Source organism: Ascaphus truei, chromosome 9, assembly GCF_040206685.1.
Source record: "Ascaphus truei isolate aAscTru1 chromosome 9, aAscTru1.hap1, whole genome shotgun sequence".
Classification (NCBI taxonomy): Eukaryota; Metazoa; Chordata; class Amphibia; order Anura; family Ascaphidae; genus Ascaphus; species Ascaphus truei.
Window position 1 is genome coordinate 3,560,046 of NC_134491.1, and position 72,089 is coordinate 3,632,134.

Below are 72,089 nucleotides of genomic sequence, written 5' to 3' on the forward strand. Positions count from 1 at the left end.
CTCTCCCCCCACCCCACACTTTTCTCTCCCCCCACCCCACACTTTTCTCTCCCCCCACCCCACACTTTTCTCTCCCCCACCCCACACTTTTCTCTCTCCCCACCCCACACTTTTCTCTCCCCCCACCCCACACTTTTCTCTCCCCCCACCCCACACTTTTCTCTCCCCCCACCCCACACTTTTCTCTCCCCCCACCCCACACTTTTCTCTCCCCCCACCCCACACTTTTCTTTCTCCCCACCCCACACTTTTCTCTCTCCACCTCCTTCCCCCCCCCCCCCCCCCTCTCACTCCCGAAGCTCAGATCGGGCGGGTTAGTGCCTGTGATTGGCCTCCCTGGGTCACGTGGTGGCGCCCCCAGCTTTGCTGCAGCTGCCCGGACTCCTCGCGCCGCAGAACTCCGGGGACAGAGAGAGAGACCCGCCCCGAGTACCCGGCCTCCCCCTCCGGGACCCGAGCCCCCTGTCCCGCACCCCCAGCCTCCCCCTCCGGGACCCGAGCACCCTGTCCCGCACCCCCAGTCTCCCCCTCCGGGACCCGCACCCCGAGCCCCCTGTCCCGAGCACCCGGCCTCCCCCTCCGGGACCCGAGCCCCTGTCCCGTACCCCCAGCCTCCCCCTCCGGGACCCGAGCCCCCTGTCCCGCACCCCCGGCCTCCCCCTCCGGGACCCGAGCCCCCTGTCCCGCACCCCCGGCCTCCCCCTCCGGGACCCGAGCCCCCTGTCCCGCACCCCCAGCCTCCCCCTCCGGGACCCGCACCCCGAGCCCCCTGTCCCGCACCCCGAGCCCCCTGTCCCGCACCCCGAGCGCCTGTCCCGCACCCCCGGCCTCCTCCTCCGGGACCTGCACCCCGAGCCCCCTGTCTCGCACCCCGAGCCCCCTGTCTCGCACCCCGAGCCCCCTGTCTCGCACCCCGAGCCCCCTGTCTCGCACCCGAGCCCCCTGTCTCGCACCCCGAGCCCCCTGTCTCGCACCCCGAGCCCCCTGTCTCGCACCCCGAGCCCCCTGTCTCGCACCCCGAGCCCCCTGTCTCGCACCCCGAGCCCCCTGTCCCGCACCCCGAGCTCCGGATCCTTGTCCTGGGTCACTAATTCCTTATTATTAACTTATTAGGATCTCCCGTCACTGCAGCGTTACAGGTACAGCTTGTTACAGTCTCTGTGACACTTTTATTGGACCAGCATGAAATGTATTGTCTGGGCACGCTGCGTGGTGTGGGGGCTGTGTGTGAAAGACGCGGGGTGGGCACACTGCATGCAAGGGACGCGGGGTGTGGGCACACTGCATGCAAGGGACCGGGGTGTGGGCACACTGCATGCAAGGGACGCGGGGTGTGGGCACACTGCATGCAAGGGACGCGGGGTGTGGGCACACTGCATGCAAGGGACGCGGGTGTGGGCACACTGCATGCAAGGGACGCGGAGTGGGCACTGCATGCAAGGGACGCGGGGTGTGGGCACACTGCATGCAAGGGACGCGGGGTGGGCACACTGCATGCAAGGGACGCGGGTGTGGGCACACTGCATGCAAGGGACGCGGGGTGTGGGCACACTGCATGCAAGGGACGCGGAGTGGGCACTGCATGCAAGGGACGCGGGGTGTGGGCACACTGCATGCAAGGGACGCGGGGTGGGCACACTGCATGCAAGGGACGCGGGGTGTGGGCACACTGCATGCAAGGGACGCGGGGTGTTGGCACACTGCATGCAAGGGACGCGGGGTGTAGGCACACTGCATGCAAGGGACGAGGGGTGTGGGCACACTGCATGCAAGGGACGCGGGGTGTGGGCACACTGCATGCAAGGGACGCGGGGTGTGGGCACACTGCATGCAAGGGACGCGGGGTGTGGGCGCCCTGCTTACAAGGGACGTTGGGTGTGGGCACACTGCATGCAAGGGACGCGGGGTGTGGGCACACTGCATGCAAGGGACGCGGGTGTGGGCACACTGCATGCAAGGGACGCAGGGTGTGGGCGCCCTGCTTACAAGGGACGTTGGGTGTGGGCACACTGCATGCAAGGGACGCGGGGTGTGGGCACACTGCATGCAAGGGACCGGGGTGTGGGCACACTGCATGCAAGGGACCGGGGTGTGGGCACACTGCATGCAAGGGACGCGGGGTGTGGACACAATGTGGGTCTTGGGAAGTTACCAATATTTCTGTTTTTTTAAAGGGAATTTAAATGGCCATCCAATAGGAATCTCCAACCGACGGCGCTGCATCGTCCTTTTGGCCGCGCGAGCAGCAAGCGTTGGTGGCCATTTTGTTTCCATAGAGGGTCATTAAACACGAGTAACTTCTCTAGTAAATGTCCTTGGGGGGGGGGGGGGGGGGTGTCAGTGTAGCTGGAAAGAATACGGTTCAGCTCTGGATGAATCTCCCTGTCCCCTTCTCTGCTCCTCTCCCTGTCCCCTTCTCTGCTCCTCTCCCTGTCCCCTTCTCTGCTCCTCTCCCTGTCCCCTTCTCTGCTCCTCTCCCTGTCCCCTTCTCTGCTCATCTCCCTGTCCCCTTCTCTGCTCATCTCCCTGTCCCCTTCTCTGCTCCTCTCCCTGTCCCCTTCTCTGCTCCTCTCCCTGTCCCCTTCTCTGCTCCTCTCCCTGTCCCCTTCTCTGCTCCTCTCCCTGTCCCCTTCTCTGCTCATCTCCCTGTCCCCTTCTCTGCTCCTCTCCCTGTCCCCTTCTCTGCTCCTCTCCCTGTCCCCTTCTCTGCTCCTCTCCCTGTCCCCTTCTCTGCTCCTCTCCCTGTCTCCCTTCTCTGCTCCTCTCCCTGTCTCCCTACTCTGCTCCTCTCCCTGTCCCCTTCTCTGCTCCTCTCCCTGTCTCCCTTCTCTGCTCCTCTCCCTGTCTCCCTTCTCTGCTCCTCTCCCTGTCCCCTTCTCTGCTCCTCTCCCTGTCCCCTTCTCTGCTCCTCTCCCTGTCCCCTTCTCTGCTCATCTCCTTGTCCCCTTCTCTGCTCCTCTCCCTGTCCCCTTCTCTGCTCCTCTCCCTGTCCCCTTCTCTGCTCCTCTCCCTGTCCCCTTCTGTGCTCCTCTCCCTGTCCCCTTCTGTGCTCCTCTCCCTGTCCCCTTCTCTGCTCCTCTCCCTGTCTCCCTTCTCTGCTCCTCTCCCTGTCCCCTTCTCTGCTCCTCTCCCTGTCTCCCTTCTCTGCTCCTCTCCCTGTCCCCTTCTCTGCTCCTCTCCCTGTCCCCTTCTCTGCTCTCTCCCTGTCCCCTTCTCTGCTCCTCTCCCTGTCCCCTTCTCTGCTCCTCTCCCTGTCCCCTTCTCTGCTCCTCTCCCTGTCTCCCTTCTCTGCTCCTCTCCCTGTCTCCCTTCTGTGCTCCTCTCCCTGTCCCCTTCTGTGCTCCTCTCCCTGTCCCCTTCTCTGCTCCTCTCCCTGTCTCCCTTCTCTGCTCCTCTCCCTGTCCCCTTCTCTGCTCCTCTCCCTGTCTCCCTTCTCTGCTCCTCTCCCTGTCCCCTTCTCTGCTCCTCTCCCTGTCCCCTTCTCTGCTCCTCTCCCTGTCCCCTTCTCTGCTCCTCTCCCTGTCCCCTTCTCTGCTCCTCTCCCTGTCCCCTTCTCTGCTCCTCTCCCTGTCTCCCTTCTCTGCTCCTCTCCCTGTCTCCCTTCTCTGCTCCTCTCCCTGTCCCCTTCTCTGCTCCTCTCCCTGTCCCCTTCTCTGCTCCTCTCCCTGTCCCCTTCTCTGCTCCTCTCCCTGTCCCCTTCTCTGCTCCTCTCCCTGTCCCCTTCTCTGCTCCTCTCCCTGTCCCCTTCTCTGCTCCTGTCCCCTTCTCTGCTCCTGTCCCTGTCCCCTTCTCTGCTCCTGTCCCCTTCTCTGCTCCTTTCCCCTTCTCTGCTCCTTTCCCCTTCTCTGCTCCTTTCCCCTTCTCTGCTCCTTTCCCCTTCTCTGCTCCTCTCCCTGTCCCCTTCTCTGCTCCTGTCCCCTTCTCTGCTCCTGTCCCTGTCCCCTTCTCTGCTCCTGTCCCCTTCTCTGCTCCTTTCCCCTTCTCTGCTCCTGTCCCCTTCTCTGCTCCTGTCCCCTTCTCTGCTCCTGTCCCCTTCTCTGCTTCTTTCCCCTTCTCTGCTCCTGTCCCCTTCTCTGCTTCTGTCCCCTTCTCTGCTCCTCTCCCCGTCCCCTCTCTGCTCCTCTCCCTGACCCCTTCTCTGCTCCTGTCCCCTTCTCTGCTCCTTTCCCCGTCCCCTTCTCTGCTCCTCTCCCTGTCTCCCTTCTCTGCTCCTCTCCCTGTCCCCTTCTCTGCTCCTCTCCCCTTCTCTGCTCCTCTCCCTCTCCCCTTCTCTGCTCCTGTCCCCTTCTCTGCTTCTGTCCCCTTCTCTGCTCCTCTCCCCGTCCCCTTCTCTGCTCCTCTCCCCGTCCCCTTCTCTGCTCCTCTCCCTGTCCATTTCCCTGTCCCCCTCCCCGTCTTCCTCCCGTCCCCCTTCCCGTCTTCCTCCCGTCCCCCTCCCCATCTTCCTCCCGCCCCCCTCCCCGTCTTCCTCCCGCCCCCCTCCCCGTCTTCCTCCCGCCCCCTCCCCGTCTTCCTTCCGCCCCCCTCCCCGTCTTCCTTCCGCCCCCCTCCCCGTCTTCCTTCCGCCCCCTCCCCGTCTTCCTCCCGCCCCCCTCCCCGTCTTCTTCCTGCCTCCCTCCCGTCTTCTTCCCGCCCCCCTCCCCGTCTTCTTCCCGCCCCCCTCCCCGTCTTCTTCCCGTCCCCTCCCCGTCCCCCTCCCCGTCTTCCTCCCGTCCCCCTCCCCGTCTTCCTCCCGTCCCCCTCCCGTCTTCCTCCCGTCTTCCTCCCGTCTTCCTCCCGTCCCCCTCCCCGTCTTCCTCCCGTCCCACTCCCCGTCTTCCTCCCCCCCCCGTCACCCGCCCCGTCTTCCTCCCCCTCCCCGTCTTCCTCCCCTCCCCCTCCCGTCTTCCCCCCATCCCGTCTTCCCCCCCTCCCGTCTTCCCCCCTCCCGTCTTCCCCCTCCCCGTCTTCCCCCTGTCCCCGTCTTCCCCCCCGTCCCCGTCTTCCCTCTCGTCCCCGTCTTCCTCCCCGTCCCCGTCTTCTCCCCGTCCCCGTCTTCCCCCCTCCCCCATCCCGTCTTCCCCCCCTCCCCGTCTTCCCCCCCTCCCCGTCTTCCCCCCCCCCTCCCCGTCTTCCCCCCTCCCACTCCCCGTCTTCCCCCCCCTCCCCGTCTTCACCCCGTCTTTCCCCCCCCCCGTCTCTTCCCCCCCCCCGTCTCCCCCCCCGTTCCCGTTTTCCCCCCCGTCCCCGTCTTCCCCCCCTCCCGTCCCCGTCTCCCCCCTCCCCGTCTTCCCCCCCCCCTCCCCGTCCCCCCTCCCCGTCCCCGTCTTCCTCCCCGTCTTCCTCCCCGTCCCGTCTTCCTCCCGCCCCCGTCTTCTTCCCGCCCCCCTCCCCGTCTTCTTCCCCCCCCCCCCGTCTCTTCCCCCCCCCCCGTCTCCCCCCCCCCGTTCCCGTCTTCCCCCCCGTCCCCGTCTTCCCCCCGTCTTCCCCCCCCTCCCCGTCCCCGTCTCCCCCCTCCCCGTCTTCCCCCCCCCCCTCCCCGTCCCCCCCTCCCGTCCCCGTCTTCCTCCCCGTCTTCCTCCCCGTCCCCGTCTTCCTCCCGCCCCCGTCTTCTTCCCGCCCCCCTCCCGTCTTCCCCCCTCCCCGTCTTCCCCCCCTCCCCGTCTTCCCCCCCTCCCGTCCCCGTCTTCCCCCCTCCCCGTCTTCCCCCCTGTCCCCGTCTTCCCCCCCGTCCCCGTCTTCCCTCTCGTCCCCGTCTTCCTCCCCGTCCCCGTCTTCTCCCCGTCCCCGTCTTCCCCCTCCCCCATCCCGTCTTCCCCCCCTCCCCGTCTTCCCCCCCCCTCCCCCTCCCCGTCTTCCCCCCTCCCACTCCCGTCTTCCCCCCCTCCCCGTCTTCACCCCGTCTTTCCCCCCCCCCCGTCTCTTCCCCCCCCCGTCTCCCCCCCCGTTCCCGTTTTCCCCCCGTCCCCGTCTTCCCCCCCTCCCCGTCCCCGTCTCCCCCCTCCCCGTCTTCCCCCCCCCCCTCCCCGTCCCCCCCTCCCCGTCCCGTCTTCCTCCCCGTCTTCCTCCCCGTCCCCGTCTTCCTCCCGCCCCCGTCTTCTTCCCGCCCCCCTCCCCGTCTTCTTCCCCCCCCCGTCTCTTCCCCCCCCCCCCCGTCTCCCCCCCCCCGTTCCCGTCTTCCCCCCCGTCTTCCCCCGTCTTCCCCCCCCTCCCCGTCCCCGTCTCCCCCCTCCCCGTCTTCCCCCCCCCCTCCCCGTCTTCCCCGTCCCCCCCTCCCCGTCCCCGTCTTCCTCCCCGTCTTCCTCCCCGTCCCCGTCTTCCTCCCGCCCCCGTCTTCTTCCCGCCCCCCTCCCCGCTTCTTCCCCCCCCCCCGTCTCTTCCCCCCCCCCCGTCTCCCCCCCCGTTCCCGTCTTCCCCCCCGTCCCCGTCTTTCCCCCCCTCCCCGTCCCCGTCTCCCCCCTCCCCGTCTTCCTCCCGCCCCCCTCCCCGTCTTCCTCCGCCCCCTCCCCGTCTTCCTTCCGCCCCCCTCCCCGTCTTCCTTCCGCCCCCCTCCCCGTCTTCCTTCCGCCCCCCTCCCCGTCTTCTCCCGCCCCCTCCCCGTCTTCTTCCTGCCTCCCTCCCCGTCTTCTTCCCGCCCCCCTCCCCGTCTTCTTCCCGCCCCCCTCCCCGTCTTCTTCCCGTCCCCCTCCCCGTCTTCCTCCCGTCCCCCTCCCGTCTTCCTCCCGTCCCCCTCCCCGTCTTCCTCCCGTCCCCCTCCCCGTCCCACTCCCCGTCTTCCTCCCCACCCCCGTCACCCGCCCCGTCTTCCTCCCCCTCCCCGTCTTCCTCCCCTCCCCCTCCCCGTCTTCCCCCCCTCCCGTCTTCCCCCCTCCCGTCTTCCCCCCTCCCCGTCTTCCCCCCCTCCCCGTCTTCCCCCCCTCCCCGTCCCCGTCTTCCCCCCCTCCCCGTCTTCCCCCCTGTCCCCGTCTTCCCCCCCGTCCCCGTCTTCCCTCTCGTCCCCGTCTTCCTCCCCGTCCCCGTCTTCTCCCCGTCCCCGTCTTCCCCCCTCCCCTGCCCCGTCTTCCCCCCCTCCCCCGCCCCGTCTTCCTCCCCCTCCCCGTCTTCCCCCCCTCCCCCTCCCCGTCTTCCCCCCCTCCCCGTCTTCCCCCCCCTCCCCCTCCCCGTCTTCCCCCCTCCCCCCTCCCACTCCCCGTCTTCCCCCCCTCCCCGTCTTCACCCCGTCTTTCCCCCCCCCCCCGTCTCTTCCCCCCCCCCCCGTCTCCCCCCCCCCGTTCCCGTCTTCCCCCCCGTCCCCGTCTTCCCCCCCCGTCCCCGTCTTCCCCCCGTCTTCCCCCCCCTCCCCGTCCCCGTCTCCCCCCTCCCCGTCTTCCCCCCCCCTCCCCGTCCCCCCTCCCCGTCCCCGTCTTCGTCCCCGTCTTCCTCCCCGTCCCCGTCTTCCTCCCGCCCCCGTCTTCTTCCCGCCCCCCTCCCCGTCTTCTTCCCCCCCCCCCCGTCTCCCCCCCCCCGTTCCCGTCTTCCCCCCCGTCCCCGTCTTCCCCCCGTCTTCCCCCCCTCCCCGTCCCCGTCTCCCCCCCCCTCCCCGTCCCGTCTCCCCCCTCCCCGTCTTACAAGTCCCAAGTTACATGTTTAAGCAAAATGTACAGTATGTCAGGAGACTTGAGAGCTTGAAGCGTCTGCAGGTAACGGCCAATACATGTCTGCATACATGTGGTCAGACACGGATCCTTTGTACATACATTAACTGTTCAGGCTGAATCGTGGCCGTTATGACGAGATTTCTGGTCTTAAGTACTTGCCTGATGTTTAAGAATTATGGCTCGCACATTTCGAGGATAAAACTCATGGAAAAACTTGGCATGACGTGTAGATTTTTATTGTTATTGCATTAACATGACAAAATAAAATGTATGATCCAATTCAAACATACTGTAGGGAGGAAAAACAGAATGAAGAGGACAAAATAAAAGATATATCAGATGACATAATAAAGATATAGGCAGATAACGGGATCGTGGTGCATTATTTCACCTTAAGTGAAATCTCCCTCGTAAAGGTTTTACTGTTACGTCAGGAAAGCTTTCACTTATGTATGTGTGTCTAATATATAAACAAACATCGCTGGATATTATCATCCTGAACAAACGGAATTTGACCGTGCTGGAAGGCCGAAGTTGAGATATCCCAATATAGTCCGTACCTTCATCAGACCACTCCTTCCACGTACCTCCCATGCCCTCACTTCCTCCCAGTAGCATTTCTTTGTTGATGTGAGTGGAGACGGCAGGATTGTGGCGCAGAGGGAAAGATTAGGCCCGCAAGGCTGGATCTGTGCTTTTGGTGGTATGGGCAGTTTGCAGTACTAGGATGGAAGTGATGGGTGCGGTCAGTGTAATTTGACTTATCAGTCACATGAAAGCTGTAATATACTGCGAAAAGTATGAAGTGTGTTTGAAAGTGTGTGTCAAATATATAGATATAGATTTGCATGTCATTTCCCAGAATCCCTTGCTGCAGTGGAAGCGCTGTGTGCTGGGTGATAATGGTGAAAGGCAGGGTTGCAGACCTGCATAATACATGCAAATGAGCACACGGTAATATTTCCATTTGCTATATGCTTTACTGAGGAGGGTTTTTGTCATTTTTTTTACCCACCATAACTTAACTGTGGTGAAACCTATCCCTGCTTCATTTTGCAATGCCAGTATAACCAACCCCACACTGATGAGACCCATTAAGGTCGAAACGGCTGTCTGTGGCTGGGTTTACTGGCTATGCATCTTAACCCTGGCTGTGTTCAAAGCTGTGAAATGCAGCAAGCATAAGCTTACAGGGAACCATGTTATATGGTTTTGAAGCAAAAGGTGGCACTGTGTGCCCAGTAGCATGTCATTTCCCAGAATCCCTTGCTGCAGTGGAAGTGCTGTGTGCTGGGTGATAATGGTGAAAGGCGGGGTTGCAGACCTGTCTAGGACATGCAAATGAGCATACAGTAATATTTCCATTTGCTATAGATACACACACTCACACACACACCTGCGCACAACAGTTTCTGATAATTTCTTCCATCTCTCTGAACACTTCCCCTCTCGGTTTCTCTCTCGGGCCTGAATACATCATATTCTGTTAAAGTGAAGTTAATATTGCACCCAGTCAAAAAAATAGAAATAAATGACAGGTGTTGTTACCGCAATTTTAAATTGGTATTCATTAACATTGTGGTAATAATTTACCGGATGTGATATTTGGGCTAAAATTACAATGCGGGAATTAACACGGTCATTAATAATGCGTTAATACCTCATCACGATACTATTTCTAATGATAGGCTTCTGTAATATCTATTATTACTGAAGTCTCTGATCGATATAACATGAACCCGTTTCATGTCTGTGGCTACCAAGGCATAGCACCAAAGGGGTTAATATTATATTAAAAAACCACTACCTAACCCCATTGGCCACCTCCCGAGGGTAAGTAGAGCTTTGTGGTCAGCTAGTCCTGAGAATCCAGGACCAGCTGACCGGTGGGCTGCTCACAGGTTCATATTTACTGTAGTGTATTTGAAGTTATTTGTTATAATCTATGTCAGGTTGGTTTATATTATCTTGCCTATGTATATAATGGGCAGTATATTGGCCATTATATACATGGGAAAGATAAGGTTAATGCCAGCCTGGAGTAGGTGCTCAAATATTTGCGGGATTTCTGGCGTTCATCCTGTTTCGATAAATGTTGGAATTGAATGAATCGCCGTTAATAGGAAATATGGGGTATTTTGCGTCTCTCTTTTTATTATCAAATCCGATAAAAAGTGCTTTATTTTTGACTGCAACGTCGATGTATTGCACAATAACAATATTTTTGGGGCGATCCGCATTTTTAGGTTACCGTAGCTTGATGTATCCGCTCTCCTGTAGAACTTGTCTTTTTTCCTGCTATCCCTTCTCACGGCCAACTCCTTGACATACTCTACCCAATCTGTTATACATTCCTCTCCCTTCTCCTTATCCCCTGTATTGCTTTCCTTATCAGTGTTCCCTGGCTAATCTCTTATTACAACAAGCTAAGCCTGGCACATACTGTATAAAGCCCCACAGAATATCCCCGTTTGCCAACATGTCAAAAAAAGCCTTGCTCATTTTAGCCCTTGTCTGACATCCATTTAAAACACTTGACAAAAAGTGATTGATCCATCCTCCGAATTCTATGGTGGAGAGTCGTCGGTGTGTATTGTGCAGCACAAGTGAAGTGTCCCTATTCCCATTAAAGCTGCAGTTCAGTCAATATCCTGCATGTGTGTGTTTTTTAATAAATCAGTTCTGTAGTAAGAAAAAATACTTTTAGCATTTTCTGTTTTTAAAAAAACAACTTTGAAAGACCAATTTTCTTGTATTCTATTTTAACAGCCATTTGCTAAGTCGCTGCCCCTTCATGTCCTGTCACAAGCCCTGGCACACCCCTTTGTCAGCCCTGCCCTCCCTCTAGCACATGTCAGTGCAGGAGTGCTCATGAATATTCATGAGCTTCCACTGACTGACAGAAGCAGAAAAAAAACAGATCCCTTCACTAATTATGTCACCAAATTTCGCCGATCAATACATGGAGAACGAATTGACTGGCAGCTATACAGTTCTTTAGGTAATTCGAGATTGCCCACATAAAACTATTGAAGTAAAAAAATAAATTAAAAGAAAGAAGAAAAAAAAGACTGATCTGCAGCTTTAATATACACAAACATTATTTTCCCTGATAGAATAACAAAAGTACAACGAGTCTTTACTTTGTCATTTAAAGGACAATCCAAGACGGGATTTCTTTCTTTTTTCCCTCCATTTTTTAATACCGGATTGAAGCAGGGGGTCTTCGGAGCTGAACCCCATTGATTTCGGCCCCAGGGACCCACTGCTTACCTCCGAAGGGGGTGCCGGTATCTGTGCCGTTTTCTGCAGTGTAAAACTCCTGCGTCATATGGGCCAATAGGAACCTGCACTGGGGGACGCCACGGCTTCCTATTGGCCTGCAGGGCATGGGTGCTTTGAAAGTCAGCCATAATGTGAACCCCGGAGTGGCTACCGGCGCCCCCTAAAGGGACAAAGCAACTCACAAACGGAAATTGCAGCGCAGTTTAAAAGTAGCGCTATTGTTTTGGGTTTTTACAGGACATCCCCTTTGGAACTGAATTGGTTGCATGAAATAGTTGAAAGTTCCTGTTTGTAATTAGTGCAGTAAGGTGATCTTGGTGAAGTGAACTAAGTTCTGCTAACTTTAAATGTACCAACATGGCAGGTCTTCATCGATGTATGTTGTATAGAAGCTTTTGAGACTTTATACATCTCTTCTTTCTATGTGTGGTATCTGAAGTAGCAATGGTACTCACTAGTATCACTAGTGCAGTGTTAGTACAGAGCTGCAGAGGGGTTCCCAGTCCAAAGACAGTGCCTCAAACACAAGGCTGGTGATAGCCAGTGCAGCCTGCCATAAAAGTGGGTTCTATCCAACAGTGTGTGGGCATGGGACCAGCACGAGAGGTTAGTGCTCAGGGAGGGAGTCCTAATTCTGTGTTCCCTGAGCTCCCAGAGCTGTAAGGAATGAGTCGTTCTGGCTGAATACTCACTGGTGTACTTGGTCACACCTATTTCTACACACATACAATTATATCTGTTCCTGTGTCGGTTTCATTTAGTGTCGTCAGATTTCAGACTCACTTGTAGGTCTTAATCGATAAAAGCCTCATGTTTTATTTTCTTAACAGCTGCGGCTAGTTGTTGACATTCACTCTGTAGTTCCACAAAAAAAGCCCTTTCGCTGCCAGGGGCCCTGCAAATTCCCTTTGGCAGCAAAAGGGTAAAAAGCTGCATCACATGATTAATAAAAACTGCAGGTGATTTCCAGCTTGGCAAAAGTTACAGGGTTTATAGGACAGTGAGAGCACTCACACAGGAACCAACCTAGGGACAGTGAGAGCACTCACACGGGAGCCAACCTAGGGACAGTGAGAGCACTCACACGGGAGCCAACCTAGGGACAGTGAGAGCACTCACATGGGAGCCAACCTAGGGACAGTGAGAGCACTCACACGGCAACCAACCTAGGGACAGTGAGAGCACTCACACGGGAGCCAACCTAGGGACAGTGAGAGCACTCACACGGGAACCAACCTAGGGACAGTGAGAGCACTCACACAGGAACCAACCTAGGGACAGTGAGAGCACTCACACGGGAGCCAACCTAGGGACAGTGAGAGCACTCACACGGGAACCAACCTAGGGAAAGTGAGAGCACTCACGGGAACCAACCTAGGGAAAGTGAGAGCACTCACACGAGGAGCCAACCTAGGGACAGAGAGAGCACTCACACGGGAGCCAACCTAGGGAAAGTGAGAGCACTCACGGGAACCAACCTAGGGAAAGTGAGAGCACTCACACGGGAACCAACCTAGGGAAAGTGAGAGCACTCACGGGAATCAACCTAGGGAAAGTAAGAGCACTCACACGGGAACCAACCTAGGGACAGAGAGAGCACTCACACGGGAGCCAACCTAGGGAAAGTGAGAGCACTCACGGGAACCAACCTAGGGAAAGTGAGAGCACTCACACGGGAACCAACCTAGGGACAGTGGGAGCACTCGGATGTGAGCCAACCTAGGGAAAGTGAGAGCACTCACACGGGAACCAACCTAGGGACAGTGAGAGCACTCACACGGGAACCAACCTAGGGAAAGTGAGAGCACTCACACGGGAACCAACCTAGGGACAGTGAGAGCACTCACACGGGAGCCAACCTAGGGACAGTGAGAGCACTCACACGGGAGCCAACCTAGGGACAGTGAGAGCACTCACACGGGAACCAACCTAGGGAAAGTGAAAGCACTCAAATGGGAGCCAACCTAGGGAAAGGGAGAGCACTCGGTCGTGAAGCGACCTAAGGAAAGTGAGAGCACTCGGAAGGGGAACTGCACCCGCAGCCGTCCCAGCTCTTCCCCACCTCCCTTGCGGAGGCAGAGGTATGGTCCACACTCGCTCCTCCCCGCAGGGAAGAGCACATGGGAAGGCCCCAATCTCAGGCTCCCAGTCGAGTGACCTGCCTTCCTCAGAGGGAAGGAGCAACCTCCAAATTTAGGGCGGTCCTGCCCTTAAGTACAGCCAGAAGGCGGGCACCCCGTTGTCCCAGATACAACAGGATTTACCACCATCTGCTGTCAGTCAAGTGCAGTACCAAAGGTGAGGGAGAAACCCCCATACCAACTACTGGCAACCTGATAGTACCAGGGTTTACTGCCAGCCCATTGGATAGAATAGTAGCCAGGGGGTACCCCGTTACGTGTGTGTGTGTGTGTATATATATATATTTATATATACACACACACACACGGTGTAGAAGAAAAAGGGGTCCCCTTTTGTATTTCATCATATCCTCTTATAGTAAATAAAAATATCACTTGACATTTACATGTCTCAGACACGACTGCAATCCAGCTTTTCACTGTCACCGTTCACAAAGAATATTTTATAAATTATCAAATAATTCTTAAATATAATAATCTACCTGCTCAAATTTTCATGGATATTGAGTGATTTTTGCTGAACTCACAGAGAGAGAGTGAGTGTTTGTATATATCATTAAAAAAAAAGTTCTCAAAATAATCAGCGCACCTTCTCCCCCCTCCCCCGGAAATCATTATTTGCATTTAATCAATAGCTCTCCGAAAAACGGCAGCAATTCAATAAGCTCTCTGGCACATTTATCATGGTGACCGGTGTGGCACCGATGTCCAACGGAGCCCGTTTCTGCCCTTTTTGGCATTGCATCTGGTTGAGATGTTTGACACAGATGAAGTCCACACGGGGGCACAACTGCAGCACAAACCGTTGCAAACAAATGTGTGTCACTATAGCTTCTCTGACAGTGAGATCAGGGGGCAGAGAGATCAGGGGCAGAGAGATCAGGGGGCAGAGAGATCAGGGGGCAGAGAGATCAGGGGCAGAGAGATCAGGGGGCAGAGAGATCAGGGGGCAGAGAGATCAGGGGCAGAGAGATCAGGGGGCAGAGAGATCAGGGGCAGAGAGATCAGGGCAGAGAGATCAGGGGCAGAGAGATCAGGGGGCAGAGAGATCGGGGGGCAGAGAGATCAGGGGCAGGCGGTGTGTTCATCCTGCTGAGCTGATTCTGCGCTTATAGTCCTGGCGACATCATGCTGCGGTCGCTGGAAAAATCAAATTGACTTGACTTCCAGCGATCACGACCAGGCCGTCGCGTCGCTTCTACTATAAGCGCTGACAACGGCGGCAATACATTTGTTTTGCCGCGACGTTGCATCGCCGGCACTATAAGCGCAACCTTAATGTCACATTGATACTAATTGTGCTTCTGTATCTTTGCCTCCAGATCCAGCCGCACTGCACTCACGTAGATCAAGGCTTGTTACACCCACACTTGTGCTTAAACGGGGACATCTGACTACTGACTTTCTGTACTAATACCAACTTAGACCTGCCTAATTACCACTATTAGCATTTACAGCTAATCTCGACTTTCTTGCCGTTGCAGCACAAATCATCCCTCGAGGTTTTTTTACTGAACTGCGCCTGCCTGAGTGGCTGTATGTAAAAAAGAAATGTTTTATCCCATCCTGCTCCAATCCATAACGAAGCAATGAGCCTGTTCTAATTATAGCAGCTATAGCTGAGCTCACAAAATAAAGGTCCCTTCAATATCACACATGTATTTTAAACACTTGAGAAGAAACTTTCCCCCCATTTCCTTCACTGAAGTCTGTGTTTCTATGTGTACTGAGATCTCTGCAGGAATACACCTCTCTTCTGCCCCTACACGTTCTGGTCAGTGTGCACTCACATAGTTACATAGTCATTGCCAATCAATGCTCATTTCGATGCCAGAGGTGCCTGCAAAGTTATGTATTCTGTGGGCTAACATTGCAGCATCCTCTATTTCAGGGGTGTGCAAAGTTTTCTCCCTGCACCCCCCTGCCTGCTCTCCTCCTCTGCTCGGCTCCAGCGTCAAATGACGTTGCGGGGTCATCACGTGACCCCACCCGGTTTACCATGGCGACGCGTCGCCAAAGACCAGGTATGAGTAGTTACAGAGGCCTCATGCGGTCTCCCGGCAATTCATTTAAATGCCTTAAAGGAGAGCGCGGGACTTCTGTAACCCGCCACGCCCCCCATGAAATCTCACGCCCTCCAGTTTGCGCACCCCTGCTTTATTTGAATGCTTTGTAGTAATAGTCTGTACACAAATGTAGTCAGACCTAACGCAAACATTTGGGTAATTTTATTGGTGTCCCTTAATGGGCGGGCACTTGTCAATCACTCAACTTCTAGTCCACCCTGTGATTTATAGAGGTCCAATAACGATGAGGGGAGTGTACAGACATGTAACGACATGCGGAACCACTGTGCAGGGCCACGTAATGACATGCAGGGCCGTGGAAAGACGGGTAAAACCACCGTTGCAGGCCCCTGTAGCAGAAATGGGGTTATATGAACTGAGAAAAATCCAGCTGCCTCCTCTTGAATGACAGTGGTTGTTATTCATGGAATCTTGTTCCACTTCACACCTCTGCAACATCCAGTCCCCAAAGTGTTTCTATTCTGCCTATCCCACGTGCATCTGTATCCTCCTTCCATGCGATTACCTGTGTCAGGAGGTGGCAGGAGGAACAGATGTCCTGCTCCCAGTGCTGGGAGGGAAGCCATCCTTCTTGGTGAAGTTGATGCATGGAGCCTGCCTCGGCAAAGCTTGTTCCGGCGGAAATATTTTAATTGCATGATAGCACATGGAGTAAGACCCCTTGCTGAGCAGTGGTGTGCAGCACACTCATTACATTACAATATAACACACTCTATCATAAACCATTTCATGCAGCCAACACTAAATCCTATACAAAGATTGGCTACAATCTGTAGTATGTGAGATTTTAGTCTAAGTGCCATGGTTTGTAACCTTACTCTTTGGATACTGGGTAGTCAGCCATATGCTGCCATGCAGGGACCTTAATCTCTGTAAGGGTTAAGGTTGCAATGAATGACATTTGATTGAAGGAAATGAATGTTGATTTGTAACGAGTGGTTCTTAAGGCTGCTATTGTGCACTGACTCCATCTTTTTCTCCTCAAGTTGACACATCTCCCGTGCCTGGCAGGATGAACGTGAAATCCACCATCAGCAAGGAGGTCTTCTCCTCACAGGATGAGCGGATGCTGGGGGCCGTCCTGGTGAAGAGGAGGACCAAGAAAAAAATTCCCTTCCTAGCGACCGGAGGGCAAGGGCAGTACCTCACCTACATCTGCATATCAGGTACTGTGTCTGTGCTGCCCCGGCAATAACAGCATCGTCCCCTCTGTCCATCTTCTGTGAGCCAGGGAGGTTAGAGGAAGCTTATATTTTAGGAGGGATTGTGTTACCTCCTTAGTATGCCTGTGTTCTGTATAAGCCTGCGGGTCCAAGAAATTCTACTATGGAAACCACAAAATGGATTGGGTTGTGCGGGTTGGGCTGAGCTTTGCGGGTTGGGCTGTGCTGTGCGGGTTGGGCTGTGCTGTGCGGGTTGGGCTGTGCTGTGCGGGTTGGGCTGTGCTGTGCGGGTGTGGCTGTGCGGGTTGGGCTGTGCGGGTTGGGCTGAGCTGTGCGGGTTGGGCTGTACTGTGCGGGTTGGGCTGAGCTGTGCGAGTTGGGCTGAGCTGTGCGGGTTGGGCTGTGCTGTGCGGGTTGGGCTGTACTGTGCGGGTTGGGCTGTGCTGTGCGGGTTGGGCTGAGCTTTGCGGGTTGGGCTGTGCTGTGCCGGTTGGGCTGTGCCGGTTGGGCTGTGCTGTGCGGGTTGGGCTGTACTGTGCGGGTTGGGCTGAGCTGTGCGGATTGGGCTGAGCTGTGCGGGTTGGGCTGTGCTGTGCGGGTTGGGCTGTACTGTGCGGGTTGGGCTGAGCTGTGCGGGTTGGGCTGAGCTGTGCGGATTGGGCTGAGCTGTGCGGGTTGGGCTGTGCTGTGCGGGTTGGGCTGAGCTTTGCGGGTTGGGCTGTGCTGTGCCGGTTGGGCTGTGCCGGTTGGGCTGTGCTGTGCGGGTTGGGCTGTACTGTGCGGGTTGGGCTGAGCTGTGCGGGTTGGGCTGTACTGTGCGGGTTGGGCTGAGCTGTGCGGGTTGGGCTGAGCTGTGCAGGTTGGGCTGTGCTGTGCGGGTTGGGCTGAGCTGTGCGGGTTGGGCTGTGCTGTGCCGGTTGGGCTGAGCTGTGCGGGTTGGGCTGAGCTTTGCGGGTTGGGCTGTGCTGTGCGGGTTTGGCTGAGCTGTGCGGGTTGGGCTGAGCTTTGCGGGTTGGGCTGTGCTGTGCGGGTTGGGCTGAGCTTTGCGGGTTGGGCTGTGCTGTGCGGGTTGGGCTGTGCTGTGCGGGTTGGTCTGAGCTGTGCGGGTGTGGCACTGCGGGTGTGGCTGTGCGGGTGTGGCTGTGCTGTGCGGTTTGGGCTGAGCTGTGCGGGTTGGGCTGAGCTGTGCGGGTGTGGCTGTACGAGTTGGGCTGTGCTGTGTGGTTTGGGCTGAGCTGTGCCGGTTCGGTTGGGTTGTGCGGGGTGGGTCTGGCTGGGCATGTTGCGTTGGGCTGTGTTTTGTGGGCGGTGGGGGATGGGCTGTGTGGGTTGTGCAGTGTGGTGCGGGTTGGGCTGTGTGAGTTGGGCTGGGCGGGTTTTGCTGTGCTGTGTGGGCGGCGCGGGTTGCGTTGAGTTGGGCTGTGTGGGCGGCGCGGGTTGGGCTGTGCTGTGGGCGGCGCGGGTTGGGCTGTGCTGTGGGCGGCGCGGGTTGGGCTGTGCTGTGGGCGGCGCGGGTTGGGCTGTGTGGGCGGCGCGGGTTGGGCTGTGCTGTGGGCGGCGCGGGTTGGGCTGTGCTGTGGGCGGCGCGGGTTGGGCTGTGTGGGCGGCGCGGGTTGGGCTGTGCTGTGGGCGGCGCGGGTTGGGCTGTGCTGTGGGCGGCGCGGGTTGGGCTGTGTGGGCGGCGCGGGTTGGGCTGTGCTGTGGGCGGCGCGGGTTGCGTTGGCTGTGCTGTTTGGGCGGCGCGGGTTGGGCTGTGCTGTGGGCGGCGCGGGTTGGGCTGTGCTGTGGGCGGCGCGGGTTGGGCTGTGCTGTGGGCGGCGCGGGTTGGGCTGTGTGGGCGGCGCGGGTTGGGCTGTGCTGTGGGCGGCGCGGGTTGCGTTGGCTGTGCTGTGTGGGCGGCGCGGGTTGCGTTGGGCTGTGGGCGGTGCGGGTTGCGTTGGCTGTGCTGTGGGCGGCGCGGGTTGCGTTGGGTTGGGCTGTGTGGGCGGCGCGGGCTGTGCTGTGCGGGCGGCGCGGGCTGTGCTGTGCGGGCGGCGCGGGTTGCGTTGGGTTGGGCTGTGTGGGCGGCGCGGGCTGTGCTGTGCGGGCGGCGCGGGCTGTGCTGTGCGGGCGGCGCGGGTTGCGTTGGCTGTGCTGTGTGGGTGGCGTTGGCTGTGCTGTGCGGGCGGCGCGGGTTGCGTTGGCTGTGCTGTGCGGGCGGCGCGGGTTGCGTTGGGCTGTGCTGTGCGGGCGGCGCGGGTTGCGTTGGCTGTGCTGTGTGGGCGGCGCGGGTTGCGTTGGCTGTGCTGTGTGGGCGGCGCGGGTTGCGTTGGCTGTGCTGTGTGGGCGGCGCGGGTTGCGTTGGCTGTGCTGTGTGGGCGGCGCGGGTTGCGTTGGCTGTGCTGTGTGGGCGGCGCGGGTTGCGTTGGGTTGGGCTGTGTGGGCGGCGCGGGCTGTGCTGTGCGGGCTGTGCTGTGCGGGCGGCGCGGGTTGCGTTGGCTGTGCTGTGTGGGCGGCGCGGGCTGGGCTGTGCTGTGGGCGGCGCGGGTTGCGTTGGCTGTGCTGTGTGGGCGGCGCGGGTTGCGTTGGGCTGTGCTGTGCGGGCGGCGTGGGTTGCGTTGGCTGTGCTGTGTGGGCGGCGCGGGTTGCGTTGGCTGTGCTGTGTGGGCGGCGCGGGTTGCGTTGGCTGTGCTGTGTGGGCGGCGCGGGTTGCGTTGGCTGTGCTGTGTGGGCAGCGCGGGTTGCGTTGGGCTGGGCGGGTTGAGCTGTGCTTTGTATTGATTTGCTCAAGATTAATGCCGGGATAATCTCGCTACTTTCTTTTCCCTGAATAAGAGGGAATCTGTAATTTTTCACTTACTCTATTGCTGTCCAGCACTTTATAGCTGCTCTGCTCAAGCAGTAAGTCCTTTTAAACTAGCAAAATGTTTAAAATAATATGCAAAATATCTTTTTTTACTTGTATTTTATTTATTTTTAAATTGAGTTGTGGGGGTACAGAAAAAAAAGAAAAGTGGTGTGGGGGGCACAGAATAACTAATTCAAGTGAGTGGACCATGCATGGGTTTGTATATACAAGAGAGTTCATTGATATACAACAGAAAAGGACATGGCAATATACAGGAATTTCTTATTTACATTTCTTTAGTTCTAACGCTCTTGTGCGGGATATCCCACCATGTACATCATAGTGTCGGATTTACACTAAGGACTCTGGTCCTGAGGATGTGGCTACGGAGTTATAGAGTTTAGAAATTGTATTATAATACCCATGACCTCGGAGCCTGCGAGGAAGCTCTCCCTGTGCGCAGGCAGAAGGGGGGGAAGCAGAATCCGGCCGGCCGGGACAGGGAGGGATTGCGCACCTAGCGCTGCAGTGAGGGGACCCCGCGAGGGGTGGGGGGGTTATGTGGGAAGAGGAGGGAGCCTGGTCCCAGCGGTCATGAGCCCCGTCGCTGAGGGGCTCCAAGCTGCCTTATATCATTAGAGGACATGATAGAAAACTTAGAGCCAAGTCTGTAACAAATATATAGAAATCCCTATGCATTCATGTGGAGTATACGGTGGGTAAAATGCTCTAGTCGCAGGTTGCTGATGAACATAACCCTGTTGTGTGCGTGTGCGCTAGTGCAGCAGTGTCTGTGTAAATGAATCATTGGTTCTTCTTCCATGTTCTGAGACCCAGAGCAGTACATTGTAATACACTTGCTTTCCTGACAGCACCTTGCCTCTCGCCCCTTTGCTCTCGCCCCTGTCTCAGCTCCCAGCTCCTGATCAGCATGGGCTGAATAATTTGCCTGCTGACAAGGGAGCCAATTTTAGACTTATTACTAGTGGAATTAAATGGTTTGGAAATCTGAGACTCAAATCATTTCCACCAAAGCAGTTACTGAGGCGGAGAGCTAATTATGTTCTGTGCGTTACCAAGACCCTCTGCTAGTCTGTGTGGTATTCTGGGGCATGGGCACAGTATATAAGCCCTTTGGGCCGGACTCATTTATACCTATTTCTTTACTTTGAGAGCTGTGCCTTGTAGACTGTAAGTCTATATAGACTGTATCATAGAATAACCAAACCCCTGCAGTGCCTAATTACATGTATATTCTTTGAGCTATAGCCCAATTCCCATGTTATTTTTTCAGTGTTAAATCAGCTATGGAACATTCTGAGTGGCAACTTGCACCACAATCCTGTAGTATAAATAGCATTTAATTTGTGTTTTTATGTTTTGGAGTTTTCTAAAGAAGAGGTGTCTGAATGTATTGTTTTTCGGGCATCTCTGGGCATTAGAAATGTATTAACCGTTTAACTGGTAGACGAGCCCCTCGCGTCTTAGAAAAAAAGTGACGTGCTAGAAAGCTGCGCTCTTTTTTTAAGTGTATAACAAAAAACACTTTTATATTGGAACGTTCTATATTTGTTCTTCCTTATAATAATCCCACGTGTGAGCACATGTGCATGTCTCAAGACAGTCTGCAGCCCTGTATTTCCCCATCATCTCTTACACCGTGATTATACCGAAATCGACCGGCGGCGTCGCGACGCTGCGAGGCTCAAAAACAAAATACAGAAATCCAATTAAAGCGCACATACTGCTTGCGACGCGCGCGCACAGCGCTAAAATGCAAAGCGGCAGACATGAGAATTTGTTCTTGGCAGGCGACGGCCTCGTCACGAGAGCGGTTCAGCCAACGAGGGCCACGCCTCCCTGTCTCCGCCGGCTGCCTCCTGACTTCAGTTCGCTTTGCCACATCTTAGCAGGGGAAGTCACCAAATCGCGCTGCCGCTCAGCTGTAGCTGGTATAATCGTAGCCTTGGCATTCAATGCTTCCACTGCAGCCAGGGATTCTGGGAAATCACATGCAAATGAGCACTCACAGTGTCACGCTTTGCTTATCCATTTTAACATGGACCCCTCTAAGAATATGTCTGCCGTATTACGCAGCTTTTCAGCGCAGCCTGGGTTACAGAAGTGCAGAGCCAGTAAACCTAATCACAGACAGCTATTTCAACCTTTTTGGTCTCGTCAGTGTGAGGTTGCTTTGCTGGCTGTGCAACGTGAAGCTGGTACGTGTGAATAAGCAGACATTAAAAAAGATGTGGTTGGTAAAAAAATGTGAGAAAAACCCTCCACCGACAAGCTGAAAGAGCTCATTTGCATGTCATTACCCAGAATCCCTACTGCAGTGGAAGCATTGTATGCTATAAAATAATGGGGAAGGGCAGGGTTGCAGACTTGTTTGAGACATGCAAATGTGCTCACACGTGATATTTTTATCACTGTACGGTGGAGGGTACTATCATTTTTTTATTTTTTTTTACACACCATAATGTATTTAATGTCTGGTTCTATCTTTTAGGAATGTTCTTTATTTTTTATTGCTTGTCTTTATTTTGCAGTGACTTTATTTCACATTTCTGCTGCTACATTACCAAACTCTACAATCAGAACGCATCTTATTGTTTTAAAAAGTGGGATTAAAAGGGAAAGGAAGAACAAGCTCAGAAAGGCGACAGGCACATAGTGTAGTGAGAGCTCTCAGGATACCGTCTGCCTGTCTCCACGAAAGCCGGCGGCGTGTTGCTGCGTAATCAGAACGATTATAACATGTTTAAAGTCAGATAAAAAGCAGTATGATTTGTAAGAGCTTTATGCACTAAAATCCTCTTATAACAACAGCTCCCTCCTCGGGGACCGGACAAAGCGTTTCCGATAATCCCTGCCGTGTGACAGAAAGCGTTGCGGTGCCGAGGTGTGGGCTGAATTCATCACAGACAGGCGATGTAATTAAAAATACACTTCAGAGGAGGGTGCAACAGGCACACGGCTCGTGTCACTGTCGGTGAGCTCGAAGGCTTTAATACTAGGACAAGACCAAAGTTACATAGTGCAATAATATAAACCATAGCTGCAGTACAGCAGTACAGGAAGCTGCACCCTGGTGGGGTACATTATCCGTTCAGCAAGATGATTAGGTAATGCATTAAAGATATAAAGGCTTTTTGAATCCAGTCTTCCCCTTCTCTATGATGCAGCTGTATCTGTAATTACGGGAGCGTTAGAGATGGACAGACTGGTGCAAATTCCTTTCCCAGTCTTTCCAGAACAAGTCCAATCCACATGTTAAAATCCGAGTTCGGATTTCAACAATTTGAGCCGACGCTGGCTCTTTAAAATCCGCCCACGGCGCTTGGATTTCTGTATCTTAAAAAATCTGACGGATTTAACATAAATCCGGTCTTTAGAACGTGTGTGTGTAATATATGTGTGTGTGTATGATTTATATATACCGGTTGAATATATATATATTATATATAATGTCGGATTGGATTCCATTGTTTGAATTTGGATTTTCAGTAATACCAAAAAACAACGTCTGACTTGCCTTCTTGAGTGGCAAATCTTTTGGAAATTTGCGGCTAAAAGGAACTAGCAGCGGATTTAAATTCGAAGGAAAAATCCGCCCATCTCTTGCGAGAGTACGTCCCGCGCTTTCGCACCCCCTGCAGCACTGGGTTAGTTAGCAGGATCTTCTCTGTGCATTCAGCAGGATGAAATTAAACAAAGCGGCAACATTATTGAGAGATCTAATTATGCTAAGGAAGCGAGTAGATACTGTAAAGAGTATTTAATTGCGTGTCTACGTAATTGGAGAAAGATGAAGAACCAGTTAAGCAAAGTTCTCTTGTTAATCTCGAAGAACTGTCTCAATTCATCTTGCACTGCCTGTGCCAGTTCCGGGATTTTAATCAAGGATTCGTTTAATCTCCAGATTGCCCCTGGATTTTCCAGCTTAATCTGTGTGCACCTTAGCTCTATGGGTGCGTGATCTGACCATGAAATATCATGGATCCTAGTATAGGAGATCTGTGGGACCAGTCTGTTTGACACAAAGAAGTAATAAATTCTGCTGTAACTGTCGTGTGGGTGTGAATAGAATGTGTAGCTTCGGTCATTAGGGTGCTGTTCCCTCCATATATCTACGTAGTCCCTCTTTTGTGTCTCTTTCCGTAGTGTCGTTACACATTCGCCACTTCTCTTCTTTCTGCGGGTCGACCTATTACCTCTGGATCTATGGTCTGATTAAAATCTCCTGCTAAGATTATGTGCCCGTTTCCATTTATCTAGCTTGTTGAAAAGGGATGTGTAAAATTGGGGGTCATTCGTGCATGGCGCGGATATTTTCGCTAGAGTGACCCAGCAGCCATGTATTTGGCCTACTAGTATGATATATCTACCTCCTGAATCTCTCTTTATTCGGTCTACTTGTATAGATATTGTATTGCTGAATAGTATCGCTACTCCTCTTTTTTTTTTCCTGAGCCGATGCTAAGTATATTTGTCTGTAATGTTTGTCTAAGTATTTCGGGGTGTTCCGTGTACTAAAGTGTGTTTCTTGGAGAAACAAGATGTCAGCTCTTTTCCTCTTAAAGTCGGAGAATGCAATCCTTCTTTTCTGCGGACTATTAAATTCCTTTACATTTTGCGATATGATAGTTACTGCCATTTGTAATGTGTGTGTTGCCTACTGTTTATATTGCTCACCCTTAACCCTGGGCGTCCTTCTCGTTTCTCAGGTCTTCTATTTTGAGCTCGCTGGTGCTCAGATGTGCTGCCTCTGCCGTTGGGGGTTGGGGTGGTTGAACACAAGAGGGGGTACAGGGGACATAATACAATAACAAATGATGACATTGAACCTAGATTGGTCAGAGACGACCTAGGCTCCAGTGCCTTGGGATAACTCACTTTCCTCCGAACCTCTCCAATTCTGGTTCGGGGACATGGTTTCCTAAGAAATCCATGGTTTCCAAGGACTTGCACCTTTAGGTGGGATAAGCCCACTTATCGGCCCATGCCTACGGCGAGATAGCCAAAACTCCACTAACCTCACCGTGCTTTTTTTTAAAACTTAGCTTATTAATCTTCTAAATTGATCAAACTTGAACTTGCGAACGCAACTCGCTCTCTAGAACTCTATCCTTACTCCTAACTCTTGCTGTATCGTGAATCCTGCCTTTTGCTGAGACTGAGATCCGCGCCGGGGAGGGAGTTGAGCGGCAGGGAGGTGAGTGGAGAGGGAGGTGAGTGGAGCGGGAGGTGGAGGGAGTTGACCGGTAGGGAGGTGAGTGGAGAGGGAGGTGAGTGGAGCGGGAGGTGGAGGGAGGGAGGTGAGTGGAGCGGGAGGTGGAGGGAGGTGAGTGGAGAGGGAGGTGAGTGTGATGGGGGGGAGAGGACAGAAAGAGAGGTGTGTGTGTCCCTGTGTGTCCTTTGGCCCGTCACTCCGCCTCAGGCCAATGAGAGGTGTGCGGGGGCGGGCGGGCCAAGGGACCAATGAGATTGTCGCTAGGGACGCAGACATACAGTGCTTTCAGAATTATATAGTAGATATGTATATGCATATACACACCTATTACATTATAGCATATAGTTAATCCTATACCTTCTCCTCCCCCTCCCCTCTGCATCCTCCCCCTCCCCTCTGCATCCTCCCCCTCCCCTCTCCTCACGCAGCTTTATTTCACTTTCTACTTGACATTTTTATTTTTAATACATTTATTTTATAACTTTCTGGTTTTACCTCCTTGTCTGGCACAGAGATCACTGCCAGCCAGCATACAGGGAGAGCACGAAGATCTAACAGTACATATACTTGATCAGGAAATGCCAGGACGATATCAACTTTACGTCATATTCTTGGCCTGTAGACCCAGGGCCGCCAACAGAAATCATGGGGCCCAGGACAGGAGGCAGCCCCCCCCCCCTCCCCAAACCCATAGTGCACCTACCACGGGAAAAAATATTTTTTAGCACGCAACGTTTACTTAACTGTTTTCTTATTGTGATACAGAAAAAAACATTACTATTCTGGATCCAGGGTCATGTCTAGGGTATGAATGAACCCAGCTAGCTTCAACTCGGGCCTCTTTCCAAAGCACAACATGTCCTGTATACTGTATTTTCAACACTTTATTTAGGATATCAGCAATAAAAACAGGCACTTGTGGATGAGATGTTTGTGTTGGAAAGGTGTATCTCGGTGGATGCTTTGTAGTTAAGGGAAGGTGAAAAGAATTGGCCTTGCCATAGGGGTGTAACATAAATGTACTCACTCTGCCAATGTCAGGAAGTAAAGACAGTGGGTACTGCTTGTGACACAGGGATAGGGGTCAGGCTAAACTAACTGTCAGCAGGGACAGGGGGGAATGGGAAAAGCCCATTAACTTGGAGGACTGGAGATGTTGCCAGGGCAACCAGGGGTGTGACAGACTGGAAGGAAAAAAGGGCAACATAATGTATCCATTCCATCTGCACTGGGAGTGAAACTGCAAGGAAAGTAACCTCCAAATACAGCTAGCAGGCAGAACTGCCAAGTAAAGGGGGGGGGGGTGAAACAGAGAAGGCAGAAATGGGTATTTTTGTTCAATGACAATTACAATGCAACCTGTTTATTTTTATATTTTCAACAAAAGACAGATGACTACCTGCCTGGGTGAGTGACTGCCTGCCTGGGTGAGTGACTGCCTGCCTGGGTGAGTGACTGCCTGCCTGGGTGAGTGACTTTTAGTGACTGGGTGGGTGACTGACTGACTGGGTGGGTTAGTGACTTTAGTGACTGGGTGGGTGGGTTAGTGACAGTGGGTGTGTGACAGTGACTGGGTGGGTTGATTGGGGTGGGTGACTTACCTTGACCGGGTGGGTGCTGGTTCCTTGCCGCCAGACGCTTGCCCCCGATATCCCTGTGGCAGTTGCCCGAGGTGGGCTCGGGGAAGGGGCGGGAGATTGGCGGGCGGCTGCAGCATCCCCCGCGGCTGCTGCTGGGTTGGCACGCAGGAAGTTGGGGCGGGGCGCGAGACTGGCGGGCGGCTGCAGCATCCCCTGCGGCTGATGCCTGGAGCAGGAAACACGCGCGGGGGGATCCTGGGTTGGCGCACGCGCGGGGGGATCCTGGGTTGACGTTTCCCCACCCTCCGTCCCACGTTGGGATGGGGGAGTGGGCCCACGGGCAGCAGGCAGGAACACCCTGCTTGCCCAGCGGGACCTCGGCTCTGCGCATGGGGAATCGCCGCCATTTTTTAAATATATTTATATATAACGGGCAGGGCCGCGCCCCCCTGACTCACGGGGCCCGGGATGCCCGTACCCTTTGTCCCCCCCCCCCCTGTTGGCGGCCCTGTGTAGACCGACATCCACCATGCAAATGTATTGAGGGCTCTTCCTTCTCTATGTGAAGCAAGAAGCCTGAAGAATGTCCTGCAGAAGAGATAACCGCTGGGCCCCCACCTCTGCCTTAAGTAAAAATGTATTTGCTTTATGGAATGTGACCACACTCAGTATTGATGCACAATTGAGCATTGTGTTTCTTTTCAGGAGGGTGCGTTCTCTGCAGACTGCGTATCTGCTGTCTGTCTGAGAGGCTAAACATCTGCTATTAATAATAACTTTGTTACATGTCAGTTTTCCTCCCTGCATTTTCCCTGAAATCCCAGATGTCTGGTGGTGGTGGGGTAACAGGACTTCTCCCCTCCCCATTATCTGACACGTCACTGTGAGGTTTGAGTAACTGTTTTCCATAGGAATGCTGGCCAGTTGTGATTACACTGGGGTTAGCCTTTCAGACCACATTTCCTGATGACATTGCCATTGTCTGCACCACAAGAAAGAGGGTAAATGAAATTGGATGTGGAGCATCTGGGAAAAGTGTAATGTCCCTGAAAGTGGTTAGAGGTCAGTTACTTTAGAATGAGGCTTGAAAATGAATTATAAGGACACAAAAATAGGAGCAATATACAGTATAACTAGCAAAACATAATTTCTTATACGCCAACTCTCTTTCATCCATAGGTTAAGGACTGTGTGTGTGTGTGTGTGTGTGTGTCACATACATACATACATACATACATACATAGATACATACACACACACACACAAAATCATTGTTGGTCCAAATAAAAAAGGTATTACCTAATACTGAAGAACTCATTTATTCTGCCCCTGGACTAACATGGCTATTTCCGTTTTATTTTTATATATACATATATACTGTATATATTTTTTGTGTCATATTCAGCACGTGTCTCCCCATTGCTGGATGAAGCCAATAATCTTCCATGTACTGCAGTTACAGCGTCTCTGCGTTGCTGCAACAAATTTTCTGTTTTCATCCTGCCAATTTATTTTTGGTCGTCATCTTGGTCTTTTAATCTCTCTCTTGGAATCCAGTCAAGTACCATCTTCATCCAACAATGGTAATTTCTTGTGGTATGTCTTTCCCACCGCCATTTTAATTTGTTCACCCATGTGAGGATGTCACAGATTTTTGGCGGGTTTCAAACCCATTTCATTCTTTTCCCTGCCCCTTCGGGTAATACCCAGCATACATCTCTCTCTACTTCTTTGCGTTGTCTGATGCTTCCGAATTATCTTTGCGTTTATGGTCCAAGTTTCACATCCATACGTGAGCTCGGGTAGAAATACACTGGTCAAAAACATTCTTCTTGGGCATAGTGGAAGTTGACTAAAAATATTGTCTCGTTTCTTCCAAATGCTTCATCCCATCTTCATTCTCCTATTGTATTGATTTAATTCTATAGGTTCCCGGCCAGGGTGGACATCTTCAACTTTTTCTATCTTCTATTCCATTTATTTCATCTTTGCAGAGTTCACACACTTGTTGAACATCACTGTGGTCTTGCTGAGATTCATACACAAGCCACTTTCTTACTTGCTTTGGTGAGTTCTCCGATTTGTTCAGAAGGTCTTTTGGACTTGTGGCAAAAATAATAATGTCATCTGCAAATTGTAGGTGACTCAAGTATTCATCGTTTCATTTTAAATCCTTTTTTCTCCTAATGCAATGTCTTGAACAATTCTTCAAGCGTTGCTGTGAAAAGCTTTGGTGACATGGTGTCTCCCTGCCACACTCCCTGGCTGATCCTTATTTTCCGTGTATCTTCATGTAATCTAATGGTTGATGTGGCATTCTCGTAAATGTTTTTTTATATAATATCAATGTACGCTTCTTCAACATTTAGCAGTTACATAGTATTAGCATAGCATTAAGAAGACAAAGGTGTATACAGAATCAAATGCTTTTATGTTATCTATGAATCCTAAGCTGAGTTGTGGATCGTATTCGTCACTTTGGGAAACCACTTCTTGTACGACTTGATTATGGTATATTTAAGTAATAATCCCCTCAGAACAGGGCATTACTGGCCAGTAATGCCCTGTTTTGAGGGGATTGTTATTATTATAGGCTAAATGTAGACTTTTTTTCATAAATAATAGACACTTTTGTATAGTTATATAGATTTTTTTTATTAAAATAAAATGGTAAATACATGAATCCACCTCTATATACTCTTACACTGCAGATATCTATATCCACACACTGCTGCCCCCTTTGTGTACACACACACATACACATACACACACACACACACACACACACACACACACAGCAGCTCTACACACACAAACATACACAACACAGCAGCTCTACACACACACACCACAGCAGCTCTAGACACACACACACACACACACACACACACACACGCAGAAGCAGCTCTACACAAACACAGAGCAACTCTACACACACACACAGCAACTACACACACCAGCAGCTCTACGCACACACACACAACACAGCAGCTCTACACACACAACACAGCAGCTCTACACACACATAAACTCTGCTGCTACACACACATACAACAGCACAACACACACACGCTGCTGCTGCTGCTATACCCATAAACAATGCTACTGACACACACACACACACAACACAGCAGCTCTACACACACGCCACCTCTATACACACACACACACCCCACAGCATATCTACACACACAACACAGCAGCTCTACACACACAAACTCTGCTGCTATACACACATGCTACACCCATAAACACTGCTACTGACACTCGAGCTCTATACACACACACACACATCAGCTCTACACACACAACACAGCCGCTCTACACATACAACACACACAAACTGCTGCTACACACACATACAAGTGCACAACACACACTCCTGCTGCTATACCCATAAACACTGCTACTGCCACACACACAGACACACACACACAAACATACACACACTGGAGCTCTACAAACAACACAGCAGCTCTACACACACACACACACACACACACAGCAGCTCTACACAAACACAGAGCAACTCTACACACACATACACAACACAGCAGCTTTATACACACAAACTCTGCTGCTACACACACATACAACAGCACAACACACACACGCTGCTGCTGCTGCTGCTGCTGCTGCTGCTGCTATACCCATAAACAATGCTACTGACACACACACACAACACAGCAGCGCTACACACACACACCACCTCTATACACACACACACACAAACACAACCCACAGCAGCTCTACACACACAAACTCTGCTGCTACACACACATGCTACACCCATAAACACTGCTACTGACACTGGAATTCTATACACACACACATCAGCTCTACACACACAACACAGCCGCTCTACACACACAACACACACATACAACTGCACAACACACACTCCTGCTGCTATACCCATAAACACTGCTACTGACCAATCCCCTGCCCTGTCTCAGAGCTGTTACTTCATTCTGGCCAATCCCCTGCCCTGTCTCAGCTGTTTTGAAAGCTGATTGGCTGGAAATAAACAGATTGAAAATTACACTTTGCAAGCTGCTAAAATTCCGGGCATTACTGATTGATAAAAAGTCCAATCAGTTTTAACCAAAGGACGCATGCTACCTCATGCTGGATTATGCCGGTGTTATCTGTGTTCTCGTACAATTTAATGTAGAAGTTCTCATCTCTTTTTATGATAAGTGCATGGTCTTTTATTGTTGATCCATCGTCTTGTTTGAGTGCATTGATTTGCTTCTTCCAAATCATAAGTCGCTGCTTCATCTTCTTTTGTTATCTTCGATAGTCTTCTTCGCCATATCAGTTGCATTTTCTTGTATCTTCAGTTATGTATTTGCGGATCGTCTTGCACAGATCGGCATATTCAATTCTTGCGCCTTGCGATTGCTTCTTTTCTTCAGTTTCCTGAGTAATTGTTTTGTCTCATCAGATATTTAATTATCCTGTTTTCTGTTAGTGATTCCTCCAGTTTTTTCTGCGCTTTCAACTACAATCTTCAGTTGTCCCAGTTATCCCCCCCCCCCTCAGTGATGGCCATGGAACCCTTGAGGGGTGCCCACAGAACCCCTGGTTGAAAATAATTGTTCTAGGATATAGTCCATTTTATTATTGTTGCTATTAGGTCCATTCCATGTCCATTTTCTATTAGAATTCTGCTAGAAGAATCAGTTCATGATGTAGAAATGTTCACATTCTGTAAATTCTACCAATCTGTCCCCACGTTCATTCCTGCTACTGCAACCATACTTACCAACTGAAGCTTCATCTTCCTGATGGGCACCAATCTTTGCATTGCAATCTCCCATAACGATCTTGAGGTGACAATTTTCTTTTGTGTTAAGTTGGTTCATTTCATGGTAGAATTCTTCCACTTCACTGCCTGTGTGATTTGAATGATGATTCTGGCTGCTCTTTTCATTGAGCTTTCATAATCCACTGTTGTTTTTCTACATCTTTTGTTAACAATGAAGCCTTCTCCACTGATTCTTCCATGTTCTGTACCTCTGTAATATAATAGGTGTCCCCCTTTGAGCTGAAAGAGGCCTTCATATTTTCATTTTACTGCACTAAAGCCAACAATATCCCATTTAATCTTTTGAAGTTAGTCTTCCAGTTCTTGTAGTGCTGGAAAGTCTGGCAGTTGTAGGTAGCCAGATTGAGGTTTGAACAGGCCCGCCAAGAGGGGGGGACAAAGGGCACTGTTTTTCGATGTATATATGGAGGTTGAGGCCTCACTTGCCATGCCAGCCTCATTTGCATGTTGGCAAGTTTGTTTAGCCGGTTATATTGTTCAAGCTTTCATAGTATGGTTAAAGCTACTATACAACATTGAGGCAGAGGGTGTGTGTGTGTGTGTGTGTGTGTGTGTGTGTGTGTGTGTGTGTGTGTGTGTGTGTGTGTGTGTGTGTGTGTGTGTGTGTGTGTGTGTGTGTGTGTGTGTGTGTGTGTGTGTGTGTGTGTGTGTGTGTGTGTGTGTTTGTGTTTTTTTTCTCACCTGGGAAATGAGCACACAATGTGTCACCTTTTGTCTGAAAGACCATTGTTACATGGAGCCCATATAAGCCAATGCTCGCTGTTAACACAGCTTTAAAGCACAGAATGGGAATCAGATGCAAAGCTAGAGAAAGCATTCACAGACATGTTTCAACCTTAATGGGTATCATCAGTGTGAAGTTGGTTGTACTGCTGGCTTTACAATTTTAAGACTGTAGGGTTTACCATCACGTTTTAAGTTATGGTGGGTGAAAAAGGCAACAAGAAATCTCCACCGTATTGCATATAGCAAATAAAAAGATCACTTGTGAGCACATTCACATATATATATACATACATACATATACACACACACACACACACAGAACATGCCGCAATCACACCATGAATAAAGTGGAACCTAAAATAAACAGCCGTGTATACCAAATGATGGTGGGTGTTTTGTGACAGAATAATATGATTACAAAAAAAATAAACTAGAAGTCCCCTGAGGAGCAGTCAGAATATCCACAAAAATATAACCGTTTATTAAAAATACACACTAAATAAAAAGAAAGAGCACAGAACCCCCAAAAATATTCTAAGGTATAAGTATGCCAAGACTCTGGGGTAATATCAGGTAAACACCATTGAGATAACCCAGAGAGCAAAAGATCACTGTGAAATCACGACCGGCCAGTCAACCATGAAGGAACATGTGAGTATCCCTATAGAAAATATTAGGATGCATAAATGTATACACAAAAATGAATAGTCAAAACAGCAAACTTTCTTACTGAAAATAGAACACCTAAACTATTCAGAAATGACCTATTCCAGGCTATAGCTATATATCGACAAATAAAACCCTGCACAACATTAACTGTGAGACCATGTCGGTCAGAAGATTAATAATCAGAGCCTCAGGAGAATCAGCTGGAAAGAGTCATGGGTGAAATCAAAATGCAAACTGTTGTTAGAGTGAATACCAGCTGCCTGTGCAGCATGCGTGAGGCTCCGTCCATAGACACTGCAGCCGTGCGGAGGATGAGGGAAAGCGGGTGCTTTCCCTGGCCTTAGTACGCGCGCCGTCCGGGGGCGTGTCTATGGGCGGGCTAGTGACGTCACGCAGCGGTTCGCCTTCACTGGGCGAACCGCTCACGTGACCGCCCTATCGCGGCAGAAATCAGTTTTGACTGATTTCACGCGCATCATGCGCCCCTTCCCGCTTCCGCACGCACGCTGTATAGACGCGATCACTGCCTTGCGGAAGCCCCTGTATGGACGCAGCCTAAGGCTGTTGAAGCAAAAACTAGAGATCAGTGAACTCAATCTGAGATTGTGATGCCCCTAGGAGTTATCTTGATGTAAAGTCACATTTTAAGGGGGGGGGGGGAGTACTGTGCTCTTTGGTTTTAGTTGGTGTGTATTTTTTATATGTTTAATAAACGGTTATATTTTTGTGGATATTCAGAGTGCTCCTCAGGGGACTTCTTGGTTCTTTTTATTGTGTGTGTGTGTGTGTGTGTGTGTGTGTGTGTGTGTGTGTGTGTGTGTGTGTGTGTGTGTGTGTGTGTGTGTGTGTGTGTGTGTATATCTCTAGCCTCTAATCTCTATTCTCTAATCACATACACACTACAGTATATACAGAGTCTGCACTGGATGGACAAAGGTCCCCATAAGAACGGAAACATTGATATGTAAAATCTTGTTACCACATTTTGGAAGTTTTGTGAGTGCTGACACCTCTGTATATACCACGTTCTCGTTCCCAGGCATTCATACTGTATGTAGTAAACTGGCACACATGTCCCAGCTTTCCTGCCTGGCAGAAGAGCTGGCATCGGGGCAGCATCTCCTCCTTAGCTGCCTGCTCATCCATCATTCTGACTGCCCTGTCCCCACGGACCCATGAACTTGGATTAATTGGACTAATTTATGCGTCTCTCAGGTCACTATAGTGAATGCTTTTCCCTGATTACCATTTACTCACGTTCCAGAAGGTCAAACACACGTTGTTCCTGAGCTCTTTAAACACCGTAACGCTGTTTATTATAACGTGTCAAAGAATGGCTACGTGACCCTTTGTTTTTCTTACCACCAGAGGGACCTTTAGCCAGGGTTGTGAAACTAAGGCCGTGACTATAGTGCCATCGTTGGCGACGGCGGGTGACATTACCCGTCACCACGGGCGAAAGTTATGTTTCGGCGAGGTCGCGGGATTCCGGCAATTTGATTTGTTCAAGGGCCGTCACGTGACGCGACGGCCCTTGAAAAATCAAATTTTGCCGGCTTCAGATTTTCGCGGCGTCGCTTGTCGCCGTCGCGTGTAGTATAAGCGCACGCGGCGGCAATGTATTTGTTTTCGGGCGACGTCGCCGGCACTATAAGCGCGGCCTAACCCGTGTCACTTCCCAAACATCACTGCAAATGTATTCGGATATTTGCACATCAACAAAACGTTTGTGTGAATTCTTTTTAAAGAACTTTGCAAACTCACACGAGCATTGCATGTTCTTTTTTTATTATAATTGTGTATGTTGTGAATGTCCGTTAGCAAAAAAAAAAACACCAACAAAATACAAATTGGTATTTTTATCCACAATCGGCCCAATCGGCGGATATAGGATGAGCCCTTTGCTAAATATACAAATGACCAATTATCGCATGTCTATGCTTGTAACAAGTTAATGTATTTCTCGCTATTTACAGTGCTGCTTATGCCATGTCAAATAACATGATATCCGACAGCCGGTAGCAGGAGTGATCCAATGGTACAGTATAGTCTAGCGAATGTTATCTATCCAAGAACCGTTTTACCAACACCTAGAAAATAATGCAGCTGTTTCCAAGGGCAACAAGTTACTTACACAAAGCGTTTGCTTCTCAAATGCTAAGTGATTTTCTGCATCTGAGACTCGGCAAGCTGAAGCCTTTCTATATATGGAAGCAGTCACAGGGGTGGGGGTGTCCAGTGGCGGCCAGAGGTTGCACCCAAGTTCCATGTTGGCTTTATATGTTCTTTATACTTTATTTGGCATTAGGAGTGCCGCTGTATATCTTTATATTATTGCTATTCCGTGTGTGTGTGTGTGTGTGTGTGTGTGTGTGTGTGTGTGTGTGTGTTGTGTGATGAGCAGGGTTGAGTGTGAGAGGAGAGGGAAAGTGAGGGGGGAGAGGAAGGGGAATGTGTGGGAAGGGGAAGAGTAATATAGGGGGGTGCTTGCAAGGAGCTGTGTGGGAGGGAGGGATGCTTGCAATGAGGTGTGTGAGAGGGGGAGGGTTTGCAAGGAGGTGTGTGGGATGGGGGGGTGCTTGCAAGGAGGTGTGTGAGAGGGGGGTGCTTGCAATGAGGTGTGTGGGAGGGGGGGTGCTGCAAGGAGGTGTGTGGGAGGGTGGGTGGTGCTTTCAAGGAGGTGTGTGGGAGGGTGGGTGGTGTTTGCAATGAGGTGTGTGGGAGGGGGGGTGCTTGCAATGAGGTGTGTGGGAGGGGGGGTGCTTGCAAGGAGGTGTGTGAGAGGGGGGTGCTTGCAATGAGGTGTGTGGGAGGGGGGGTGCTGCAAGGAGGTGTGTGGGAGGGTGGGTGGTGCTTTCAAGGAGGTGTGTGGGAGGGTGGGTGGTGTTTGCAAGGAGGTGTGTGAGAGTGGCTGCTTGCAATGAGGTGTGTGAGAGGGGGAGTGTTTGCAATGAGGTGTGTGAGAGGGGGAGTGTTTGCAAGGAGGTGTGCGAGATGGGGAGTGTTTGCAAGGAGGTGTGTGAGAGGGGGAGTGTTTGCAATGAGGTGTGTGAGAGGGGGAGTGTTTGCAATGAGGTGTGTGAGAGGGGGATTGTTTGCAAGGAGGTGTGTAGGAGGGGGAGTGTTTGCAAGGAGGTGTGTGGGAGTGGCTGCTTGCAATGAGGTGTGTGAGAGGGGGAGTGTTTGCAAGGAGGTGTGTGAGAGGGGGAGTGTTTGCCAGACAGCTGACATGGGGAACCTGGTGGAAACTAGATTTATTTAAGAAAGAAAAAAAAATTTGGGCCCAGAATATGTAGTTACGCCACTGATTGATTAAGGTGAAGGCATACCGTTATAAAGGCAGTGTTAGGAACGTGTTAACCCCTTCAGTATGCCCCGCTCTGCAAGCTTATCCTGCGCAGAAGGGGTTAAGATGAACATAGCCGATGATGATAATTCCCAGTTAACTTTAATCACAAGAAAACCAGAATTCTTCTCCCAGACACCTTTGTGTAAGTCGCAACAATGATGCGTATAGTATACATGGGTCTCTGTTATAAAATCTTTGGCACTTTAGAATCTTCCATTTGTCCTCAGTAAATTATGTATATCTTTATTTATATAGCGCCATTAATGTACATAGCGCTTCATAGCAGTAATACACGTGACATCATATAAATAATAAATAATACAATTAACACAGTGGGAAGAAGTGCTTCAGACATAAAAGTAACATTGTGGAAAAGGAGTCCCTGCCCAGAAGAGCTTGCAATCTAATTGGTAAGCAGAAAGGATGTACAGAGGCAGTAGGAAGGTTTTCTGATCATTGCATCTGCATGGGGCCACGGTGGTCGATGTATGAGGTGTTAATTATCAGCCACTGAGCTACTCATATTCTTCGACAAGGAGGTGGGTTTTAAGATTGGTCTTAAAGGTGGATAGAGAGGGTGCCAGTCGGATATTGAGGGGAAGGACATTCCAGAGGTGTGGGGCAGTCAGTGAGAGGTTTGAGGCCAGGTCTCCAGTGGCTGCTGCGGCGTGAGCGCCACACACATTACAGCACAGCCCTCTATGGGGCAGGCCCCAGTGACCGTGTGTGTGGGCGCGCAAAGCGTGATGGCGCCTCCACTGGCAGGGAAGACAAGAATTTTGTCTTGCCGCGACGCGATCACGTGGTGTGCGGGCAGATCATGGGTACCAATAGGAGTGTGGTGTGCTTTGTGCTGCGCTGACGTCATGGCCGTGCCCACTACCCCACGCCATAGCCGCGCGCTCCCCCTAGACCGCACTACGAGGCTTTCAACTGAGGCCGGAGCCTAAGGCGGGAGAGGGGTTTAGCTACAAAAGGAGCAGCCTGGAGACATCCTTGAGTCGGACCTTATTGTGAGTGTGATTTATAATGGGGTAACATGGTAATAGATCCCACCTCTTATGTAATTCCTAGAAGCTGTTTTCAAACCCCCACTTATCAGAAGAGGAAGAAGCCTGAATGCTATTTATGTTTCACTTGAATCCAGGAGTGTGGGCAGGTTTGTGAGCTTGGAGCAGCTGGCATAGGAACTGTTTGCTTTTACTGCTACGTGTGACTGAATGCTTAAACTTTTGACATGCAAATTCTTCTCCAGCGCATTGAATGCAGACGCTATTAGAGCATTCAAGCATTAAATTCCTACTGTACAATATTGGATCTTTTATCCCCCTCGTTGCACCGTAATGATAAAACCTGACATGAACATGGAAAGATTTCGCTATGTCCCTCATTACTCGTTCTCTGAGTCTTCTGTAACCGCTTGTTTAACTTGTTTGAGGACCAGGAAATCCGTGTAACCTTTGTGTGCAAAGGGAGCGAGTCCAATCCAGGAAGCTTCAGGTTTCCTGTTGTGGAGAGGTACAGAGTCCTCCTTGCTCAATAACAGGCTGGATTTTCCTTTTTAATTGTCTCGTCTCCACACATTATTTTTTTATTCTTAAAGGGACAGGTCAAATAAAATAAACCACTTATCAGTGAGACTGGCTCCTTAAAAAGATTAAATAACCTATAATCATTTTTTACATGGGGTAGGTGTTAATTTTGGCTGCAGTGACCCCCTGCGTCCTGAGATACTTACTGGGGAAGGTGCCGCCAGTAATGCCCCCCTCCGGGGAAACAAAATGGCGGTTTAAAGGAAAAATGTATGTTTTCCATGTATCGGGGAACACCGGATTCAAGCAGATCAGCTTGATCACCAAAAGATATTAAGTATTTTAAAAACCTCCAACGTTTTTGTAATTGTAATTATTCTGGACCCAGGCTCACTTGTAGCATGTGAGTAAGTCCGTGCAGCTTAACTCGTCCCCTTTTAAAGCACACAAAGTCCTTCTATTTTCTTCAACTTTATTGAGTGGAGTTAACAGAAATATAAAAGTCCTATATATGGATTGTGAAAAAGAAAAAACACATAAAGGGGGAGCAAGGAATTACATAGTCAAAGGTGAGGGATATAAACATATATGCAGTCTCGGTCAGTGGGGATAGGAAAAATAGCACAAATGTAAGGTCTCACACGGCCGTGTGTAAGTAAATACACAACAAGAGGCATCTGTGCTTGTCTTTATCTTGTCTTGTCTTTACTTGCAACTCTTCTATGGTAGTCCTTGTCCACGTGGTCCTCAGATACTCCCAATATCATATATAGGGTACTAGCTGATAGACCCGGCGTTGCCCGGGATGTAAATGGATAAAAGAAATGTATGTTGCTGAAAATAAAAAGTACAATAAGCAAATATAATTGAAGTTTATTGAAGGGGTTGTGGGAGGAAGGGAGGCGGGTGCATAGCGGAGCGTGGTGGAAGGTGGCCATTTTGGAAGGGTAAGTGTGGAGAGGCGGTCATGTAAATTATTTGCATGAAGGGTGGTAAGGAAGGGGGACAATGGAGGTGGGTGAATATTGTATCGGGTGGGAATGCGGCCATTTTTGCAGAGTAACGGTGCCGACGATGATGGGGTCAGATGTCCATTGCCTATCGGGCGGGAAGGTAAGCGGCCTGCTGAGCGCGGAGCGTGTCGGGGAAGCGGACATTTTCCTAGAGTAAGCGGGGAGCGGGTGAGAGGGTGATGATCGGGGACAGCGGACTGCTGAGCGCGGAGGGAGTGTGAAGCCGCCATGAGCCAGTGGCGTGGACGGGTAAGGGGGGGGGATGAACATCAGAGAGGTGGAGCGCAGTAATCGTCGTGCTGAGCGCGGAGTGATGAACTTGTGAGGCATGATGATTGAGGAGGTGGAGAGGATAGTAAAGGGCGCAGGGAGAGACAGGGTTGGAAAGTGGTTTACACTTTCCAAGGTCGGTGGGTGACTCCGCAGGGGTGATCCCAGGGGTGTAGGGTGAGTCCGCAGGGAGAGAGTCTCCAAGGCTATGCTGAGGGCTCAGTTTAGGCTTCAGAGTCTCGGGTGACAGTCTCAGGGGGTTTGGTGAGTCTGCAGGGGTGAGACTCTGGCAGTATGTGTGTGTGTCACCTCTTGGCCAATGAGAGCCGTGGGGGAGGCGGGGCATGGGCGGGGGGACCGACGGAACAATGAGAATCCCCGCATCTTCTAACAATCAAACAATTTTCATTTTTATATATATATATAGATAGAAGATAGATAAGGAGCAAGGGATTAGGTGATATACTTATACAGTATAGCAGGGGGATCAGCCAGGGGAGGTTCGGAGTGAGTAATGCTAATAATATCACAATACTCACACGGGCATGTGTAAGTACATACACAACAAGGGGTTTCTGTTCCTTTAAAGTGGATCCAGAGATCTCTCTCCCTTTAGTGATGATGTTTCTCCAGGTGGACACAGCTCACACCCACGTGATCCCAATAAAGTGTATAGGAGATGTGTTTAATAGTGGATAAAGTACATTTATTCCCACATATATAACACAACACTCACATGTACAACAGCTCAAATCAGCAACACCACTGACCGTGTGCAATGCAGCATATGATATCCTGAACGCCGCGTCCGGAATACAGAATCATGCAGGAGATCTTTAAACACAGCACACTCAGTCAGCTACGGAGGCTTCAATGGGACAAACTTCCTTCTGTGTATGAGCAACGCGTTTCGCCGATGCCACGGCTTCGTCAGACTGTCAATGGAATCAATATATGGATTGTGCTAGCAGATTTCTCTTGTCAGGAGAATAACCTATGAGAGGAAGGTGTTCTGCTATGGGGAAGTGCTTCTCTGAGGGGAAGGTGAAAAGGATTTCCTTTCTGAGGGAGCAGTGGAAGAAGCGTCCACTCACTTTGGCTGCTTGTTGGAAAAGAGGGAGCACACTTTCCTGTCAGACAGGAACAAACTAAGGGGCATAACAATATGCAGGTAAAGCAGGGGACAAGGACTAAACCAATCTCAAATATGAGCATTGGGAGGTTGCCAGGGAAACTGAGTAGAGGCTGTTTATAAGAGGATTACTAGTAACAACTATGTTGCAATGTATACAGCTCTGACTGCTTCAGAGCTTCACAGCAGGGAAAAACATGTCACTTTAGCTGGGGAGGGCTGGCAGCCTGAGAGGGAAAAATACACAGAAATAAACACTCCTGTTCCAGGACAGTAATTACTATGTTATTAATATTGGTCCATCGTGTTTGATGATTGTGTTTACTAGTTTATTTCCCTTGTTCTCTTCATTGCCTTGTGGAATATTCGAACAAACGTTTTTTTCTTACACGCTTAACTGTTATGAATATACACTCATAATTTGTTTAACCTTTCCACTCTACCCAGTTTCAAACAAGAAGCCCCCTCAGGTTTTCATAACCAAAGTGAAGCAGTTTGAGGACTCGTCCGGCTTTGTGAGACGATCTCAGTGGACACTGGAGCAGCTGAGACAAGTTAACGGAGTTGACCCAAATCGGGTGAGTTCAGAGCTCGCTCCCCCACACCCCGTAAAGACATAGTCATTGGTGAATGGGTGAAAACCCTAATTCCCCAATGTGTTCCTAGTACAGTGACAATAGGAGTGTCTGTCACTGATTTTTAGAATGTCCAATATGGAAAATGACACAAGGACAGTGAAAACAAGGTTCAAGAGAGAAGGAACAGCGACTTCACACATCGGAGAAAATTTACTACATTTTCCTTACAGTTGAGCAGTGTGTATTAGAAGCAGCCACCTGAACATCTTGGCCAAAAGCAGTTATTCTTGTCATCTCTGTGGTAGCCAGCAGTGACTGGGTTAATACTTCGATATGAGGAACCAAAAAGATTTTCAATCCATCAACTTCCCTCCCAAAAGTACATGAAGCATTAACAGAATTAAGCACAATTTCTGCTTACAAAATCAGTAATAACGCTGAAGCCCTCAGTAACTCCCTCACAAACATGACATTAATTAACCTATTACAATGAAACTATAGATGGAGGGAAACACACAGAAAATACACTGGAATCCATATTATGAAAGACTGTCAATCATTATTCAAACATACCTACCCTGGCCTTTTTAATAACCAAGACCTAGAATAATGGAGTAGTTTTCACAGGCTGAATCTGTGCAATAAAGATGAACATCCTACACAAAATGCACTATACAACTTCCAAACTCATCCTGTAACTGCACCAAACTCCGCCTGTAACTACACCAAACTCCGCCAGTAACTGCACCAAACTCCGCCAGTAACTACCAAACTCCGCCAGTAACTGCACCAAACTCCGCCTGTAACTGCACCAAACTCAGCCAGTAACTGCACCAAACTCCGCCTGTAACTGTACCAAACTCAGCCAGTAACTGTACCAAACTCAGCCAGTAACTGTACCAAACTCAGCCAGTAACTGTACCAAACTCAGCCAGTAACTGTACCAAACTCCGCCTGTAACTGTACCAAACTCAGCCAGTAACTGTACCAAACTCCGTCTGTAACTACACCAAACTCCACCTGTAACTGTACCAAACTCCGCCTGTAACTGTACCAAACTCCGCCTGTAACTGTACCAAACTCCGCCTGTAACTGTACCAAACTCCGCCTGTAACTGCACCAAACTCATCCTGTAACTGCACCAAACTCCGCCTGTAACTGCACCAAACACATCCTGTAACTGCACCAAACTCCGCCTGTAACTACACCAAACTCAGCCAGTAACTGTACCAAACTCCGCCTGTAACTACACCAAACTCTGCCAGTAACTGCACCAAACTCAGCCAGTAACTGTACCAAACTCCGCCTGAAACTGTACCAAACTCCGCCTGTAACTGCACCAAACACATCCTGTAACTGCACGAAACTCCGCCTGTAACTACACCAAACTCAGCCAGTAACTGTACCAAACTCAGCCAGTAACTGTACCAAACTCAGCCAGTAACTGTACCAAACTCCGCCTGTAACTGTACCAAACTCAGCCAGTAACTGTACCAAACTCAGCCAGTAACTGTACCAAACTCCGCCTGTAACTGTACCAAACTCAGCCAGTAACTGTACCAAACTCCGTCTGTAACTACACCAAACTCCGCCAGTAACTGTACCAAACTCCGCCTGTAACTACACCAAACTCCGCCAGTAACTGTACCAAACTCCGCCTGTAACTGTACCAAACTCCACTTGTAACTGTACCAAACTCCGCCTGTAACTGTACCAAACTCCGCCTGTAACTGTACCAAACTCCGCCTGTAACTGCACCAAACTCATCCTGTAACTGCACAAAACTCCGCCTGTAACTGCACCAAACACATCCTGTAACTGCACCAAACTCCGCCTGTAACTACACCAAACTCAGCCAGTAACTGTACCAAACTCCGCCTGTAACTACACCAAACTCCGCCAGTAACTGCACCAAACTCAGCCAGTAACTGTACCAAACTCCGCCTGAAACTGTACCAAACTCCGCCTGTAACTGCACCAAACACATCCTGTAACTGCACCAAACTCCGCCTGTAACTACACCAAACTCAGCCAGTAACTGTACCAAACTCAGCCAGTAACTGTACCAAACTCAGCCAGTAACTGTACCAAACTCCGCCTGTAGCTGTACCAAACTCAGCCAGTAACTGTACCAAACTCAGCCAGTAACTGTACCAAACTCCGCCTGTAACTGTACCAAACTCAGCCAGTAACTGTACCAAACTCCGTCTGTAACTACACCAAACTCCGCAAGTAACTGTACCAAACTCCGCCTGTAACTGTACCAAACTCCACTTGTAACTGTACCAAACTCCGCCTGTAACTGTACCAAACTCCGCCTGTAACTGTACCAAACTCCGCCTGTAACTGCACCAAACTCATCCTGTAACTGCACCAAACTCCGCCTGTAACTGCACCAAACACATCCTGTAACTGCACCAAACTCCGCCTGTAACTACACCAAACTCAGCCAGTAACTGTACCAAACTCCGCCTGTAACTACACCAAACTCCGCCAGTAACTGCACCAAACTCAGCCAGTAACTGTACCAAACTCCGCCTGTAACTGTACCAAACTCCACTTGTAACTGTACCAAATTCCGCCTGTAACTGCACCAAACTCCGCCTGTAACTGTACCAAACTCCACTTGTAACTGTACCAAATTCCGCCTGTAACTGCACCAAACTCCACTTGTAACTGTACCAAACTCCACTTGTAACTGTACCAAACACATCCTGTAACTGCACCAAACTCAGCCTGTAACTGCACCAAACTCAGCCAGTAACTGTACCAAACGCGGCCTGTAACTGCACCAAACTCCGCCTGTAACTGCACCAAACATCCTGTAACTGCACCAAACACATCCTGTAACTGCACCAAACTCAGCTAGCAACTGCACCAAACTCAGCCAGTAACTGTACCAAACTCCGCCTGTAACGGTACCAAACTCCACCTGTAACTGTACCAAACTCCGCCTGTAACTGCACCAAATTCCGCCTGTAACTGTACCAAACTCAGCCAGTAACTGTACCAAACGCGGCCTGTAACTGCACCAAACGCGGCCTGTAACTGCACCAAACGCGGCCTGTAACTGCACCAAACGCGGCCTGTAACTGCACCAAACGCGGCCTGTAACTGCACCAAACACGGCCTGTAACTGCACCAAACGCGGCCTGTAACTGCACCAAACGCGGCCTGTAACTGCACCAAACGCGGCCAGTAACTGCACCAAACGCAGCCTGTAACTGCACCAAACTCAGCCAGTAACTGTACCAAACTCAGCCTGTAACTGCACCAAACTCAGCCTGTAACTGCACCAAACTCAGCCAGTAACTGTACCAAACGAGGCCTGTAACTGCACCAAACGCGGCCTGTAACTGCACCAAACGCGGCCTGTAACTGCACCAAACGCGGCCTGTAACTGCACCAAACGCGGCCTGTAACTGCACCAAACGCGGCCTGTAACTGCACCAAACGCGGCCTGTAACTGCACCAAACGCAGCCTGTAACTGCACCAAACGCGGCCTGTAACTGCACCAAACGCAGCCTGTAACTGCACCAATCAAACTTCTAAAACATATCAAAATAAAATGTTCCAATGTATCTGGAAGCTGGCGGCAGGCAGTGTGTTCCATTGTCAAGCGTTATTAGCCCTGAATTGGGAGGCGACCTTGCAGTCCCTGGTGTTCAAAAGTATTATTTGACCTCACTCCTGTGGAAAATCCCGTCATGGTACTACTAACCTAATATGAAGTGTTGGCTAGACACCAAAACAATATTAATGAAACCACGTTCCCTTCCTAACCTGATCTTGCAAAGAAACTAAACTAGCCCCAAACCCAAAACTAGCTTACCCACTATTTAATTCACAATTAATATTTAGGATTCTGCAGATTCAAAGTACAACCTAGCAACTAATGATTCTGCATTTTAATATTCCCCACATGTATGCAGTCCAAACCTTTCAAATCTGGGCAAGCAAGTGGCACACGATGAGATTTATTAAAGATAACTCATTTATTGAATCTCAAAGAATCAGAATATTTCAAATATTTACAAACTAAACATATCTAGCCCCTTCCCAGACCTTCCCTCAATATATAAACTTTGAAGGTCTTTGTAGGAATCAATGCCACAAGAAAGACTTCATTTCCACACTCTACCAAGAACTATCTGCAATTTGAATTCTTCTCAAACATATACTGTACTGTACTCAAATGGGGACCTGACCTGAATACCGAGATCTCAATGGAGGAATGGAACCATATATGGGAGGCAGCCTCCGAGGCATAGTTGTGCTTCACAATCAAAGAAAATATACACAAAATCATCTCAGTGACTGACACCAACGAAAGCATTACAGAAAAATGTAGAAAACCATGTAAAAGAGCAACATCGAAGGAATATTTGGAACTGTCAGCAGCATTGTCTCAAGCCTTCGATGTTGAAGGTGGTTCAGACTGGGACAGACCTGTCATTGTTTGCAAACTCACAAACACTGGTTCATAGATAATGAATAATTTATTACATAGTATACTGAATGATCATATAGGAGGGCCAACAAGTGACACTGCAAGGGGAGGGCCCAAGCTGGCTTTTTATACGCATTTGATTTTTTTTGTCTAACATAAGTTGCTAGCTAGAATATAATGTCTCCTACTTATTCTAAACCAATCGTTATAAAGGTCACTAAATAAGTAAAAACGGTGTTAAAACATCTTAATACAACGAACAAGGTCTGTTAGGATACATTTTTGTCTCTGTCTGTATAACTGCAGAATACGTGTTTCTCACTATATTTCTGGACATTGAGCCATAGGCCGCTTGGCCTTGAGTTTTCTGATAGCCAAACTGATCACTCGCAACATACCCATTCTTTCTCACAGGAATAATTTCAGGAACACAGCATGAGACACCATACAGAGACATGATAATACAGACAAAATGGATTCTGTAAACAGCTAATAATTTCATCTCCAGAGACCCCCCAGTCCTTTTCATCAATATATCGACAATATGTTCATTTCAACAATATTAGATCAACAGACCTTTTCTCTTTTGATTAATGGGGACGGGGAAGTCAAAGAAGAATCTTCGAGCCGGAAGCGATTGACACCGGACCGCAGGCGCCACTTGTTGTGTTACAGACTCTGGTGACAGATAATGGGACACATGACGCAGCCTCACGTGGCTGTATCCGGCTCGGAATGTGCAGTGTGGACGTTGTGTATCTATTGAGCTATTGTTCATTGGGGGCTTCACTCCAGGGATGCCCAGCCTGGCCATGGGGACGTTTCAGTGGGTGACAAAGCCCACAATGGAGATATTGCAGTCTTGATATGTTGGTATTTAGAAAGTTTGACAATGTTGCTCTCACTTTTTTTTTATTTTATGTACGGCTTTGACACCCACGCAGTGTATATCTAATCACAATGTAACATTTGTCCGTGCCCAAGGGCCAGAATGAGTGAGATTTAGTGGTTTAGAACCAAAACATAGCATTTTAATGGGCCATTGTTTAGTGAGTAGCCCACCTTCCTAATGAGTGAAGCTGCCTGACTGTGAGTGAGACTCATATCTAATAAGTGAGACACACATCTGAGACTCGCACCTAATGAGTGATACTGAATGTGAGTGAGACTCGCACCTAATGAGTGATACTGAATGTGAGTGAGACTCGCACCTAATGAGTGATACTGAATGTGAGTGAGACTCGCACCTAATGAGTGCTACTGAATGTGAGTGAGACTCGCACCTAATGAGTGATACTGAATGTGAGTGAGACTCACACCTAATGAGTGATACTGAATGTAAGTAAGACTCGCACCTAATGAGTGAGGCTCTCTTGCAGTGAGTGAGAATCCATTCTATTGTGCTACAATCTTATACCTTTGTCACATTATTTACACAACACTAGTTACATTGCACTTTGTGTCTTTGCAGGAGACCCCAGAGTTTGATTTGCAGTTTGACAACGCTTCTGATCAGTGGGAGGCGAGCTCGGGCTCGGAGAAATTCACCTTCTTCCAGATCCTTTACCACACGTGTCAGAGGCACCTCTCGGACAGGAAGCCTGAATTCATCAACTGCCAGGCCAGGCTCTTCCCAGGTGAGCGGAGAAGTCTCAGGACTTAAAGGTTCACTACAAGTAGAGCGGGTGTGTGTGCATGGACCGTGAGGGCAGACCTACGTGATGAACAGAGGTGTTTCTGCCTCGCTTAACCCCTTCGTGCCTGCAGTTAACTATGGAGAACACAGTGTCCCTTGTACTTGTAGAGACATTTGATGGTCTATTCATAGGGAAGGATTTCATGGATGCAATGCACCATTCTGTCCCTGTGTTACCCTGTGGTGGGAGAGAGACTTGCATGTCCCTTTTGTCTAAGTCACTGTGTGGTGGAAGGGTCAGACAGATTGCTTACTCCTGCCTCTCCTGCCTGTCACTGTGCCTCTGTCTCAATGTTGTGAGAGGGACACTGTGCCACATGTCCACTTTGTTTCAGTTACATTGATAACTTGACGTGGAAGGAAAAGTAAATAAACAAAATATTTAGAGTAACTACACAGAAGCATTTACCTCGTCCATCGATGGCTCTGTGTGTCTCTGGAGGGTTCAGAGAATTAATGCTGTTAGTTAAAGGGGTGCTCACATCATCTTTAGGGCATCACCGAATATGTGAAGTTCCTCTACCCCTGGTTAAACGTTACCTCCGTAGAGCAGCAGAGAGCACTGAACAGCCTTGTGTCTGAGAAGGGAGAGGTGCATAGACATGAGTGCCAGATACTAAAGACTCACCACCGGCTCACTAATCACAGCACTGACTGCAGCAAAGGCAGGAACAACACATGTAGTGTATACTCAACAGTACCCTGCAGGATGCTGCCCAGGAGGATCAGAGGCCACACCGGGAACTGTGTTAAGGGGTCAGTACTGCTGGTGTAGGAGGAAATTCTGCAGGAGATGGTCAGAAGCGTGCGTGTGTGTGTGTGTGTGTGTGTGTGTGTGTGTGTGTGTGTGTGTGTGTGTGTGTGTGTGTGTGTGTGTGTGTGTGTGCGCGCCAGTCCGTCACTCAGTCCTGGAATAAGAGAGGTCGCTGCAGTAACTTGATTTGAGATGCTGTGACGGGGAGGATGGGTTACTGGAGTAACAGCTGTGTGTATGGGGGTAAATGATGGTGTAGCAGTAGGTGCTGCAGGGCAAAATGTATGCGCTGTGTGTATGTGTGGGGAGCGGGTGTCCTACTTTATTACTAGGGGATGCTGCAGATAAAGTCAGAATAGAATTATAAATGGTGTATATGTATGTATGTATGTATGTGTGCACATACATGTAGTTCCCTCCTTGAGGACTACTATTTCAGTTAAGGGGGCCCTTTCCCTTTCTACTCCATTACCAGTGATATCATTGTAGGGAGAATAGAAGGTATATATAGCTCCACCCTATGTTCTAGAAGCAGATTCTTAAGAGTGCTGCCTGGGGTCCTCACTGGGAGTCCTGTAAATAGGTTTGTGTCTAGACGAGTGTATTACGGTGTCTCTTGTCACCGTTTGTTGTTTTCAGTAACTTTAAGTAAGGGCCTCACATTGTTCTCACTATTGATAAGGACGAAGCTGGCTTTAATAGGAGTTCTCTGCATAGTAACTCCGGAGTATGCATGGACCGCCCCAACCGGAATGTTCCATGTGCCTTCCTAACCGAATAGGTACGGAAGAAGTATACAGTTCATAGTGGTGGATCGCTAATCCATGAGCCTGACATGTACGCCTTAAGGCAGGGTGTGCATAAACCTTTTTCCCCTGCGCCCCCCATCTTACCTTTTCTCTGGTGTTCTGACGTCACGTTGCCATGGCAACGCAGCATCACGTGACCCTGAGGCGTCATTTGACCAGAAGCCGCCGAAGCCAAGGTAAGGGAACTTACAGAGGCCTTCACCGCTCCCTCAGCATTTCATTTAAATGACTTCGGGAAGAGCGCGGGGTCTCTGTAAACGCTGCCGCACCATCCCAGACAATCTCGAGCGCCCCCCCAGTTTGCGCACCCCTGCCTATTACGAACTCTATGCAAGAGACTGACAATTTATCCTTTACTATGAGTAACAAGTGAAGAACCTCCCCGGAGTTGGAGTGTGAGCTACCGGGGGGTGAAAGTATATTGTTTGCCATGAATTTCTGTCAAGTACCGAGTATGTTAATGCCCGTGGAAGCGTTATCCACGGCTGTCAAATAAAGCACCTTTTTGGTTAAAAAAAGTTCCTGGCTCACATCTCTTTTCCGATCTATGTCCCACGCCAGCCTGCACCCACCCAGCACCCTGCAAAGGCCTGAGAGGCTGAGCACTGCCAATGTATATAAATGAATCTCTTGTGACCTCTTTTAGAGCCGGGTAAGGAGGGTTACACACACACATCCATTGTTTCGTGGTACAGGCCCATGTTATTTATTGTGGAAGGTAGAGATTGGAAAGTAAATTCACTGAAGTCCCAAAAAGCGCACCAACAGCTCACCAAGTGGAGGGCTAAAAAACTTTTATTGAGGACTACATAAAATGAGAATCAGGAAACAAACAAAAACTAGTACATGACAACCTTAGTGCGTTTTCTCTATCTACTTTAACCCTCCTGTTACACCCACGTTCTACAATTCCCTCGCTGCTTACCTCAGCAGTCCTACATCATTACAATTTATTATTAACTTTCTTGTACTCTCTGTTCTGAGCTGTGAGTAGCGTGATTATTGACCATGTTATTATTGTGCTGTTTTGTGCTGCAGGGAACAGCATCCTTCACTCCGCAGCTGACAGTGTGACCAGTGCTGTACAGAAAGCCAGCCAGGCCCTGAACGAGCGTGGGGAGAGGCTGGGCCGCGCCGAGGAGAAGACAGAGGAGATGTTGCACAGCGCTCAGCAGTTTGCAGACACCGCAAACAAGGTATGCGTCTGTTCCCACCGTGACACCGTGTATGGTCTGCTTTCGGCGGGGACTTATACCTCTCTCCGAATAATGAACATGTATAATGGTGACCAGCATCCTTCCAACCCATTGAAAGTTAGCATATTTCACTGTACAGTAACACTTGTTATCGCTATACATGAGTGGTCAAGGTGGTATGGAAAAAGCACGGTAATGTGCCTGACCTAAAAATAAAACAAATCTGTGTTTGGTAAATGTACTTGGAACACTAAATGCACCACAGATCTGCAGACTTACACAATGAAAAGGCTTGGGAGAAGCATCCTAAAATAAATAAAACATTTCTTTAAATAGAAAGAGTGACTGAGTAACGAGTGAAATGGAGTGTGTGTGGGATCACTGCGGGGTCGCAATGCTCTGTAAGGCTTTGCTGGTCGCTCCTGTGTTGGAGGAGGTGCTAGTGGCCATCCCATGCGGCCCTGTGCTAACCTCTCCCCTTTCTGTCTCTCCCCAGCTTGCTATGAAACATAAATGCTAGCATTTTAACACAAGAGGGGGCCCCTCCCCTGCTGGACTCGATGCCAAAACCTCAGCGCAAGGTATTACTGAAAATCTGGATCGTGTTTTTAATGGCAAACCTTAAACATTGTGCTATTTCTCTGTGCACCTCCTCATCCTTTCGGTGACTCCTCGCTCTGGGGGGGGGGCTGGGGGGAGACCTGGACAGGGTGCAGCTTCCTCCAGCACCCGCGGATGTGCCGCTGCTATTACACAGACACTGCAGAGCGGGACACAGAGACGCTAATTTGCGTGTGTGGCGTTTAATAAGGATAACAGCCATGCTGAAGGTGAAGGATTGCATTCCACGAGTCAGAATCTCGATGCATCGCCCAGGATTTGGCACTGGCTGAATTGGATTCTTTTTGGGATGACCGAGGCTCACTACTCTCAGGCGTCTGGATAAAGGCAACCGCTACAACAAAGCGAACACCATGCTGCCCCCGAGTGATGACTGCTGGTGCAGCTGCTGCGGTAGATTACACTGGGCCTGTTATAAACTGAGGGTACAATGGGAGAGTTTGGCAGAAGCCACTGCGCACTTTGGCACCTGTTCTGTGTCCTGAGTGAGGGTTTGAAAAAACAGCATGTGAGTGGGAGACGGCGCCACTGACTTCCCTGCTTTGTATACCCGGACTGGGGGCGGTGACCCTTTTAATGCCCGCTGGATAGAGCAGCAGTGTGCTGTGGTTTGGAGGCTGATGGTGTCCGTGGCAGGGAAGCTGGCAGGGCCCATGGTTGGGAGTCTGGCGGTGCTCAAGCCAGGTGGTGCCCGTGGGTGGGTGGGAAGCTGGCAGTGCCCGTGGGTGGGTGGGAGGCTGGCAGTGTTTGAGGCCTCTCGCCAGCACACAGTGAGAAATATTACACAGATCCAGGTAACATAACTCTGAGAGCGTCCAGCTGCCGCTTTCTCTGTGGAACGGGACAAAGGCGATTTTCAGATTCTTCTGACTACATTTATCCTGTTGCGCGTTGTTTTTTGTTCCGCTCACAAGCCTTTTTTTGGGGGCAGAGTTCTGACAGGTGATCGAGCGCGGTCTGCACACGTTAATGTGTTTTATGCCGACCCATGTTACATCTTACCATCCCCAGCTATAAAAGGGTTAATATCTGCATAAAATGTCAAAGGGGATTTCTGTCCTCGCTGAAGTAGTGAAAATAAAAAAAGAAATTCACAAAGAAGTCACAATTTGGGGAGGACGAAAGAAATGGGAGGTCGGACGGCGAGAGGGTGTAGGGAGTGGTGAGGAGAGGGGGAAGGGAGTGGGATGGTGAGGGGAGGAGGAAATGGGTAAGGGAAGGACAGAGTGGGGGGGGGTAAGGGAGCGGGAGGAGGAGAGGGGGGTCTGTAATTCCAGTGACTGACAATTGGGCTTCAAACGCAAGCAGCACTGCAAGTTTATGCCACGAAGAAGATTTACATTGTCGCTATCTGATGTGCAAATCCAAGATAACTACAACATTTTCAGCGAGCGTTCCCAAGATTAATATTTACACCTGATTACACACGGTGTGTGCAAGTACAATAAAATAATTACATTAATCAATAAAACAAGATCTTAAAATAAAATCTAAGAAAAGTTTTTAAAAATTGGAATTACTTCATAAAAAATAGGACGACAAAATAAATTAATTAAAAGTAATATCGTTTGAATTTGTTAAGACGGGAACATGAGAGAGAAATAAAGGGATAATTGAGGCTCACCCACTGCTCGTTCTCATCTGTAAATAAAAAGCAGCCCTAATAAATATCTCCCAGATTCCTCTTCTTCGCACTCACACAGAGCAGGGAGAGAGATTGATCAATAGTCAGGTAAGAGGTGATATAACCATGCAGTCCCAGTCATTTAATGTCATCAAACTCTCTTCTTCACAAATCCTTCTGTGTTTCCTGTCCGTTCCAATTCTCTGATCTGTACCAACTACTGAACAATCGCTGTTCACCTAGTAACTGAACCAGATACTCACCCTTTTGAGATGCATGGCGACATATTTCACGATTGATCGCACAAACCAAAGAGCATTTCCAAGGACTTGCAACAAAAATCATCACTCGCAGAAATGTAGCACAGGAACAGACCGTCAATTCATAACTGTAAGGTTGAGAGAGGTCAATATTGGGAAACAGTGACCACCTATTCAGTCACCCACGATAACTGCTGTCTGTTTGTAAATTTGAATTTTAATGTCTAATATCCTGATTTATTGTCTGCACTTATGTGGTTACCTGCCCTTCTGGTCCCAGCCAGAAGTTGCCCAATGTGCTTCTAATTACGGGGTCATTTACATTCATTTTATCTGCAGAGGAGGCAGCTAATTAAAGGTCTAAACCTTTCTACCATTTAGAAGCCAAGCCTTCTGATTGGTTGACATTGTGGCCACTAAAGTCCTGGTAGTGTCCTGTTCTTCGGGATCCTGTATGTGGGACAGCTCCATGTGATGTACCTAGGCCTCGTCCAGGGTGGTGCTGAGCGGGCTCGCGCGCTCACGCTGGACATGTTGTGACAAAGCACGTGGCCTGCGTGAGCGGGCGGGCGCGCCTGCTCGGCGCTCAGCCGCTTGCCGAGCAAACAAAATTAATTTTGCTGCTCGCAAGCGCGTCACGTGAGCGGTTCGCCCAATGAGGGAAAACCAGCTCCGTGACGTCGTGGCCGTGCCCCCTCCCCCCCCCCCCCCGACGCACGCGCACCTAGCCGGGCTGGAATCGCCGGCCGAGCAGGGCGCAGCGCTGGAGCGCCAGCGCGCCTGTTTCCACTCTGGACGAGGCCTTAATGGACACAACATTGTAGCACTTCCATGATACATGGACTTCGTGGCCTGCAGATTACATTACAATTGCTCAGACAGTTGACGGCTTTTTATCACATTGAAACTCACTACAAAGCTACAGTGCTAAGCATATATGGCACAGATGTTATAAATGCTCACAATGTTGCAGTATGGTAATTTGATAAGGCTCTTTGGATATAATTATATAACCACCTGTAATATATATTGTTTTAATCTGGCCCTTTGGAGCGTTCTCAACAAGTGAGGTTTCTCCTTATTAGGCCGTTCCCTGCACATTAAGAAAGAAATGCAGCACATTTGTCATTTGTTTCTCCCAAGGATAGACACTGCAGTAAAAATCAAAACTCACCAGTGTAATGTGTTATTTTATTCTAGAGCCAGAAATGGTGTGATTACTCTGCCACCTGGTGGTCATTCTTTGTATAATGTAATGTGGGAAAATGCTGCACAGCAAAAATCAAAATTCAGTCTGAGATACTGGTCCCGGTGCTCTCTAGCGCGATGAGGGGCGTCCCGCTGCGATCCAAGTACAGGGTACACAAGAAGGGAATAGCAGAGCCTCCGCGGATTTTATAAATGCAATCATTTATTGAAGCCAAATAAAGTGTCCAAAGTTTCGTCTGTCGCAGCAATGTTTGCCAAGGCGTGGCTCAGCCAGAGCAGCTACCGATACCTACTTCAGAGGTAAGTATTTCCAGAAGCGGGGTCCCCGATGCTGAACTTAATGGGGTTAAGCTCCGGAGCCCCCTGCTTCAAGTATAAGTACCTGCGTTGCTTTGGAAAGTTTTCTATTTACTATTCATTTACCGCCGGTGTTTGTCTGTGAGCAGTATGGCATACCACACTGCAAATATAAATAGTAACACTGCAGCAAAACGGGAGAGCTGCAGCAGGCTTACCAAAGTAAATAATTGCTGCTGAAATAATCGATGTTCTCTTTACATCTGGTGTGTGTTTTCTCCTGCTTTGCTCCACTTCGGTAGCTGTTCAACTTTAATAGATGAGCTCCCAAGTGTTGACATTTTTGAATTATACCCATTATGGTATAATAGGGCCCTCTTCAGTTGTGATGGTACATGCTACCTTGGGTAGTATCACATTTGGAGGGTGTTTTTTTAAAAATAATGTTTTGGGGGCGTGGCTTGGACGCAGAGTGAGCAAGTCGCAAGGAAGGCTAGCTCCGTCTAAGCAGAGAGAATAAAGCACATAACTCCAGCCAAAGTCAGTCAAAACCACCCAGGGACGGCTCATAACGTCCCCTGAAGCTAAACCACCACCCGCTGGCACCCAGATCGGGAGGCTCACGAAGAACCGGGACCCCAAGTACACCCGCAGATACTGGAAGCGCGGGCCTCCCTTACACACCCCAGCCGAGGGCACAAGATGGCCGCCGCATGTGCCTGAACCAGAGCTTACCTAAAGGCTAAAGCGGAGCACCGAGTGGCGGAGGAAGAGACACAAACCGGTGCCGAAGAGGCGAGGACCGCGGCTCACCGAGGTAGAAGTACACGGGGGTGACACAGATCAGGACGGATCAGGGGGGGCCTCGCTGCCAGGAGAAGGCGGGAAACGACCATCTTGGAGTCAGAGCCCTCCTGCAGTGGCGCTAAGCCGGGGGTGATGGCCGTTAACCCCTTACCCCCCATCCCTGTTGTAACAGAGAAAGTGGGAGCGGAGAGGAGAGGGGGGAGCTCCGGGGAGGTGGAGAGGAACCATGCGTTCCAGCCTGAAACGCAGCAGTGTCCCAGCCGGATCCAAAATGGCCGCCGCTGACCTGAATTAAAGGTACAAGCACACACAAATAAACTCAGAGGCTGAAAAGTGGAAAACAGCCTAGTAAAAACTATTCAAACACACCCTCTCCCCAATCCGACTCAACCCCAATACATACCCACCTACCTACCTAGGAGAAAGTCAATCCCCCAAGCTTCGCACAGAGGAAAAGACGAACAACAAACATAGAGCGGAGTGAATGCGCACCCGCGCCCCCCCCCCTTCCCTTCTCCCCCTCCACCCAAGGAGGCGAAACAGAGAACCAAGCAACTAGTCCCATGGACTAACTGAATGCCCAAGTGTGGGGGTGCACATGTGAGATAGCTGCGAGCCTAGAAAAACAGACAAGAATCTCCCTCAGCTCCCCATATCCAAGATAAACCAGCAACCAATATAGAAAAGGAAGACCCGGACCTGATTGCTCTCTACACCCCATAGTTGAACACAGACGGCATGGCCCCCCCTAAAAAGATAGGGAAGCCAGAATCTTCCACGTTCTTCTCCAGAAGAAACGTGGCGCCCACGCCAACTGGCAAAGAGAAAGCCGCACAAGCCCAAGATCGCTCAGACTCGGACTCAGGGTCAGAAGCAGATAGGCACCCAGATATCAGGAAAGAACTAAAAACCTGGGTTAAAGAAATTAAACAGGCGTTTCACGAGGAGTTACAAACCGCAATGAAGAGCCTACACACCAAGATTGTAGAGGTAGAGGAGCGGACGACAGGACTGGAGGAGGCCATGGAGACAGTTACCGAAGGACAAGCGGCGACAGATGAGGACATAACCCAAATGAAGAAACAGATCTCCCGCCTTCAAGACGCCCAGGAAGAGGCAGAGAACAGGTCGCGAAGGAACAATCTTAGAATTCGCAACATCCCGGAGACAGTCCTTAACGAGGAAATCAAGCCATACCTAAACAGACTTTTCAGGAGCATACTCCCAGAAATCGCCGAAGCAAAGCTGGAACTCGACCGAGCCCATAGAATCTACAGGCCGAGAGAATTTGAAAACAGAGGGCCCAGAGACGTAATCACAAGGTTCCATTACTTCTCTACCAAAGAGGAAATCTATACCAAAGTCAGAAACCTAGATAGAATCTCCTTTGAGGACACGGAACTGCAAATTTTCCCGGACCTCTCGCCAATAACCATGGCCAAAAGGCGAGAACTCAAGAAAATCACAGGCTACCTGAGAAGCAGAGACGTCAGGTATAGATGGGGCTTTCCCTTCCGTCTCCAAGCCACCAACAAAGGCAAACAGGCCACCCTACGAACCCCAGAGGAAGGCCCAGAATTCATCGCAGCGCTAGGACTGGAGATCCCGGAAGAACTACGAAGGGATACAGGGAAAACTTTTCCACGACCAAGGCGTGAAAGGTGGTCCAGGGTGACAACTAACCCAGGATAACCCATCAAGCCCCAAGAGCTGAGGCTCATCAACCAGAACACGACAAAACTACGAGAGTACAAGAGAGACATTCCTACCTCAACTGTAACCCCCAGCCCCGAAACTGTATGCTGTTCCAAATACAAAGACACGAACTAACGGGAGCGGGAGGAGGGAGGGAAAAAGATTTTATAGAAGGGAAGGGAAAAGGAAAAGAAAAAGGAAAAAACACAGTACAACTAGATAACTGAGAGCACAAGGTTTAAGCCATTATTAAGCCTCTATAGATTTGATCTAGCTCAGATAGTTGAAGGAAAAGGGAGAGAAAGGAATTTCTGCTCTTTTTTTTTTTTTTTTTTTGTTCTATTTACTGTGTTTAAAACTGTTTAACATGTTTGACCCAGAAGTTTGATTGTTGTATTTCCCCCCCACCACACCACACCTGTGTTTTAGTTCCAGTCAGTCATAGCGGAAAAGAAGGTTGTTCAACGACACGACTAGCCGCCGGAATTCCAAGCGGAGCTGACTACAGTTTACAGTTTCCAGACTACAAACCATACTCTCCAGACTGCAAGTACCACATTGCACCCCACACACACCTACCCCCTCTTTTCTTGACCCTGCATGTCCCAGATACCCCAAACGCAGAGTCAAAGGCCCAAAGCACCAGAGGGCACAACCCCATTCCACGTTAAAATTCCCCAAGGTTATTTTTGTTCCCCCCCAATGTTCTCCCCAGTTCATCCACACTGGAGTACATCTAAATGCACACAACTTGGCACAACCAAAACAATAGCTGAGATACGGTCCCGCAATCCGAAAAAACCCCACAGGACACCCCCTAACAACAAGCTCCTCCTAGCAAACACCCGAGCACGAAATTTTAAACCAACATATGGCTAAAGTACTAAAAATAACAACGCAGAATGTCAGAGGGCTGAACTCTCCCATGAAAAGGAGACTATTGTTCAGAGACCTCAAAAACAGACAAAGCGACATACACATGATTCAAGAAACACACCTGAACAGAGCAGACACGATTAGGTTAAAAGACAAAAATTATAACCAAATTTACCACTCACCAGCAACAGACAAAAAAGCGGGAGTAGCCATCCTGATTAGAACTAGTATCCCCTTTGTAGTAGAAAAAATAAAGAGGGACAAGACCGGGCGACTGTTAATTGTATCCGGTAAATTAGGCGCGACAGAACTAACACTTGTTAGCCTATATGCCCCCAACACAGATCAAGAGAGCTATATTAATGAGGCTTTCGAGACGATAAGCCAATATAAGAAGGGTTACTTAATAATTGGAGGGGATCTTAACACCGTTATAGACTGCAATAAAGATCAGGCGAAACACAAGGGCAAAGAGCAAAACTGGAGACGGAACAGCTCAACCGCTCTAAAACAAAGCATAAGACTGGGTGGGCTAGTCGACGCATGGAGGCTAATGAACCCCATAACCAAAGGGTTTACTTTCTACTCACCCCCGCATAAACAATACACTCGTATTGATTATATATTTGTATCTAGTGAACTGACGGAGCGGATAACAAAGGCAGAAATAGATAATATAACATGGTCAGACCACGCCCCAGTTACACTAATCATAAGAGACCTACACCAAAGACCGACGGGCACACCACAATGGCGAATGAACGACCTACTACTCAGATTACCGGACACTAAAAAAGCTATAGAAAGGGCTATACAGGACTATTTCGCAATAAATGACAACGGGCAAATCAGCGACTGTACACTATGGGCGGCGCATAAAGCTACGCTCAGAGGCAAGATAATTAGTATTGCCTCCCATAGGAAAAAGGAGAGAAACAAAAAGATAAATAAACTAAACAATAGTATTAGAGAAAACGAGGAGACCTACCAACAAAGCCCAACGGACAAAGTTAGAGCAGCGATAGATAAGGATAGATTGGAACTTAAAAATATATTGATTGAAGATACTGAAAAAGCAATGAGGTGGACAAACCAGATCTTTTATGAAAAAAGCAATAAGGCAGACAGGCAATTGGCGGCAAAACTCCGCAATAAAACAGCAAACCTCAATATATATAGCATAAAAACCAAACAAGATAGCCTAACACTCAATCCGGTTGAAATCAATAAAGAGTTTGTCCAGTACTATAGTAACTTATACAACTTGACAAACCCCGACAAAGCTAATAAGAGGCTTGAAGCAGAGTTAGACGAATATATAAAAAACACAAAATTGTCCAAACTAGACGAGTCAGAATCAGCCCAACTAGGAACCCCGATAACAGCAGAGGAGGTCACCGCAGCCATTAAATCCCTCAAGAACTCCAAAGCCCCGGGCCCAGACGGGTTTACTAATTTCTATTACAAGAAATTCGAACACACGTTGAAGCCATATCTGATCCGCTGGTTCAATAAGATCCTAGACGGAGAAGCACCACCAAAAGAGTCCCTAAAGGCCTCTATCATTGTAATACCAAAGGAAGGAAAGGACCCGACGTTATGCTCCAGTTATAGACCCATCTCTCTGATAAACACAGACATAAAACTATTCGCCAAAATTTTAGCAACCAGGTTGAACAGAGTATTAAATTCTTTGGTACACCCCGATCAAGTGGGGTTTACCCCAGAACGGCAGGCCTCTGATAACATCAGGAGAGTAATCAACATTATCCACAACTGTAACAAAAACCAACGCCCTACCCTGATTCTAGGGTTAGATGCTGAGAAAGCTTTTGACCGGGTAGCCTGGCCCTTTATGTTTCGGGTATTCAGAGAGATGGGCCTACATGGAAACTTTATTAAAGGCATAAGGGCGCTATATTCCAACCCAATAGCCACAGTTCGCACCTCAGGCTACACATCAGAACCATTCGCAGTTTCAAACGGTACCAGGCAAGGGTGTCCACTCTCCCCAATGCTATTCGCTCTGTGCATAGAGGTATTAGCCTCAAGAATACGAGAGAACCAAGGGATAGAGGGGGTCCCAATAGGAAACAACATATATAAAGTGTCGCTATTTGCGGACGACACTTTACTCTCCCTGACTAACCCAGATACTTCATTAAAAAACCTATTTGACACACTAGACGAATTTGGCACACTCTCAAACTTCAAAGTGAACAACACAAAATCAGAGGCTATAGGCCTGCACATACCTCCAGAACTAGAAAGCGCACTAAAGAAAAAATTCCCAATAAAATGGATGCCAGATAAGATGAGATATCTAGGAATATATATAACGAGAACATACGATGAAATGTACAGAGCAAACTACCCGTATCTTATCAAAAACTTGAAAAAAGACCTGGAATCTTGGTCAAGATACCAGATATCGTGGACGGGTAAAATAATATCAGTGAAAATGAACCTACTACCTAGAATACTTTATCTATTCCAAGTGCTCCCCGTTACGGTTCCAACCTATGTAATAAGAGATTTGGAAAAAGAGATAACCAAATTTATATGGAACGGCAGAAAACCTAGGATAAAGAAAAAACTGATGGCTCTCTCCCAGGCAAGAGGAGGCCTAGGCCAACCAGACTTAACAAAGTACTATGAAGCGGCTAGACTAAGTCCGCTAATCTATTGGTCCGCAGCCCCAGGGAAAAAGCCGTGGGTGGATATAGAGAGAGTGGAAGCAGGGACAAAGGAGTTAGCGTCTCTTCTATGGGTAAAAAAGGGGAACAGACAAACAGCCTATAGAGCCCACCCAGTTTTACTGCACTCTCTAGACATCTGGGATAAGAACTGCAAACACAGGCAAATCTCCTCCATCCCCTCACCCCTAACACCCATTGGAGCCAATCCCGAATTTACACCAGCTCACAACTCAAATATTTTTAAGCAATGGGATGAGAAAGGGCTCTCTAGGTTAGGAGACATGCAACGGGGAGGGAAAGTTAAATCATTCATGGGAATAAGAGAGGAATATAACATCCCAACCACACAAATATACCAATACATACAACTGGCCCACTATGTTTCCTCAATCCAACCAAGCGACACTTGGAATAGGCCACTCACCAACTTTGAGAGCCTATACCAAAGAGGTCACTACAATAAAGGAATGATTGCCCAACTCTATCAGGTACTTTTAAAACAATATGACGACCAAACAAGCAAAAACATTCTAGACTGGGAACACGACATAGGAAACCCCCTGGAGGAAGAGGATTGGGCAGAAATCCACGAAAGGACAGCTAAAGCTTCCCGATGCTCCCTAATCAGGGAAACCAACCTGAAAGTCCTACACAGATGGTACTACACACCAGCCCGCCTCCATTCCTTTCTCCCGCTAACCTCCCCCATGTGCTGGCGCAACTGCGGCCAAATAGGCACATTTAAACATATATGGTGGACCTGCCCCAAAATTATTCTATTCTGGGGAAGAGTTAGACGCCTAATAGAAGAAGCAACAGGGGTAGAGCTAACATGGGACATAGAAACAGTGCTCTTATTAAAACCGACAGACGGACTTGAGAGAAAAATAGATTTCTTGATAACGCAGATCCTCTCCGCAGCCAAAAACCTAATAGCAAGACATTGGAAAAAGAACGACCCACCCCCGATCAATGAGGTACTGCACAAAATAAACTACATAATGACGATGGAGAGACTTACAAGCCTAATACACGACAGACACAACTCCTTCCTGACAATATGGGACCCCTGGGAGACCTACATATGGCAGAACCCAATAGGAACCATAAGATAGTAAGGAAACCAGTAATAACTACTAAAGGTTAGGTAGAACTAGACCTAGCATAGGATGTGACAAGTATCATAGAATGTTTGCTTCTTGCATGAAGCCAGTGATGGAATGCTACCCCACTGCCCTACCCCCCCCCCCCCACCCCATAACCCTTTTATTTTCTGTACCCCCCTCCCCCCCACTCCCTTCCCCCCCTTATATGTTACTATGTTTTCTGAAAAAATAAAAATATATACGTTAAAAAAAAAAATAATGTTTTGGGGTGGGGGTTTATATGTGTAGCCCTGGGTAGTTTTGGGGCTATTGTTCTTTCTCCTGTGCAATAATCCCTGGTAAGGGCAGGTTTGCCAGGAGTAATTATGTTTTTTTTCCCCACACACATCTATGCTGTGTAGTAAGGCAGTGAAGATAGTGTCATCAGGCTCTGTGTCCAATTACAGTGACACAGGGGTGGTACCTATTGGAGTTACTTATTGCATAGCATATCCTGAATTTAGTCAGTTCCTCTCCCCCCTTGAGAGAGGATAGTCTGTCCCAGCAAACTGCCAGGGCTCTGGCAGGCTTTGTGGCCCTCCCTCTGGGAGTGGTGTGGGAGACTATTCCTTTTACTCCACCAGGGAGTAAGAGAAGAGCAAGGACAGCTTCTAGGGCCCTGACTAGGAGTGCTGTCCAGGGACTTCCTTCGGTGACAACCCAATGATGAGCGGCTAAGTGACCGGGCTGCAATAATGGGCAGTCTCCCGTTGAAGGAGGAGGAAATAAAGTATTTCTACTGTATGTTAAAGAGACCTTCTTGCCTGACCCTGGAATCATTGAGGGAGAAGTTGCACAAAGAGGTTCTCCTTCAGAGATTCCTCCCTACTACGCTGGGGATCTGTTGGAGATGGAGGCGCTGTACCATGAGTGAGTAATGACTCAGCCATACCTCGAAAGCCAGTCCTGATGATATTCCCCATACCATCGCGGGAGACTCAGGAGTCCTGTAAGCCAGCAGGTGCACCACGTTATACCATACGTAACCAGAATCAGTTTCCCCATGATAGGGCCCACATGAGATTGGGGGGTTGAGGGGCAAACAGGGTTACATATGTATTTGGGGAGTGTCCTGGAACAGGATTACACATTTTCTGTGTCTCTTTGCACCTCACAGATTTCTGTCTCCCTAGTTCAGCTGCTTGTTAGTTTTCCTGTTCCAGCAGCTAGCAAACAGGGTTACATTTGGAGGCACTGCTGAGATATGTGTAAGATCAACAGGACAGGCTTTCAGCAAAGCTGATAGAGCGAATGTATGCTTCCAGGGCAAGTGCTGAGGAAGGAAGTGAGTCTAGGGGTAGACTCGCAAAGCACACCCTAGATGCCCCTTAAGGGTGAGATAGATCTGGAGATAAGGGCTATAGCTGTTCTAGAGTCACCTTGAGGCAGATAGCTGTATGATGCCTAAGGGGGTAGCCTGGTTAACTTGGGTCAGGAACTTCTGGTAAGGTCTGCGCTATGTGTAGCCAACAGGTGACGTTTTAAGTGCTTTAGGGCAGATCCTAAGTGCTTCTAGCCAGTAACCAGACTATTAGCCACAGAGCACTTGTACTGGACTGTTATTGTGTGCAGTATACAGCAGAGAGAGTTTTGCCTAGCCTGAGGTACATTATAGTTACACCATGGCAGAGGTACATACACTGCAGATACATTATGAGAGTGTGCCCTTACCCCATCAGAAGGGCTGTGCAAGCTGGAATACTTTATTTCACCCAAAATGGCGACTGCCCAGCTAGGGAGCACCATACGTGAGAGAGGCGAAATTAAGATGGAGACTATGTTTGATGTTGCACTGCGCGGTGTGGAGAATCCAAAATGGATGTGTAGGCGGACGCTCACAGAGGTATGCAATGGAGACTGGTTATGGTGAAATTAAATAAGGCTTTTATTGCGCCTGTTTCCTTAACATCAGGAAACCATCCAAAAAAGGGGTAAACAAAGCTTCAATACACTTGGGAGTATTTCTAGTGAAATACTATGCAGTCCACAACTCCCTTTAGATAAGCATGTCTCCCAGCCCCAAACATATATCATGAAATGAGCAGATATAAAAAGTCTTATAAATGAAAGTCTTATCTGTTCCTCGTGGTTTGGAGGGAAAATCTCTGTTCCTGGTTGCTACCTTTTCTTCAGGGTTTGTCAGCATTCAGGTTTAGAAGTTTCCCCTGTGTCTTGCAAGCAGCCTCTTCTGGTAGACTCAAGACGTCTGTCCCCATGCTCAGTCTCACAAGTTGTGAGAGTCAGGGACAATCTCACTTCCTGTCTCAAAAGACAGGCTTTTCTAAGAAGCTAATCAGGCAGGTGGTGTTGGATAATTGACTACCAGCAGTTAACCACCACACTGCTGGATTAGAGGCACATTACCTGAACAGGGATAACTCCCCTGTTGCAGGCTGTTCGCGCCAAACCTGAGTAGTGCACTTGCTGTGTGCCCCACGGAGGTGCAAAATGCAGAGTCGACTTTTGCAAGTAAGCTATGGAATGGCGCGAAAGCCCTAGCGGCGCCCTTTTTGTCCTGCACCAGAGGGAGCAGACTGGGATGACATTGCGATTATGTGTGAACCTGCAATTGATGTGCCTGATCTTCAGACAGTGATAACTATGCAAGTCGAACCTGTAGTGAGTATGGATTGCAATGTGATCCAAAATGGCGGTTTCCGCCAACCTGAGGGACTGCATGAACTGTTTGCAAGAAAAGTAGTTGCAGAAACTTGGCCGGGTCTGGTCGGGGAAGTCAGAACCCCGTCCTGGCATGGGAAGTGGCGCGAAAGCTGTGGCCGCGCCCCTCTGTACTGTGATTGGCTCAGAAGCGAGCCGGATTCCTGAGGTGCAGCCGAGTGACCCATCTCTAATCTCCACCAGAGGGAGGGGTCACTGTGAGAGCTAACCAGAGCAACTACTGAGAGCGATATGGCTGACTTTCATATCAACCCTTACCAGCTTCCAGGAGGCCTCCTGATAGTAGAGGTGGGGGGTAGAGAGGCGTTCCGGTGTCTGTGTCTCCAATGCACATTACCGGGAGGAGAGATCAGCACGACTGCCAGATGCCCGCAGTGCGGAATCCATTATTTATGGCCTGTGGAGTAGTTTCTACCTGCCCTCGTTCCGCCGGCTGGCTCTTCAGCGGCATTGATTGAGGCAGACAATCTTGAGAAGTCTGCAGTCTCCAGCTCGAGTGCATCACCGAATGACCCGGTTCCAGAGTCGGATTCCGGAGCAGGCCCGGTGAAGTTGGAGAATAAATGGAGAAGGTGACTGACCCAGGAGAGTGGGGATCACTGCTGATGGTGGTGCCAGAGAAGGACCGTGTCGCGGTCTCTGCCTAGAGCGAGAACCTGGAGCCCCGCTGTTGCTTCCCTGCAGACATACCCTTACCGATTTCCCTGAAAGATACATTATTGACACTTTCCCTGTTTACACAGCCACCAGTTGGTTGCCCTGCCAACCTCCCATTCTCATTACCATGAGTTTGGTTTAGCCTTGTTGTTCCCCTGCCCCCTTCTGTTTTATGGAATGGTCCTTTGACTCTTCCTGCCAGCCACAGGAACATGTGCTTTAGATCTAACTAGCTGGCTTAGTGAGTACATGCTTCCCTCATTACATCCCTGCAAGGCCATCCTTTTTTACCGTCCCCCCATAACAGAGCACTTTCGCATAGAGAAGCCCTCCCTCACCACACATTACCATCTGCAAGTAACCTTTATATTTGTTTTTGACTCCCCCATTAAAGTTGAAGAAAATAAAAGGACTCTGTGTGCTCTCAAAAGGGGACGAGTTAAACCACTGGACTCACTCACATCCCACATGTGATCCTGGTTCCAGAAGAGGGGGTGTTGGGGGAGGGAAAGAGTGTGAGGAGGGATGATTGAGTGAGAGGGGTAATTGATGGAGGGGGGGGGATAGAGTGAGGAAAAGAGGGAGTAAGAGAGACGGAGGGGAGAGAAATACATGCAGGGGGGAAGGGATTGGGGAGAGTGAGGTAATTGATGGAGAGGGGGAGTGAGATGGGGGGGCTCACAAGACCACCGTCAGGGGGGTGGGGGCCCAGTCGTAACTGTAGTCCTGGCCATGGGAAATCTGTCTGCGCCCTGCCCCGTGGCCTCCGTCTTCTTGGTTCGGGTAAGTGCACAGGTACAGTAGCAGTGGCCACGTATAGGAGTGTGAGCAAATAAGGCAGAATTTGCATATCCTACAATTACAATGCAGGTGACCTATACGCAAGCTGTTTCAGGGACAGAAAAGCCCCCAGTCCTAATTAGGACGTTTGCTAAACCTAATTAAATTAGCAGACCTTTGATTCTGAAATAATTTAGCTACTATGGTATTTATTCCATTGCTAGCATTGTATACTGTGGCCTCCTCCATGTATGCAGAGAACAATCGGTTCAGGCTACTTTCATTCCCGCAGGTCCTAGCTGCAGACAGATGGTCCTCCACAGCACTAAATCAGTTACCTAGTTACATAGTAGATGAGGTTCAAAAAAGACATATGTCCATCAAGTTCAACCTATGCCTTTTTATTTCAAGGAAAAGTTTCTACTCTGATGGGCTTCGGGCCTGAAAGTCTGGGCATCTGGAAGGGGCTATTTAAACCCTGTGTGTCTTGAACATAGAATTTGATGGTAGATAAGATTCATGTGGCCCCCTGTATCTGCCCATTTTCCTATCTGCTGTAAAACTTCAGACTCTATTTGAATCTTGGGGCTTTCTTTTATATTTAGGATTTAGCCTTATGTCTGTCCCAAGCATGTTTGTATTCCCTTAATGTATTGCCCCCTACCACCTATGCTGGGAGGCTACTCCATGCATCCACCACCCTTTGTGTGAAGAAGTATTTCCCCTTAGCTGCCACCCTCCAGCGTCGGAGAACGGCCTCTTGTTCTAGCTCTCCTCTTTCTCTGGAAAATGCTTCCTTCCTGTACTTGAATCCCTTTATATATTTGAACGTTTTTATCATATCCCCCTCTCCCTTCTGTTCTCTAAGCTGCACATATTCTGGTCCTGTAGTCTTCATTTTGCTCCTGATGCTAGAGTCACAGGGGCCTATTCTAGAAACTTCCATAACGAACTCAGAGGATTTTGAGCAGTTCCGGAATGATTTGGCAAGTTTTTGCTATTTAGAAAGCTCGGATGACCTGCCAAACACGTTCGGGAAGTGCATCTCCCCGAGTGGTAGCGCTGCGGCTCAAACACGCCGAGCGGATGCTGAAAAACAGCTCCAACTCGCATTTTTTATCAAATCACCCTATTCTTATTTATTTATTAAAATGTTTTACCAGGAAGTAATACATTGAGAGTTACCTCTCGTTTTCAGGTATGTCCTGGGCACAGAGTTATAACACCAAGTTATTCTATATCATCGGAGTTCTGAACTTGCGAGCTCCTCGCACATTTCATCTCGCTATTTGCGAGTAGGACTTAGAATTTTTTTTTATTATTGCATCGGATTGAAGCCGGGAGTCTCTGGAGCTGGTATTAATGCGGGGCAGCTCCGGAGACCCCCGCCTTCAATCCAATGCAATAAAAATACATTTACCTGAAGCTTCATTACCTTAGCAGCTAACTGCTAAGGCAATGAAGGGGTTAAATACTAGTGCCTGGTTTATTGTGGGAAGCAGGGGTGGCTGAAGGTGGTATTTGGTCCATGGTGGGTGTTTAGGCCTTGCTGGAGTGTTGTGGGGGGAGTTGACCCCTTCATTACCTTAGCGGTTACTAACGCTAGGGTAATGAAGGGGTTAACCCCTCCCTCTACACACCCAGTAGGCATAAACACCCACCACAGGCCAAATACCACCTTCATCCACCCCCGCTACCCACAATAAACATCAAACCCCAATACTAGCCAATACACCCATTGATTGTGGTTACCTATGCCCTCCATGGGAGCAAAGATAACCCCAATGGCAATGAATGAGCACTTCCTCTACCCTCAACTTCTCCCCCCCACCCCCACCCCCTCAACACATACAGTACAGAATGGGCAAAATTACTATTATCCAAATCTGGATAATAGCTCATGTGCCAATTCAAAATAAAACATTATCCAGGCAGCATAAAGTAAATTAAAGTTGCATTTACCCCTGCCAGGATGAAGGACGTCTTCGTCTTCCTCCCTGTCTTCCCGTGGCAGCAACATAAAAAGAAACAACCAAACTCATGGCCACTAACCCCTTAATCACCTTAGCGGTTAGTAATGTACTAAGAATTCCAAGCACCCACACCCAAAGCTCATGCACTGACTGATAACAAAAAAAAGTTATCACTTCTTAAAAGGCAAAACTCCAGAAAGGGAACATGTAAAACAGCCCTCTGTGCGCAGGCTCGGGTTTCCATGATCTCCACTAGATGGCGCACATGTATGACAGCTTGGTACATGAAGTGATATGACAAGGGAGGATTGGGAAATGCTCTGATGGAGATCTCCAATCTCCAGGAATTCACAATTGTGATGTCATCGGTGTGAAGCACAGAGGCCCCTCCAAAAACCCGTGCATGCAATGTGATAGTCCAGAGGGAACTCGTGACCACCTCTTTGTTTCCCAACCTTCACTTCTTTATTAAAGCAAAATGGGTATGTAATGATGAACTTTCTGTGCTGGGAATGAAATACATGTAACTGGGTAGCTCTGCCCTCCCGAGTAATGCACAGCACTGCTGCTTTCCCGGATTCACACACATTCATGTGTAATCCCTTCCGTTCTAAGAGCAACTTTTTCTCTCCAGGAAGATGGAGCTTTAAGTCCCAGCGGTCCAGCTGTTGCACTGAGCAGCATCTTGCTCTCAGTGCTGCTGCAAAGCCTGGATTTATTATCCAAGGATTTTCTTTTGGCTCTTTTTTTGGTTCCAAAATCTCCTGATGTTTTTGCTGTAAAGGAGGCAGTTGATCTTTTGTTTTCCTCCTATCTATAAGATGTTTTTAAAAATCTATTTCTGGGGATTTTTTTTTTACCACGATCACTTTGCTTTCTGCAGAAATAATTATTTGTTTCTTTACCAATTGGTAGCAAGATCCAAGGTTTAGTGGGATACTGGACACACACTGCCCCTGTTTTAGATTGCTAGCTCTTGGGCGCAGGGGATTCAGTTTGCCTATTTTCAATTCATGGTACTGTAGGCTCTTCCAGCATCAAATAGTTAATAGTCATTGCAAGGCATGCAGAAATGTAATTCTAGCCTGAAACTGGGCGCTGTGTGTAATGGGGCAGCTGTGACTTCCAAAGCCACTGACTCGCTGTTAAATGCTGTGACCTTCCTCTGCTCTGTGTTTGCCATCCTCCCACTGGGGGTCTTGCAGAGATCCACACAGCCCTATTGCATGCATCATTTGCCTAATTATGTACAAGCAATTGGTCCATGGCTCATTAGCCAAGACACTGCTCCCCCTCAACAAACAGCCAGTGGCTGCTGAGGTTGTTAGGGCAGAAATATGTCATAGCAGCCAGTGCCAAGAGTCTGGGCTCTGATTACCAGCCTAATCTGTGCTGGGATACTGGGTGTTAATGAACTGAACACATTGGCCAAAATAACATAATGAGAGAAGTAAGCTTGCGATAAAGAGAATAAATAACAGGGTATTGTGGCCCTGGGCAGTTACTTAGTTTGTGGATGTCTAGTATAATCACTGTCTAACTCCCCAGACTTTTATCTGTCAGGCCACAGCTAGATCAGGGCCATCAGATCAGTGCAGCTGCCCCAGGGTATATAGCATCGCTAAAGTTGTAAACCGATAGAGAACGCACTTCGGGACCCCTGTGCTCCCCCCCCCCTCCCCAAACACGTGGGGGTAGAGCCTCAGAGGGTCGCTAATTTTGTAATGTTCCGTTAACTCAACGTAACGTCTTCATGTTTATAACGCATATCCCCAAAGGTACTTAGCGCAGCGATGTCCTGGTATTCTCCTTAAAAATGACGGATCCTTACATTTTAACGGGCATTAGGCTTATTCGTATGCAAATCATATGGTAATGAGCAGGTTACCCTGCAGCGCAGATCCTCAGACCCCCATTACTGTTAGCGAGTGGAAATAACGCTGTGATATTTAGCACCTCCAAAAAGTCGGCGTTACTCACATCCAGCGAGTTATTTCTGGGAATAGGCTAAAAACAATGTAATGAGTATAGGACTTAACCCTTTCATTCCAAAAAGTTACACGTGTCATACAAATATGTATTATGGATCCTATAAATGTATGTATGTCTTTATATAGCGCCATTAGTGTACATAGCGCTTCACATTAGTACTACACATGACAATCATATACATAACAAATAACAGATCATGGGAATAAGTCCTTCAGACATAAAAGTAACGTTTCGGAAGAGGAGTCCCTGCTCCGGGAAGCTAACAATCTAATTAATATTATATACAATCTAAATGTCTGAAACACATCATAAACTATTATATTTATTTTAGTAATTAAAGTGATATCTTTATGTGAACTAATATGGTATATAATAGTGATGTACTAAGTACCCGGAAATTACCGGACCCGGCAGCAGGGGGCTGGGACCGGCAAAGGGTAGGAACTGGCGCTGGGTAATTTCAGAGTAGCTGAAAATTCTTCAACACTTACCTGTTGGTAATCTAAAAGGGGCGGGGGTGCGCTCGGCTGGTGGGTGAAAGGGGAGGGCAGGTGGCTGGGAAAGAGGCACCGGGCGGGAGAGCGGGCGGCAGTGTGGGCGGCAAGCAGGAGAGCGGGCGGCGGGAGGGAGTGCGGGAGTGGAGAGGCGGCGGGCGAGAGTGGAGAGAGGCGGCGGGCGGGAGTGCGGGAGTGGAGAGAGGCGGCAGGCGGGATAGAGGCGGCGGATGGGTGTGAGGCGGCGGGTGGGTGGTTTGCTCACTGCTGTCGGTCCGCAGGCGGTGCAACTCTGGGGGAGGGTGGTGTGAGTAATATGGAGTGTGTAGCCCAGGGAGTGATGTAACACAACCCCGCAGGCCAATGAGAGCGAGAGCCGTGGGCGGGCAACAACCAATCAGAAAACGCAAAAAGCCACAGACAACACTTTCAGTTATATATATAGATATAGATAATAGTGATGTACTAAGTAGCCTGATATTACCCGGCGCTTTTTCAGCTGGCCGGAAATTACCTGAACCCGGCAGCAGGCGGCTCGGACCGGCAAAGGGTAGGAACCGGCGCTCGGTAATTTCAGAGTAGCTTAAAATTCTTCAACACTTGCCTGCAGCCGGCGACGGAAGGTGGTGAGAAGGACCGCGGCGACATCTGGGAGCAGCAGTAGACGTCCTGGTGGAGGTGGCAGCAGCAGAAATCCGGCTTCAGCTGTGTGCTGTATTCCTGCTGCTCCCGCCGGCTGAACATGGATTTCTGCTGCTGCCACCGCCACCAGGACGTCTGCTACTCCCAGATATTGCCACGGTCCTCCTCACCCTCAGCAGTGATCTCCTGACTCTGCAGGTAAGTGCCAGCCGGGCACAATGGTTCATTATGCCCGGGTACCCGTTACCCAATTTTCTGAAAATGTAGGACCTGGTACAACACTAGTATATAATGTGATAATGACTGTATACAGTATGGATGTACAATACTGGAAATCTTTCAATTATTTTAATTGCACATTAATATAAATGAAATATGAATTAATATTGTTGAAGTATGTATGAATATAAATTAATGTACACCCATACGTTATACAGTAATTATTACATTGTATACCATTTAATTAAGTGAATACGTGTAAAAAAAAAAAAGATACAGTACATTTCTATCATTATAACAAGATTTGCATTAGCTTTTGGTACCAACATGAAAATCTCTGTTAACGTTGACTTAATAACGCGCCTTAAAATTTGACCAATGCGCATGCGCAGTCTATTGGAAAATACAGCTAATGTAATGACAGTGGTTTTGCTAACAAACTTTATGCATATGATTAGCTTTCAGGATCCCCGTTAAATGAAGAAAAAAATAACGCCCATCACCTAATTACCTGATTACAGTTTTAAATGCTTGTGACGATAGACGCACTTAATAACAAATTTATATTTCGTGGATCCCAATTGAGCAGAACAAGTTGAGCAAAATAAACTGAGATTTATTCCCTTGATAGGCAAACACACGACAACTGGAGAATACACTTAATAATTACACTTACTGGTATAGGAACAGGGAATAATGTCCAGAAAGGTGCAAAGCACCAGAAGATTGTCTTTTAAAATGTAGTCCTTTTGCAAGGGCCTAAATTGCCTTCTGTGAGTAGTGCAAAGTCTTTTCTGGTTCTCTGGGGTTCGTTCTGGAATCCCCAGGGCTAACGAAATCCTGAAGCTGGGCTAGTTTCCTTGTTGCGATGTTTTTAACCCCTTGCGTTCTGGAATCGTAGCCGCTGTACTTAGATCTTACCCGCTTGAAGAAATCAGGTAACAGGTAATTAGGTAATTAGGACTATTTCCAATCCGAGTTCTTAAAACTCTGTGATACCCATGCTCCACTACGCAGAATAAGGGTATGGGGTGCCCACCTTCCATGGGTTACACCTAACCTTATTGCACTCTACCAGTTCAGGGATGCCTTGTGGAAAAGCCACAAAATAACTGGCACTACCAAGGATCTCAATCACTACAGATGCCTGCGGAACATGTGCACAAGGCAAACAAGGCATGCAAAAGCACAATATTACTCTGACAATCTCCTCCAGAATACATCAAATCCAGCTAACTTCTGGAAGGTTATCAACAATATATTCCAGCCTTCTAACCATCAACAATCAAGTAATATCACTAAGGGCGATATTACTCTGACAAACCCCACCGACATTGCAAATGCATTCAACGATTACTTTGTGGGGTGTGCTACTAACTTATTAGCAAAATGCAACCCAAACCACAAACCTGAATCTCATCCTGGGAGTACCCCTATAGCCCCAACCCCTCCCAACATTGCCCACAATTTTCAATTTGGCCCAGTATCCGAAGAGGAAATTACACAAGCGCTTCTCAAATTAAAACTAAGCAGCCAATGTGGACCTGGCTTACTACAATCTAGGTTCCTAAGACTTGGTGCCCCAGCAATTGCCAAACCAATTGCTTCCATAGTCAACTCTATCCTGTCTACTGGCCATATCCCTAAGACCTGAAAGCTGCCAGAGTTGTCCCAATCTTCAAAAGTGGGGACAAAAACACTGTCTCAAACTACAGACCAATCTCCCTTCTCCCAATCCTATCCAGAGTCATGGAAAAATGTGTCCACTCCCAATTAAGCGATTACTATAACAAGACAAATTTCCCTAACCAATTCCAATCTGGCTTTCACCCCAAACACTCTACCGTAACTACCCTGCTAAAAGTTTGCAATGAAATCCAGTGTGGAATGGAATGGGGTTAACTCACTGGTGCAGTATTCCTAGATTTTGCAAAGGCTTTTGATACTGTTGATCATACTATCCTGCTCAACAAACTCCAGAGCTCTGGAATAGGGAGAAAAGCAAAGAGAAAAAGGGGGAGCACAGGTTTGAGAGGTAATAGGAAAATATGCATTAAATGTGAATAAATCAAATATTCCTGAATTGATAGGAGCAGGGGTGGTGATGTGCAAAATATTATAAACACTTACACGGCCTTGTTTAAATGCTGTCACGTAAGAGTCTTTTTCCTCTCCTTCTTCCTTCCTTCTTTTTTCTTCTTCTTTCTATAGTGGTTCTTCTGCTTCAGGATCAACTGTCGTGTAGACGGACTAAGCGTTGTGCTCCGAGGCTGCAGGAGACACCCGATGACGAATCAGAGAGCTCGGCAAAGCGGGAACTTTTAACTTGCTTGCGATCCAGGACTGTCGCTGAGCTGGAGACGCGGGAGCAGACGTTCAATGGGAGATGTGAAAGTTCTCTGCCGCAAATAGCACCAGCGAGGTCTGGACAGTCTCTATCCCCACCTGAGTGGAAGTGGAACCCGGGTAATGGCCTGTG

General features: G+C 49.2%; 1 protein-coding gene across 2 annotated transcripts; it reads left to right on the plus strand.

The window, feature by feature from the left end:
* Nucleotides 1-319: 319 nt before the first annotated feature.
* Nucleotides 320-50,733, plus strand: STXBP6 (syntaxin binding protein 6). 2 transcript variants are annotated; one of them, XM_075613207.1, is made up of 6 exons: nucleotides 320-1,139; nucleotides 16,116-16,295; nucleotides 39,905-40,035; nucleotides 45,958-46,123; nucleotides 48,784-48,941; nucleotides 49,438-50,733. In XM_075613207.1, the coding sequence occupies exons 2-6, from the start codon at nucleotides 16,142-16,144 to the stop codon at nucleotides 49,459-49,461; spliced, it is 633 nt and encodes a 210-aa protein (XP_075469322.1). In that variant the 5' UTR covers nucleotides 320-1,139; nucleotides 16,116-16,141; the 3' UTR covers nucleotides 49,462-50,733. The 2 variants fall into 2 exon arrangements, with proteins under 2 accessions (XP_075469322.1, XP_075469323.1); XM_075613208.1 differs by having other exon boundaries at nucleotides 16,141-16,295.
* The last annotated feature ends 21,356 nt before the right edge of the window (nucleotides 50,734-72,089 follow it).

Excerpts from the sequence above, each read along its gene's own strand:
- STXBP6 (XM_075613207.1), top strand. The coding sequence starts at position 16,142 with ATGAACGTGAAATCCACCATCAGCAAGGAGGTCTTCTCCTCACAGGAT. Across the intron at positions 16,296-39,904 it reads CACCTACATCTGCATATCAG|TTTCAAACAAGAAGCCCCCT; the intron begins GTACTGTGTCTG and ends CACTCTACCCAG. Across the intron at positions 40,036-45,957 it reads ACGGAGTTGACCCAAATCGG|GAGACCCCAGAGTTTGATTT; the intron begins GTGAGTTCAGAG and ends GTGTCTTTGCAG.